At 37.8% G+C, this 59,831-nt stretch overlaps 2 protein-coding genes and 1 long non-coding RNA gene across 3 annotated transcripts; all 3 read left to right on the forward strand.

Annotated features, from left to right (window-relative positions):
- Positions 1-1,601: 1,601 nt before the first annotated feature.
- On the forward strand, positions 1,602-46,414 carry LOC128025143 (extracellular serine/threonine protein kinase FAM20C). Its single transcript, XM_052611186.1, has 10 exons — positions 1,602-2,873; positions 3,141-3,316; positions 4,464-4,542; positions 38,676-38,768; positions 41,698-41,813; positions 42,963-43,143; positions 43,271-43,380; positions 43,484-43,565; positions 43,697-43,756; positions 45,055-46,414. The coding sequence occupies exons 1-10, from the start codon at positions 2,356-2,358 to the stop codon at positions 45,311-45,313; spliced, it is 1,674 nt and encodes a 557-aa protein (XP_052467146.1). The 5' UTR covers positions 1,602-2,355; the 3' UTR covers positions 45,314-46,414.
- On the forward strand, positions 25,491-34,175 carry LOC128025144 (uncharacterized). The gene is made up of 2 exons (XR_008186105.1): positions 25,491-25,658; positions 33,348-34,175. It is a non-coding gene; the product is annotated as an uncharacterized LOC128025144 (long non-coding RNA).
- Positions 46,415-49,345: 2,931 nt separating the features above from the next.
- Positions 49,346-52,290, forward strand: LOC128025771 (forkhead box protein L3-like). The gene is made up of 3 exons (XM_052612298.1): positions 49,346-49,581; positions 50,206-50,374; positions 50,866-52,290. Exons 1-3 carry the CDS (start codon positions 49,472-49,474, stop codon positions 51,280-51,282), a joined length of 696 nt encoding a protein of 231 aa, XP_052468258.1. The 5' UTR covers positions 49,346-49,471; the 3' UTR covers positions 51,283-52,290.
- Positions 52,291-59,831: the final 7,541 nt, after the last annotated feature.

The following is a 59,831-nucleotide window of genomic DNA, read 5'->3' on the forward strand; positions in this document are numbered from 1 at the left end:
CCCTGGCAACCAAAAATACACTTCTTTTGTGACATTTTGCAACGCTCTCTGATCAGTGAAGTCTTTTGTGCTCTCAGTGCTCTGCTATATGGGAGCGCGCGCTCTTCCGGCAGACGTGACCTAAGACCCATATAAGGAAATTCCGCTCCATCTAACGTCACACAGAGCCATACTTGAAAAAAACTTTCCGAAACTTGTGACAAACCGGAAGGAGTATTTTTGGAACAGAAATACTCCTTCAAACATACAACTTAATTTTTGAAACTTTGTCCATGTTTAGCATGGGAATCCAATTCTTTAACAGTGTAAAAAACTCAGTATGCATGAAATAGCATTTCACCCCCCCCCCCCCCCCATAATTATCTATCTATACGTTAGCCAATTTAATCACTTACACTGAAAAATACAACTGCATCAAATAATATAATGAGATTATTTGAAATATTTTTAATATACTGTACAAACAAGAAATAATGGCGGAAATGATACTTTTCAACAAAATAGTGAGATTGTTTACTGGGTGAGTCACTGAGTGGTTCATTCAAACGATTCATTCAAACGGCAGATTCATCAGATGTTTATTCATGGGATAATGAAACTTTGGCACAACCAGTTCATTCTGGAATCAATCAGCAATGAATCATCTGGTTGCTGTGAGATGTTTCAGCTAAGATAAAAAAGGGACCTAATATTATAGTATTTGCTTATTGAACTGTTTATAGCACTATTAAGGAGTCATAATGGCGAAAACATTGTGTGCTGTTGCCTAACTAACGGTATTTAAAATATAAAGACTTTCCATTTTGTATTTTTACCTCAGGATGCTGAGTGTTGTGTGTTTTGATTTCTTCTGAAGAGGCTTTCTTCAGGAGCGCAACCTTATTCCACGGTTATTCAAACAGGAAAGAAATGACAAAAAACATGCAAAGAATATTAATATTATCACTGACTTCAGTATAGCATGAGTTTAAGCATTTTCAGAAACTCCCGTTAATCAATGAAGTCAGTGAATTCTGGTCGCGAGCGCGTGCGCTGAACAAAACTCCAGGGCTTCAGCGATGATTCTTCTGAACGCCTCTGATTGGCCATTGCATTCATAAGCTCAACAAAATTGTGCAGGTTTGTAATAATGCGCAATGCTGTAAAACGCGTAAAAAGAAATATCATGCAACACTTTTCATTTCATTTTCATCTTCACTTTGATGAATCATTTGAACAATTATTTTTAGGTTAAGTATCCCTTCAGTGAGTGATCCTTATTTCTTAACCTATGTTTATACAACATAGCCTACTGTACACACAGTAACAAAGATGAACCTATTGACACTTTTAAAGCATAGGCTATAATTTTACCTCGCCTATAGGCCTATCACTTCCTCTTGCAGTAGCTATGCCTCTTTGTCAACTGCTCCATGGCATGTGAGAAACAGTCCAGATATTTTCCACCAAAATAGGTGGTAGAGCGTGGTCAGGGCGTGTTAAATACATCTTAAAAAGTCATTTCAGACAATAATTGGTAGTAGTGTGTGTTCAGACGCCCTCTTCTTGCCCATTTTGACGCTGCAGAAAGAAGCGAGCCTGGGCTGTCTGTCCTGTTTTAAAGCTCAGCCAATCCTCTCTGTGTGAGGGGCTTCAGCATCATGATATTTAACACACCCACCCTGACCATCCGACAGAGGTATTTCCTCAAGCGCTTGTCAAAGGGCGAGCATCACCTGAGCTGGATGTTCATCAAGAAACGCTGAAACTTTCTCCAAAGATCACATTTGTCGACGGAAGGAGGTGCAATGCCACACTTTCTCGAAACCTGCCAAGGCTGCCATGCGTCTCATCGCTTTCAGCGACTGAACATCTTTGATTTGTACCGGATAAGAAGCGCAAATGAACTTGTGCAGCTGTGAAAGAGAGCTCGCGCGTTGTGTGGACAGATGTTTTCTCCTTACACTGAGATGCACCGCGGCAGCGCGAACACGCACTTTTGTGGATAATTTCTCTGACGAGGTTTGACTTTATTATAGGCTATTTCGCAAATGTCTGCAGCTATTAAATGTTAAAATACACTATGAGTGATTGTGTCGGAGATTGCTCTGACGTCTCATGACTGTACGGGTGGAATTTAATCTCGAGCGCACGTAAATAACGGGATTATTGCTTCGCATGGATTTGGATGAGCGCTGTGCTAAATAAACCATACTTTCTGCCCTTGAACTGGCAAATAAAAAAGAAATTGTTACATGTGTTCTTCTCATAAAATTGGGAGCCCGTGTTTTTCATACTGTTGGCGATGTAGTGCGCTTGCTCACTTTTATCCCTGCCTTTCCAAACAAATCTTTTCTCGAACAGGAGACCCCGAAGATGATCCTCTTTAGAAAATTCCGCGTCTTGATTCTGATGGTGTTTCTTATAGCCTGCTCTATGCACATTATGATAGACTTGTTACCGAGGCTGGAGAGACGGAGCAGTAGCGCGTGCTCGTGCTCACACACACCCAGCGAAGAGCCGCAGAACTGGGCTAAGCATCGAGCCAAGCCGGGATCAGAGTCCGGCTGGCCTAATAAACACACGCTCAGAATACTTCAAGACTTCAGCAACGAGCCGAACTCAAACCTGTCCTCTCACTCGCTGGAAAAGATCACCGTTGGGGAGAGATCCGAGGCTCTGAAAAGATTTGAGCAGTTGACAGGTGACGAGAAGAGGCACGCGACACGGCACTCTACCTTGAAGAACGCAGTTGTCAAGGGTTCGAGGCTCTCTGCGCTATTTGAGCATCCTTTATACACCAGGCCATTGCCACCTTTAACAGAGGAAGACACTTTGTTCAATGTCAACACTGATATAAGATTTGACCCTAAAGCTGCAGAGAACCCAGAGTGGTAGGTTGAGAATCTCCGTTTTTTTCTTACAAATAATCATGTTTTCCCCAAATATGTTGATTTCCCAATAATGATAATTGAAAAAGTAAAATAAAAGTGTAAAAAAATATAGTATTTGATGTTATTATTACAAATATTAATAATATTTTTTTATTATGCATTCTTGAGAATGTAAATTAAAACACCTCATGGGGTTTAGAACAACATATGAGGTCATCTCTGAAATTGCACAACATTCATTGCATTTGGGACATGTCTTTCCTGTAGGAATGGGGAAGGTAAAGATGGGAATTATGCTCCTACGGGCGAGATGTCCTCAGATTCTTACCCAAACTGGCTCCGCTTCCACATTGGGATCAACCGGTATGAGCTGTACTCCAGGCACAACCCAGTCATTGATGCAATGCTGAAGGATCTGGTGTCACAGAGAATTACCAGTGTTGGTAAGGCAATATTTGAGATTACACAATAGCATTAGACGTAAATTTAAAAGGGAAGGTGATTTTAGGATTGCATGCAGTGGTACTGTTCTGATGCATGTTTTGAGTGCAGCATCATCTTTTAGTGCTACCAAATAGATTCACTCAATGAAGTTTCTCTAAGATAATGGCTAAACTCTTCCTGCACTCTGGCTGCAGATGCATCAATAAAACTGGAATCAGATTCACAGGTAGTGGATTCAGGTGAATGAATGAGAAGAGCGTGCAGTTTAGACTTTATCAAGCTCCATGCTGTGGGAAAGTATCTCGGGCCAAGCATACATATCGTCCAGTAGACTTGATGGGTTGCATTTATGTGAAGCCCCAAGGTCAATAACTCAACTTATTACATGGCTCTCCTGAATACTTGATTCTGATTGGATGATCACTGTATTTTGTGGTCAGAACATTTTTGTAAACTGTATATTTGACCAGTGTCCCTTGCAACCAAAAAGCTCTCACATCAACACAAGCTTCTCAGATCATAAAACAATTCAATCAATATTTAATGTCCTTTTATTTATATATTAATCAGTGTAATAAGGGAGATGGTGTACAGTAACCCAGTCATTATCACAAAATAAACCCATTCAGCATGATCCAGACCCCTCTGGTTCATGCCAGGGTATGGGTTTATTTTGATTTATATTGACCGGTTGACTGTAGGCTACATTTATTCCTCAATAATATACTGTTGTGGGTTTCTAAGTACTGTAAGTTGCATGTTAATCTGCAGTGATAGCGATCTTTAAAAAAACTGCATGGCACGGCAAGTCTCTTAAGTGACCCGAGGCAGTGTCTCCTTGGTTTCCTTCATCTGTGTGTGTTTGCCTGCATATTACAACACGCTCCCCCACCCCCCCTTTTTTAAGGTCTTATCAGCTTCTCTAAAAGAAAATGTGCATGTCCAAAATACACTTGTTGCCTTTGTTTTTTTACAACCATTTTTAATCAAGTACAAGGCTAGAACCATCTGCAATGACAGGAAAATAATTTTTATTGCAGCTATTGCTGCTTGCATAGTGAGTCTTATCCCAAATGGTTAATTGTAAAAAGGCTCAAGTTATTTTCCTGATATGAAAATTTAGCATCACTCTTATTCTCTCTGTAGCAATGAAATCTGGAGGCACGCAACTGAAGCTCATCATGACATTCCAGAACTATGGCCAGGCGCTCTTCAAGCCCATGAAGTAAGTGATACAGTAAGAGGAAGATGATGATGCAGTTGTTAATATTATGATTGTGTAAACCATCTATAATCTTGGCATCAGGTTTTTTTTTTTTTTTTTTTTAGTCTTTATTGGTTACTGCTTCTAAGTTCCAGGCTGAGAACATGTCTGATTGTCTTAAGGGATTTTTTCTCGTTCTGTAAAGTTGTCTATACCCTGTTATTAAATCTTCTGACGGACACCATTGTGTGGTGCTTTTAGCTCAGCTGCTCAATTCTATTTGGGTATGTCTCTTATTATAATTGGGTGATAATATACTCGGATCAAAGCTATTGAAAAAGGGTTTCTAGTCGTCGGTGTAGTGATCCACAATGGACGGATCATATCCCATTTGAAATGTAGGTTACAAAGGGAAGGAGGTTGTTTTTATGGATTTGACAACCCCTCAGCACAAATAATAGTTGCCTCCCTGTAATTTTTCTGGATCTATAAATGGCAGCAAGTAAATCTTTGGTGTCATTGTCAGATTCAGAGCAGCAGCCCCTCCATCTGCATTTGCCTTAATTGTCAGTTTCACAGACACTGCTTATGCTTTCTCTGGCAGATTAGTATTTAATGTCTTAGTGGTCTCATCGCTATAATTGAGATTCACTCTGTTTCCTCAATGGTTTTTCATAGCACCAGTTAAAGAGTAATGTATACAGGATGTGGGCCTTGGTGACTGAATCATTACTAATGTGTTGGTTGACCGTATGTCCTGCCAGCTGAGTGCCTTTATTGATCATGAAGCTGGTGTTCAGACTGCAGACATCCTGTATTCATGAAGGCATGGTTTAGCATTGACAGACTTTATTATGAGATGCTTTTCCGTATGTGAGTTGATCAATACTCTTGAATTTTATGTAGATGAATGTATAATGCCCATGCTGTTTTTCTGTATAATGTTTTCAGAATTAAGGAAGGCAATATATGAGGCGCATAAATATGTCCCAGAGGTTCAGAGATGTTCTGGGGGAGTATTTAAGGAGAGATAGGAACAATGGGTCTTTGGTGACAAGCAGCTGATAAATGTTATTAGAGAGAGGAGGTCTGAACCCAGCCTGTTCCTGCTATAATTAGCACAGACCAACAAAGACACACTCATTTCTTCTATCCACAAGCTAAACAATTCACCCCCATGAGATCATCCTTTCCCTTGTGTTCTCCTTTTTCACTGATAGTTTGCAACCCAGGACTTACTCGTCCTCCATTTAGTAACTAATGTTTTCACAAACTGATTTGTCTACGTGCTTTCCATACCTTCTCTGATGAGTCAGGCAAGGACGTGTTCTTGCAACATGTGTGGTTTAGCAGAACAAGTTTCTTTCTTTTGATTCATGCCTGCGTGCTTAAATATGCCATACACTCAGACTTTCCTTTATTACTGTACAGCCTGAGAAAATTGTCTAATCAGCTTTAATTCTCTTAATCGTATTAACCAAGAATTAAAAGGCAATTGTATCATCATTCACTTACCTTCATGTCATTCCAAGCCTGTATGATTTTCTTTCATCAGTGGAGCACAAAATTAGATGTTTATAAGAATGTTCACGCTGCTCTTTTTTGACACAGTGAAAGTGAATGGTGACCTGGGTTGTTACACTCCAGAAATAAGAGAAAAACTGCATAAAATGGTGAAGGGTAAGGTGTATAACAATTTAAAGGTCATATGGTGCTTTTTTAAAATCATTTTTAAAGCTTGCCATTCGCTTTCGTTGTATGGAAAAGAGCAGTCACAAAACCATGCCTAACATCTCCAGAATAAAGAAATCCATACAGGTTTGGAAAAACATTAAATGTTTCCTTCACTTATTAAAAATTTGTGTGTTTTTGGCAGATTCAATTTGGGCTGCTGAAAGCTGGTTAGATTGTTAGATAATTCACTATGATCATTTGATAGAATTAAAGCACTTTGATTGGTCTCAAAAGCAGGTCTTTTTGTCAGGAATTCTTATGAGGCTTGTTAGCTCAAGCATCTGCTTATGCAGAATTATTTAACAGAATTAATGAAACTCTGTGATGAATGGGTGTGTGAGTGGATTAGACTGATCAGAGGGGGTGATAGTTGTTTTTAAGGCATTCCACAGTCTACAGTCAAGGTTTAATAAAGAAAAGAAACAAGAACTCAATGTAGGAGAAGAAAGCTCTTCTAAATGCATCATTGCTCAAGCATTATTTAAAGATAAAGGAGATTTCAATAGCAAACAGACAGGTCTTAAAGGCTGCTCTCTGAGGCATGAAATGCTCCAAAATGGATCTGTCCTGAGACATAGAGGCAAAGGGACAACAACACAATCATTCTCATCTCCTTGAATATATCACGTAATAAGCATATGCCTAACACAGACTTTGGCAAGTGATTCTTAACTGGGTTTGCTTTACACAGATTATTCCGTTGGAAACCGAGCCTTATTTCAGGTACCCAAATTCATTATTGTAAGAAAGTTATCAGAAATGTCCTTAAAATCAAATATTAAAATCTATTATATGCATATATCCACCATAATGCAAAATTATTTAAAAATATATTCTAAATTATTGGTATGTTTTTGATTGTTTTCAAGTTTCGACACAAAATAAATTATGGTCAACACAAATGAAAACTATTCAACATAGTTTAGAATTGTATTTTTTTTCTAGCTGTAGTTGTGTTCTTGGCTTTTGAGGCCTTTTTTGTGTTTTATTTATTTTGTTAGCCTAACTATGGTTAATTATAAGGTTAAAGTTAATTTTATTACAGTATATATAGTTTTTTCCCCTGTTGTCCACACCCACCAGTTGAGAAATACTGGAAGAACATCTCACATAGCTGCACGACTTTGTGTTTCAGAGAGTTTGAATGAAATGAATCAGATGAATGAGTGTTTGCCTGTTATCTCTCACCCATGAAACCTTCATTAGTGTGATCCACCATGTAGCTGACTGCAGCCCCGCTTCCTCAGAAGCACTGACATGCTTCATCCATAATTAGCTCCTCCCTGGTCACACTAGACGGGATTTTTGGACAAACATGCTGTCATTGATTAAACTAATCTGATGAGTCATTCCGGTGCTCGCTTAGCTGTTTGACAGATGAGAGATGCTAATGTAAAATTTACACTAGAGGTATGGATTTCACCTCAGACGGTACAAGGAGAAAGAGATGGCCCACTCATAAAATATTTTATTTGAGAAACTGCTAAATGTAAATTCCGTCCCTCAAGATAAGAAATGTTACAAGAGCCAGCTTTTTGATAGTTGTTTATTCTAGAGCATCTGTGTGCTTTATAGCAGAAATTATGTTTTAGTGAAATATACTAAAAATTTTATGTTTACTATAGTTAGTATTATATTATATTCTATGAATTATTTGTGAGAGTTTTTTTAGAAAGAGTTTGCTACAATTTAATTTACTTAATTAAAGGATTTAAATGGATATAAGGAAATAAGGGGAAAAAATGCAGAAAACAGTAAAAGACCTAGAATTTATTGTAAAAAGTAATCCATTTGCCATTTCAGTATGCTGTAAATGTTTCTTGTCACATTAAATTCAATAATGCATTACATGAATCACATAAATGACAGTTTATTTTCAATTCAAAGTGAAGGAAGTTGTTGTTTACATCACTAGAAATTATTATAACATTTATGTTGTAAAACAGTTTGCCTTTACTTATTTGTGTGTATCTTATCTCACGATATAGGCCAGTGGGTATCTGAAGTTAATATCAAAACGAAAGCTTGTATTTGATAATGCCTTGCTCAAGTATAAAGCCAAAAAGAAGGAAAAAAGTTCCCAGCCACCTACCTGAGAAGCCTTATGCTGGCAAACTTTGGAAACTTTTTAGTGTTTGCTATGACATTAACCAGGGCTGGACTGGCACTGAAAATAGCCTAAGCCTAATGCTGGCCCATCACAACCCAAAGCAAATAATCCCCCACTAAATGTATCACTTATGCATATTTACATGTACATGCATTTACATGTATTCATTTAGCTGACGCTTTTATTCAAAGCGACTTACAATTGCTATGCATGTCAGAGGTCACATGCCTCTGGAGCAACTAGGGGTTAAGTGTCTTGCTCAGGGACACATTGGTGTCTCAAAGTGGATTCGAACCCGGGTCTCTCACACCAAAGTCATGTGTGTTATCCACTCATACCCACACGTATAATACAAACTACTGTCTGCTGTACTTTCTAGTTTGTATTGATTTTGTACTGTGTATGAAATGTTTACATTGAAACGGTGGCCTAGTTAAATTACACAACAAATGAAAAAATCTATATTTTTTAATGCTCAAATACTTTCTTCTATCCCAGATTGATATAAATAAGTAAATTGTAGGCTGAAATCTAACAAATCTTAACACTGCAGTCATGAGCATCCCAAACACAGCCACATGGGCTTAATCAGTGAGTTTGGGTGGGAATATCTGCTTTGTTGACCAGGAGCTGACTGGACAAAGTGACTCGACCTGTCCATCTGAAAAATACCCCGTGGCATTAACATGTCTTTATGCGTTTTGTTTATGCCGTTTAGTAGCCACAGGATCTCGCTGAAAGCATCTTAGTTATTCATGTGGTTTATACTAATGCTAGATTCTCAGTCACAGAAGCGTGTGCTCCAGGGCTGTCTGTCATATTGGATTACTGTCTGAATGCTCTGAGGTTTTGAGTATCCACAAGGTTAATGATATCTACCCTGACAGTACAGTTTCCACAGATCTGTTCCTATCCCAGATATGACTCTCATGACAAAATCTTCCACAGTACAGACCAGAGCTCACTCTTATTTATAATGCTTCTGCTTAGTTCTTGCCCTGTCTTTATCGAGGCCTTTGGCAAGACTTGTAAAAAGGGATACACATCAGCTTAATGCACCATTAAATTCTAAAACTGCATGTAGCTTTAAAGCATTTATTTTCTTAGTTTTTAGTTGTGTTTACAGTGATAATTTACTAAAGAGAGGTAATCGATTTGACCAATATTGACGTTTTATGATATTTTCCCTACTGAATTGATAAGTGATTCTTCAGTACTGAGACCACTGATGAAAAAAATAAATAATAAAATAAATAAATTAGTGAATCTCTAAAGATTTGCACAAAACAATGCCCCTGTGTGTTCAAAAAGATGTCTTCGCATGTGAAGTAACTTTTTTTTTTCACAGCCATTAATTATCAAGTAATAATCATGTAACATTTTATACTTAGAGCCATTGAGGCATAGCCCAAAAAAATATTAAAATAAATATGATGGCATAAATTGGTGTAAGTGTAATTTTTTTAATTATAATAATTATTTTAAAAAATACTATTTGTAATGCATGTTATTTATTTAGTTGTTTCAGTCTTAATAATTTTGAAATGTATTATTATAATCAACCATTTTTTTTTTTTTTTTTAATCAGTTAATCTCTGTTATTTAGTGTCTGCCTGTTGGTGTAGTTTTAAAAGCAGAGGGGCATATGAGCAGCAACAGAGTACACAGCAACACAAACAGGTCTATTTTATAACCTGTAGTTACTGTCAGTCGAGCACCTCGGGGAATAATTTGCTGATAATGAGGCACGAGGTAAAATACTGTGTTCACAGTTGTTGAAATTCTTGATTGTCTCTCTCAATTATAATAACACAGACATTACATGCATGATTTTATCTCTTCTCAGTAGGACAAACTCTCTAATTGGCCCTAACCATTACGTTGAATTTAAGAGATAACTGGGGGACAACAGAAAGCATGCAACTGGGGACAACCGAGTGCACAATGCTAACTCTGCAAAGTTGTTTGGTTCACTGCAGTGTGCTGCAGCTTATGAACTCAACCGAAGCTTTGAAGACATCTGTTCTACAGCTTAGCTTTGAATGAGCACGACTTTTTCTCCGTTTTCTCTTTGCAACTCTGGAATGGCTTTCAGATAGCACTGATCTGTGGAGGATGTGGACCGCTCGTCTGAATGGCCTTGACTTTCCTCTTTACTGTCTTCTCACTTGTGTTGGAGTAACAGTGAGGCTGGGTAGGCAAAATAGATGATGTAACTGGCCTTGGATTCAAATGCCCACAACTAATCTGTGTTAGCAGGCGGACTCCCTCCCTCTTACCCTGTCTCTCTCACTTATTCTCTCACATTTTTTATATTTCTCCTTCTGCCTCAGGATTAAAGCAGATACTTGTTTGTGTTGTGATAAATGCTTCACTATATCCAGGAAAAGCACAGTGCTTTGTACCTCTTAAGCTTCTGCATTGGGAGCTCTCTGCTCCTGTCCATAGAGTTTCATAGTCAAAGATCAAGTGCAAAGAGAATAGCGTGGCCGGTCATTCCTACTGTGCAATACATTTTTATGCCCACCCATCATGTATCTTAATATATTGGAACTCACAAGTTTTAAGGACTGAATTCATATTCATAAGTGAAGATGGGCTGAATTTTTATTGATGTGGATGCCACACGTCCCCAGGTAGTCACTTCTGACATGAAAAATGTTGATTCGGCTTTTAGAATAAGATATATTCTATCTAAATTTTCTTTATAGAATATCTCATGATAAGATTTAGAGAAGACAAATTTAGAAGTCAAGGAGGTCAAACGGTACTGCATAACAGAAATGACCTAGCAATGGATTACCCTCTGTTAAAACTGAAGGAGTGACAGTTGTCTGTGTTTTAACCCAAGGCATATTCCTAATGGGCTGTTAGACTGGGAGATGTAGGCTAATGACTGAACAGCACTAGAGCAAAACAGTTTGCAGGAGCCCATTGATCTGTTTACTCAGGATTGCAGAAATAGGCAATAGACCTGAGAAAACATGTGACCCCATTTGTGGTACAGCATATGCAAATATGAGCTTTGGAATCTAATTTTGGTTTTGTGTCTAATCTCTAACCATGCAAAACAAAGTGCAGCCATTATATTTGGTCATTAGAATAATGTTGTTGCTCAGTTCGAGGATTCAGAAGAAATGGCTTTGTCATGCGGAGTTCCATCGAGTATTCACGTTTAGACACACCTGGCCAACACCCAAAAAGCTCTCATTGAGAAACTGTCTCAAGTTCTCCATAATCCATGTCTCCACAAACACTGTCCCTTCTAAAAAAAATCAGCCTTACCAACACACATTATATAAGCCTAATGAATTATTCCAGGAGTAAGATGTAAGACGTTCTTTGTTGGGTCAAAAAGTCAATGAAAACTCACACTAAAAGCTTATATCTCAAAGTAACGCTTTTCTGTATGTATGAACATATATAGAGAGGAAGATGCAGGATATTGCTCTATGGTCTACCCTTCTTCTATAATCTATATAGCCTGTAATCTACTCGCTCTTCAGAAAGGCACTATGCCACGTACTGCACTCTACCAGTGACTTTTTATTATCATTTATTGATTTCCCCTGTCTTTTGTGTCTATGCTCAAGGAATTATGAAGGGAAGTTCTGCATAACTGGAAAATATGAACTCTTCAAACCAAGCCAGTATAAAAATTGGAGTTAATCCAAGCTTTCGCTTAAACTTTTTTCCCTCCTCTATAAAACATCTCAGACTGTTCCTATAAATGTTTAACAATTTTAATTCTGGCACTGGGTGGATGATATGTTTCCTAGTGTGCTACGGTCAGCTACTGGATTCCATGTTCCCACCACACGGTCAATAGCATGTGATTTAAATAGAATTTAAGGGTATTTTGACCCTTTATTTCATTGTGTGAGATCTCAGAAGTACAGAAGCCTTTGTCTCTTTTAAGCCCCTTTCACACTGCCATTCCGGCAAATACACGGGTAAAGTGTTCCGGCAATTGTTCCCGGGTCGCTAGATTTTGCACTTTCACACTGCCAGTGATTACCCGGGATATGCGCGTGCTTTCACACACAACCTGTAAAGATCCCGTAACGACACGTGACATCAGGGTGTGACGTGTAATGTATGAGTCGAAAACATTAGGCACGTTAAACTTTCACTGAAGCAAGCAAGCGATCTCGGCGTCAGCACAGAAAGTGAGGAACTAACTGATCTCTGCTTCAGTACAGTTTGCACATAGTCGCGAACGTTGATCTTCCTTCAAAACAGCCGGTAAAAGAGTTGCGCGATAACGTGCGCCATCACTTCGACACGGCATTAGATCTGGCTTTTGTTCACGAAGTGCCCGTCTCGGGTTGAACCCAGCAATGTTACTAGGCCCCAGACCCGGTTTCAATGCCGGAATCAATCCCGGGACTTGTTTGCTTTCACACAGAAGGCGACCCGGCAATGTTCCGGCTGTATACTGGGTCCAACGTGCAGTGTGAAAGGGGCTTTAGTCTCTTTTGATTTGATTACAGTTGTCTTTCTTCACAACTATAAAAGAATAAAATGAACCAGGAATTTTCCAAGTTCATTCATTTGCATTTGTGGCGTAATGTTGATTACCACAAAAAAAGTCCCTCCTTGCCTTCCTTTTCTTTAAACAAAGAAAAAAAATCTTAGTTACAGCAAGGCACTTAAAATGCCAGTCTGTAAGCGTAAACACGCACTGTTTCAATGTGTTACAAGCAAAATCGAATTCTATATTACTCTCAATCAACAGCCACAAATACTGTTGAATGTTTGTATTTAAAACTTGTATTGAACCAGGAATATTCCTTTTAAACCATTGACTCTCCTGGAGAGGAAGCCTGTGTGTCTAAATGAGGAGTGAAAGCAATGACTGTGAACACCAGTGCTTGGTTTACTTTAGACTGTTGTAACCAGGGCTGGGCCTTTTCTTGCCCTTTAATTTATAGAGCTCTGCTTATCAATTCTCGCTTTACTTTTCCACCCACTAATTTACCTAATTTCATGGTGGGATGCTTACCACAGAGTTTTTATCCCTGTTCATTGCTTACGGCTGCATTTTACCTGGGCATGATGTTTGTTATGGGGGCTGGAAGGAATACTAAAACATTACTCTGGAGAAAAGAACTGCAATTGCGATGTGTTCACTTTTCAAACAGGGAGTAAGCTAATGCGTGTTTATAGAGAAGAGGTCTGCATTAGTCTCAGGTATTCTGCAGGGGGTCTGCAAATTATTGTTTGATTTAAGCTTTGTGGGAAAATTAAAAATATGTACTAAATTAAAAACAATATTACAACAACTTTCCACGTTCAACCATTTTTTCTTATTCAGCCTATTATGAAGTCCAAATTAATCTAAAAGTTTAATTGTTTTTCACGGCTTAAAGTGTAGTTTCGAAAAATTACATTTAAAATGTGCAAAATATGACTCAGTTTCAGTAATGAATATTTAAACTACTTTGCAATGTGACTATCATAACAAATTAAAATGCATTAATATGGTAGTTTATGCATTTTATTATTGGCCAGGCTTAAAAAATGAGTTTATACATTATGTAATACGGAGTCTCTAGCTATCCACCAAAGGGGTCGTTGGAGACCCCTGGTTTACTGTAAATTATTCGAACATATACAACGAAGTCATGCTGTTTTGGCAATTAGAAAATAAGAAAACATGTCGGGCACAAGTCAGCCCTTACCAACAGCCAGACCAAACTGCAGTGGTATAATTACTCTAATTATCTCTGCAGTAAATCTGAAGCCAGACATGAAAGAATTCAGGAACATCTTTAATTATACGCAGTGGGGACCAAATAAGCACCTAGAAACTAGAAGATGTTTTATATAGAATTTATCTGGAAAACGTCTGATTTTAAAATATTGGGAGGAACTCTTCAGAAATGGTGTCTCTTCAGTTTGTTGAAGTGGCAAAGCTTAAGCCTCAATTCATTTTCAAAAGACCTGTTAAACCGGTGGCACACCAGGAGACCGTTTTCTTAATCATTTCCAAGCGCTCGAAAGCTGATTGATTTTGCATTTGAAGCACTTCCTGTGCAGTATGTTGTTGTCATCAAGAATTTCAGTTCGCAACAGGTCAAACGGTAATTAAGTTGGGCTTCAGGAAACTGATCTTGAGGGTTTTTCCCCCCGCAGCGTGACAGAGGAGGCTTTCTGATGCAGGTGCAGTGTGCTGCTGGCTATTGTCTGCCTTCTGATTGCTCCCCCTCAGGGCCTGGGACGAAGGAGGTGGGGCCGATGGGAAATGCACACCGTAGCAGAAAAAGGAGACAGCGGGAGACAACAAGGGGTGGTGTCTGTGGTTCAGTTTCAAAACCTAGTGAGCTGCCCTGCTGTCTACATTGGCAGCTGCCTACATAAGTGATTCATTTAGATGGCTCTACTTAAGGTTCTGTCACAATTTTCTACAAAATTCTGCAGGCAAAAAAGGTTGATTGTCTGTTGACAACAGTGTAGCGATATATCAAAAGCACAGATCACACAAAAGCCACTTTTAAACCAAGCAGCTTTCTGTTGGTCAGTGCGGCATATTTGTGTGACCAACTTGAACCTGAAAATGTTTCCACTTACTTGACTGTTGTTGATTCCTGTTAAACTGACTGGATTGCAATGGTAAATGTGACCACTACTTTTCACTAGTTTTTAATGTTTTTAAAATATGGCCCTTATGTTCCCCAAGTTTGCATTATTTATCACAAAATATGATAAAAAATTTAAATAACGGTTTTCTCTTTTAATATATTTTCATATGTAATTTATTCCTATGATGGCAACGCTAAGATTTAAGAGAGAGGGGCTAAACATGCTAAATATTTATTGAAACAGTATTTAGTAAAAAAAAAAAAAAAAAATATATATATATATATATATATATATATATATATATATATATATATATATTAAAAAAATCTACATTTTATTTGCTTTGTTCGCCATCTTGGATCCTGTTGGGAGCATGGCTATAAGATGCCTTAAAATGCTGCCTCCGTTTTGTAGGCAGCTCGCTAGGTTTTAGAGCATAACAAAATATGACAGGTAATAGTGTGATTATGTTATATTGAAAGCAAAGAACGGAGTCTCCTTGTCATAAACAGTACAATCAAGTCCTCTTGTATGAGGCTTTCACAGCAGTGACAGTTTTACCATGCTGCCGGAGCACCAAGGACAGGAAACAACAGAGCACCTTCAGCAGACAGATGTTTCTTCCATTCTCAGCGTGGCCTCAGTAAATCCCCTCTGGGCAGAGTAGCCAAGCTGTTTACAAGGAAAGTAGAGACCAGCATCCCAGCAAAAGAGGAAATGCCTTTTACTCACATTTGCTCTTCTGAATTATCTCTGCATTGCTGAGAGTAAGGTTGACACCATTCTGAACCGACCTAAACTCTTGAAATGTCGATAAATGTCAAGTGCTTGAACTGAAGCCCGTTGACAGTGTGTTACAGAAGGAAAAAGCATTTAAACATCCTGCTGAGGTGCCTTTATGAAGTGCTTTGAAATTAAAGTACTATTTGACAAAAAAAAAAAAAAAAAAACTTAATTATGATGATGTTTTGTTATTAGTCTTAGAAGCCTTCAGTTGGTATAGGTGGAAATGATAAACAAGTCAGCAGTGTTTTTGCAGAATAGGACATTTTCCAGCTGAAATGTGTTTGAACTTTAAAAACTGTCACAGGGTTGGTAGATGTTATAGATATTATAATTGGAATGAACATTGACTTCACAGTCATGAAACCTATTTCAAATAGTAAAGAAAAACTGCTTTCTCTAACCTAACTTCACTGAATATTAAAAAAATATTCATTCATTCATTCATTCATTCATTCTTCCATTCTCCCCTCCTCTGGCTTAAGCAGTAGTCTAACAAAGCAAAACAACATAAGTAATTAGGAATATAAATATTTTTAAGGAATATGCGTCACTTGAATTCTTGTCATTGATGTTATCAGTTAAAAAGTAGAAAAATGCCTTCAAGGTCAAAGTTCAGACTAAGAATATGGTGTTCAAATGTGCATGTTATTTGTTTATTCTTTGAATGTTAATTGTCTTTAAATGGGTCATTTTTCATATTTTATGAGAATTTGTAACAGTGTTGCAACTCTTGGTTCCTGCAATAAAATAAAATAACGACATTCAAAAAAGAAAAACAAATGTCATTTAGGCCTTTATGACTAGCAATAATGTCAAGGTGTTAATAATTTATTCTTATTGATGAAAGCATTTTACGAGTATTATAAATAGTTACACCTCATGAAAATATGTTGCTAAAAAAACCCTGCTTTTCAGCAAGAGGTCTGCTGTATATATTTTCATGTTTTGTATCTGTTGCCAAATCTGGCTCTTAACAGCATCCCTTTATTCTCCACATCCGTTCTCTCTTCCCACCCAGAGGGATATCACTGCCTTCAGAATGACAGTCCCCTCTGGAGAGGTTTTTTCTTCTCTTTCTCTCCCGTGTCCCACTCGTCCGTGTCTCGCTGTCTTTCTGCCCTCACGCTGCGCTCTGGCCTCGGATCCTGTCCATTAAGCTGTTTCCAGCAGCTCTGTAATATGAAGGAATGGAGTGCCCTGGGCACCCTGACATTCTGACTGTGTCATCATTAACCTGCCCGTCTGTGTATCTGCCCTCCGCGGGGCTTGCGTTTGCTGCATGGCTGAGGCAGGCGCTGGAATGGCACAAATTATGTGCTTTTTATTAGACGTTGGGGTTATCCTATTAAAGGGAAGGCAGAGTGGGCTGGGATGCGATATTCAGTGTAAAGCACTGAAAAGCTCTCTGAATGCCATCTAGAGATAATCCCTACCTTCACAACACAGATGTGCGCTTTTCAAAGCCATTTTCCCATGCACTTATACACACACTTATCCAAGAGGACCATACTGCTCCTTGAATGTACTGTATAAGGAATATAATTATTGACATTATATCAGCTAAGTGTTGTAGATTTTGTCGGCTCACATATTTGTACAATGATCTAAGACATGATATACTGGAGGAAAAAAAATTGGACTGAATGGGGTATTAGGAATTTTGATAACATGATAAAAACAATAAAAATATGGGATTTTTTTTAGAGGCAAGAGTGAATATTGGGCTTTGTATTGTTGTACTGTATTCATTGTCTGATCCTTACAAATGTGCTTCATAAAGCATTTTTTATAATAGTTATAATAATAATAATTGTATTAATAATATTAATAATAATAAATAAATGTCCATTTTTTTTCTCTCTTTATTGTATAAAATGTTTTATTATTTATTTAGCTGCATTTAATTTTATTTCTATATTTTTTTCTTTTAACATGAATTTATTTCTCATTTATATAAAAATAATTATAATAATACATGTCCTGACAACATTTTCATTTAACATTTGTGTTTTATAAGCTTTTTTACCTGACATTTTGAAATACGCCATGTATACACTCCTTTCCTCTCTTGTTGAAACTAGAAGATGAGGTGGAACTAATGAAGTGCTCATCCTTCTGAAAAATGGCTGGAACACTTTATAAATAAACACAGTGAGGAGGATGTGTACTTATTGTGTGTTATTTTTTCTTTGCAGATTTCTACAGGCACAGATTCTGTGTGGGCCTAGTTATAGCAAAATGTCTAGTTGATTCATCTTGTGCTGTAAATAATCAACAGTTAAATGCACACATACACACAAAACACACACACACTCATACACGCAGAGCAGCTTCTGACCATTAGGCTGTTGTTGGAATGCTAGACATTCCTGGTAATGCCCCTTAAGAGAAGAGGGGGAATATGGGATATAAATTATGTAAAGCCTTCTCCCGATATGCTCTGTCATATCCCGCTGTTTCGTTTTTGACTGCGTTACTGCATACTCTGTGTTGTTTTCCCATCAGAAGATAACACCTAATACTGTGGACCAATATTCACCTCAGTAAAAGGCTTTACCCAGAGTTCCCTCTTACTGTAAGACAAAGGCTGATGAGGTAGCTTGTTTCTAACAATAAAGCAGTTCTTTTGCCGTTCCCCGGGTTAGCATTAGCATTGTTTTCCTCCAGCTGAAAAACTGCCTTTGTGTTCTCAGCTGCAGGCGATAGCCTGAGGAGAGACGATTAAGGTGTGCTACGTGCTATGAGAGCCAAATCCAAAATGTCAGACTTTGCCTGACTAATTAGTGGTAATTGCTGTATAGGCAAAGCAATTTGCTTGTTTTCTCTTCAGTACTGTAAGTCATGCCATCTAAAGACATGGCTTTACATTCAAGGCTTTGTGAAAGATAACAGGAGAATGAAAACACTTACGATTGTTTTAGAAACAACAGTGATTAATCAGCTTTTGTATTGATTGAATGATCCTTACAATGTGTGTTTTAGAAATATGAAGTTTTTGATACAGCAGGTAATTGCTTTCTGTTTTCTGTCCTGTGTTGCATTTGCAATTGAAACAAGAAGATGGGGTGGAATTAATGAAGAAAACCCCTTTTTTAAAATAGTGAATACAGTGTCACAACCATGAAAAATGATTTGCTACTTGCTGGTCATTTTATTTTATTTTATTTAGTTTCATTACATTTTGATTTGTATCTAAATGAACATATCAGTCATCCATTGATGAAGTTGGGCAACTTTATGTGATTGTCATTCAAGAGAATAACATTTAAAAATTTAAAAAGTACTCTAGCATATAGATTACATCAAGGTAACAAAAAAAGAAGCCATAAACCATAATTTAGCCATTTCATGGATCCTATAAAGTTGTTCTAGGGAAACTGAACTTTAGATCGAGCCATAAAATTCTGTAATGGATGGATGCCGCCGCTATCAAAACACAAGAAAATAAAGAGCATGGATTCATTCAAGGTTGTACCACATACTGAAGTCAACCATTAAAGTGCCTTGAAAAATCTAAAGGAGAAAAAAATGATATTTCTATTCAGAAAATGAAAGCAAAATCTCAGGTGATGCATTTAACATTGACCCAGTCAGGGCTTTGTTCTATTTATATAACCAATGAAAAGGACATGTTTGTCTAGAAAAGCATAGCTGAGCACCGTAAATCAATGAAACATACTCACAGCTCCCATGGGTCAGTTGTAATTATTAATGATAATGGCAGCTGCCATTTCTTGCAGCTAGAAAGCAGTGGTTGAGATAGAGCAGTCAATTCCAATTACATGGAGGTGCTTGGTACTCCAGTATTGCACAAACCATAAGGAAATTAACAGGGGCATGGGGCAAAAATACCTCCAAAATGAAAAGCAGTATTGCATCACTGCAGCTGTTGCAATATATTTAAAGTCTTAAAATTAGTAACAAATGGCAGCAGATGTTTGATGTTTAAAATGTATTGGTCCTGTTGACAGGCGTAATAGAAGTGTGATTCATAGATTTGATTCTCTTGTTGTCACCTGGTTTTATTACCGTTATTCTTGGTTAACGTTCACTGTCACGTTTGATTTTATGTCATTACAAATCATGTGCCCCATCTCACCATTTCATCACTAACCCACCCTGAGGTGTTTACGTCCAAGCAGAAAGTGATAAAGCTTGGTAATAGAGACCGACAGGGTCACAGCCTTGATCATGGATACATGAATCTATTTCACAGGGCACGCTACCAGAATTCACCCAAAGACACCTGAGGGTGGCATTCATGGCTCATAGACCTGCTCTTAAATGATATACGTTTATGTTTAAATGACCAAAATAAATGAATAAAGGAGTGAAGGTTTTGATTCAGTGAGGTTGGCCAGCAAATGAGAGATGCATTCCCATCAGCAAGAGAGAAAAGGAACAGAACTGCAGGGCAGAGATAGCAGCCATTTGTCTCTGGCTGTTAGGCCTGTGTGGCTCATGGATTTTCAGTACGCTGCCTCTCAAGGATGATACTAGGCCATTTATGAAACAGGACATCGTATTTTCTAGCCCATTTTTTGTATCAAAGAATTATAAAAAGGAAATATATAATATTAAAATAAAACAGAAAAAATACAGTAGTAATGTTTTATCATAATACACTTCTGCTGTTAATTTTTTAGATTTTATATTTTTATATATATATATATATATATATATATATATATACATTTTGACATTTTATTTGAACTATTCAAAGTTTTTATGTTCTTTTTTTATTTAACTTTATTTTGTTTTATGTTAATGTGCATTTAGTTCTTATTTATAGTGAATAATGTTAATAATAATAATAATAATAATAGCGTCCTGACAGCATTTTCATTTTATTTAACTTGTATCTTGGTTCTCTATTTTATTTATTTATTTAATTTTAATGACAATGCGTTAATCATTGAATTTAAAAATAACTTGGTTTGAGCTGCTGCCCCTTCAATCGCTAAGTGCCCTCACATCCCCCTCCATTCACCCCCCCCCCCCCCTTAAAGAAATGCGATTTCAGCTGAGGGGGAGTAACATTACCATTTCTCCACTATAAGATGTTTAACAGTGACGTTGATAGCAGAGGAGCGGAAGTTTTTCACGAGTCGCGGCAGTAGAGTCAGCTCATCAATAATGACATGTGAAAAATCCCGCCCACTCTAAAGCGGTACTAAACTGCAAACCGAGCCGAGTCGAGCCGTGCATACCTTACTGAGCCGTACCGAGCCGAGTCGTACCACACAGTTGAAAACCAGCAAAAGTCTTCAAACCCCTGTTGTGTGTAATGGCAACATCTAAACATCTGAAAGCCCAGATCAAACCACAACAAAGATGAGAGCGTACCCTCCACACACTGCACACTTGGACATCAGCCATCAGCTCCACTTGTCAGAGAGAAGATACTGTATTCTGTGGGTTATTTGTATCTGTGTGTGTGTGATGTGGGGGGTGTTATCCCAGATGTGCTATCATACAGGGAAGCCTGTCAGTCCGGGCCAGTAAATCTGTCAGAGATTATGTGCAGATGATGGATTCCTCTTTATGGCCTGTTGATCTGGCTGGAATATTTACACGATGCCATTACAGGGATGATGTGCATGAGAGGCTGATGCTGTGGTCTCGCTTATTTAGGCCTGCCTGTCTGTCAGCTTAGTGTGTGCTCTCTTTTATTTTTCTCTCTTTCTCTCTCTCTCTCTTCATCTACCCCCAGCTCTCCCTCTCTGACTCCCTCCATTTGTGTGTGTGTGTTTCCAGATCTGTTAGTCCATTTTCATCTCAGAAGACTCATGTTCAGCGATTGTGAGAGCACTCAATGCTTATCTCAGAAACACAATACATGTGCAAAAGATCTTTCATTATTTTCAGCCTAGCCAAGTTACTCATAGCAAATCTTTTGCTCTGTAAAAAAAGCAGCCTGTTCTTGAGGGGTGTTATTTTTTTGTTGTAGTCTCGTATTCGCGTCAAGCCATTTTTCACATTTGTTCTGGACTTAAAGAAAACAGCTGGCTCATAGAGCTCTGTCTCATGGGTTGAGCACAGCTGTGAAAGTGTGAAAAAAAAGAGAGAGGTGAGATACAAATATTACACTTGATTTTAAAGGTAATGTGTAATTTATTTCAATGCATTTTGTCGTTGTTGTGGTTTTGGCTATTAACCCTGCAAAGCCCAACATGTAAAGTAATAGTCGGTCAGTTTTTGAAATGGAACAGTTTATTGAACCTTTAGACAACATCTTAACTTTTTTCAGAGGCCCAAACTGAGTAAAGATATGCAATTTCATCCAGTTGCTGATAGTTACATGGCTAAACATTAAGAATAATTTTTTGTGTACATTTTGAAATATTACTAACCATATAAAAGTTATCACTTAATACAAATCACTAATGATTTTACTGCAAAAAGACCTGTGTATCACAACCTGAAGGTGGACAGAATTTTTAAAGGCCTTTAAATGTCCTTTGACATGCTAAAAAGTATATGAACTATTAACCAGAAGACCTGTATTTGATTTTGTATAACAGGTTTTACAGTAAGGTTTTAATAATGTTGATAATTTAGAGACCTTGCTAGTTTGCATATTAAATATGACACAGTAAGCTTTTTAAGGGTTAATTAATACACATTGACAGCTACAGCATGTGAGAGATGTGTAGGTTGACATCACGAGAGGTTTAAACATTCTGACTCTGTGTCACTATTAAAAAATCGTTCTATTTGTTTAGGACATCCCATTCCCAAAACATCAACTTATGGCTCAAACGATGGAGTAAATTTGGGGCGAGACTCTCTGTTTATCCAGACAGTTGAGGACAGAGGGCAGAGTTGTGCACATTTTAGAAAAGCAAAATGCGTCAAAGGTTTGAATTCACTATGAAGTGATGAAACGGAAGTAGTGACAGATATTTTCCTCCATGTTGTAATGTACATTCGAGTTTAGCAGGTTATTGAAAAAGGGGACTGATTGGATCTTCGCATGCGGGTGTTGCACACAAAAATGGAGGCAGATGTACTTCAGCTTGCAGGGGCACGTTTATTTGGACTAAATGATTGGAGAAGTCCTGCTTACATCACTAATAAGAAGTCGGAAGTTTTTCTGAATTTAGCCCAATCCTGCTGGCATTGATGAATAGATTGCAAAAATAATGATCAAACTGATTTCACAACACTCCCTGAAATCTCACTCGTTATTTTTCCAATCTCATTCTTGTCAAAACACAGGCTTTTTGACAAAAGATAAGTGTGGAAGTGACACGAGAGTGAGTAAATGATGACAAAATGCTCATTTTGGGGAGAACTGGCCCTTCAGTGCTCAAATTCAAGCACATTACAGTCTATATTGTAGACTTGGAATATAAGTCTATATTCCAAAAATATATGCTTGCCTGTGTAAGCAAATATAGGGATGTACCTGAATAAGCTCGTCAGAGCCTTAAAATAAAACAGAGATGCAAAAGCAGCATCAGCAGAGAAAATTTTTACAGCAGGTCTCAATATCCCCTCACATAAAGCAGGCTCAAGGCCAACATCAGCCTCCTCTCACTCACTGCCCATCAACAACTCTACTGCCGCTGTCAGACGCAACACTAAATACCAGACATCCACGCTGACCTGCCAGCAGCACTTCTATGCCAGCGAAGAGGAATAGTTTGGCTTCAGCCCTAACTCAGGAGAGGTCGCCCTTCAGAGATGGAAAAGCATTAACCACTTACATTTTCAAACAAAGAAAAATTACACCGGCGTTGGCTTTGACAAGTTTCTAGAAACAGACTTGGCCTTTTTTGTTTCATGTCCCTGATGCAGAACAATTAGAAAAAGGTGGAAAAGAGTGGAAAGTCACTGTTTTTTGCCTGGCTAAACATATACCAGCATTTCTGCTTGTTTTTTGGCTTTTTAAACTCAAATGTTATGCTGTATTGTGAGAAATAGCAACTGCTGAAGTTTGTAACGTGAGCCACCCCTTGACGTTTCCTGCTACCTGTTCTCACAAACAAGCCACAAAATGCAGCTTTATTCTCGTCCCAGTGCCTCTTCCTCTAATATTTGCTCCCAGTGCCATGACATTCACTCCAAAGGTCATTTCTGCAGTTTAAACAATGCTCCGTTTGATAATCATTCACAGTCAAAACGTCACAGAGTGGCTCTTGTGCAAAACAGCTGTAGAAAAGTTACCAATTTAGCACTTGCTCCAACAGCTTGTTAATTTTATTTATTTTTTTACCCAGAAATTATAATTCTGTCATCATGATGGGAGCATACCCTGTTGCTTTTGTGGAACACACACACACACACAAAGCATTTTAAAGAATGTCCAATCTGGTCCCCATTTACTTTCAATGTACGGAAAAGATCTGCTTGGACACTCTGCTAGCTATCTAGAAGTCATTTACAAGTCAAGTCATTCAAGTATAAAAAGATGCTAGGATCATTAAATAATGACTAATCGTTTTTATTTTGGGGTGAACTGCCCCTTTAAGGCTCCAGACACGTTTTAAGCATGTGCCTGAACATTGCTTTGTATCTTTTCGTCATCACAGTCTTACCAACACACCTTCTAAGAATGCTGGGATAAGCTTTTAGAAGTGCTGCAGCCATCAGGCTTTGTGAGATGAATTTGCTTTTGCAGCTATTGTGTGAGCTTTTTTGGTGTTCGTCCTCTGTAAAGCCAACAAAGGGATTTGGCATAATAAAGTGTCCTAGATACTGTTTCCTGTTTCATTCATTTGTTTGCTCCCATATGTTTTCTTAATAGATCAGTTTGTGTGTGTGTGTGTGTGGATGCCTGTACCTTTTGCACTTTTTCCATCAGCAATTTTCTCATCTGCTGCTGTTTTATTGTTTGCATAGGCCAGCTGTTTTGTATAGCCATGGATATATCTCGACCACAGCAATTGGCTGATATTTGGCTATTTTATGCCTAATTTGGGCCAATTAACAGAAGTTCCTAGTGTCAGCTCTAATATCTAGTTTGTTGCTTACATTCGTAACATACCTGTTGTATTTGGTTTTCTCTTTTCAGACAACACAGACTTAACTTTTTGGAAAAATAATATTTTTTTGTGAATCCATATGATTGAAAAAGCCCCTAAAAAATTGACACTTCAAAAACCAAGCAAACTGTGGATGAATCAGTGTGCTTTAAAGTGAAATGATAGGTGTGTGTGAGAACTCTTCTATGGGTTACTCTAGTGTTTGTTTTGCATGGTTTTTGAAGCGTGAACTTTGAGGGTCCCATTCACTTACATTATATTGACTCACAGAGATGGATTATTATTCTAAATATGTTCAGTTGTATTAATTCTGTATATATCTGGGACGACATGAAGGAGTGTAAATGATGAGAGAATTGTTTGATTTTGTTTTCTGATGTTCACTATTCACTCTATAATTTTCTGTTTCCATTTTTTTTTAAACAGATAGTTGAGACTCTAACTGATGATTGAATGGGATCCATTAGAAACCATTGACAGCCTAAAATTAAGTTAACAAACTATGTTAATTAGTTTAATGTATAATAATAATAATTTGCTTCCAGCACATACAATGATTAATTTTAGATTTAAGAAGTAATCAAATAAATTATATATATATATATATAAATTAATTTTAAATAAATATTATTTAATTTTATCTTCAGTCATTTAAAATAATTGTCAGCCAGAAATGTTCAATTTCAGTGCATCCCTAATAATTAATTGGTTTTATTCCAGTATATCTATTTGAACTGCCATTATGTCAGTCAAGTGCTAGTGTAGCAAGTTGGGAAGAGAAAAGTATTGATTGTGTCTTGGGTTTGTATGATGAACTTCCCAAAACTATTTTTCTTTGTTTTTGGGAACTATCGGTTGGGGTGTTTGTTGTGTGGGACATTTATCAGTGTTGCGCGCTATGCATTTGGAGTGCGTGAGTTACGTCATCCTCAGTTTGCGGATAGACGCTGGCGAGGAAAGACGCACTTATTTTCTCTCGCTCTTCCTACTTAATGTTGGTATGTAAGTAGAGTTCATTCAATTAAAGTTCGTTGATCATTGAGTACAATGTTATATTGAATCGATTGTACACATGCATATTGTGTATTTTGAATTTTGTGTGAGCTTTATCGGACGCACGTGGAGTGAACTAACTGTTGATTTGTGCACAGTGTGTGATGTGGGAAGAGGTTGGCGCAACGAAAAATATTGATCAAATTGTCCCATATGTTTCCAGGTATGTTCAGTTCTTCAATTTAACCAGCATAACGTGATCTAATTTTTGTAAATTGGGTTTATAATGAATATGTGGATTGTACTTTTGAGCAGATATTGTATATTTATTTCTCAGATTCTATAATACATTATATTATGTTACAGCCATCTACTACACTGGTTTTGCAGTTATATAGAGTATAATGTGGATGTGTCTGATGTTTTGAGGGAAAAACAACAACATTATTCTTATGTGTTACTATTGATATGTTTGAAGAATATATACACATCCAGCCATTTCATCACTTTATTTTTCCTTTAACGAAAGAAATGTATTATTTGCACAATAATGTATCTGCTACATAATGTTAAATATGTATACAAGTGAGTTACGTCATCCTCAGTTTGCGGATAGACGCTGGCGAGGAAAGACGCACTTATTTTCTCTCGCTCTTCCTACTTAATGTTGTGTGTGATGTGGGAAGAGGTTGGCGCAACGAAAAATATTGATCAAATTGTCCCATATGTTTCCAGGGCGGGTCAATAAATTCAGCTGTTCTCAAGCCATCCTGTTGTCTACTGTGTGAAATTCGTTATGTGCAGAAAGGGATCTGCTACATAAAACTGGTGCGGTGACCTTCTTGGATACAACTGATCAGCCAGAGCCGATCGCCGGGTGTTGTTCGGTTTCATGGAACTGTTGCTGCGCTCTCCCTGGATTCAGAAAGCCGGCCTGAGTCGTCTGCCAGGTGTCAAGCCGTGGATCGAGTCCTGCCTTCCAGTGTCAGCTAATGAACTTTCCTTGTTGCATACAGCTCTCTTACATTCTTAACATTGACTTTCGAACATTGTATTACTAAGACACCGAGTCAATTTATTTTGTTATGCGTTAGTGACCAATTTGGACAGTAAGATGTACAATATGTCTACACCAGTCTTGGGGAGGGGTAGAAGTTTCATCAGCTCAGATGGTGTTGTGAGACGTAGAGAAAATGATCAGATTCGAGATATTAATTTAGGCTCTTCACAGATGGAAGGAAAAGTCAATGCTGGTGCTTCATCTTTTACAACTGCCCCAATATGTGATGATTCTCGTTTGCAGATAACAGAGCTACTTGAAGAGCTTGGTAGCCAAATTGGCGATAGTATTTTGGACCGGCTCTTAGCTGATCGTAGTGCTTCTGCTCTGGGGCATCGGACTGCCCCCGAACCAGTTAAAAGCGATCTAGCTAGCACTACACTTGACTTATCCAGGTTGAATCTGATTGTACGTTCTGACAATAGAAGCCCTCCTATTTTCCGTGGTGATGGTACGGATAAACATACTGTTCATGAGTGGATAGAATTAATGGAGGTTTACTTACAGAAGTGTGATCGCCCGAAAGCAGAGCATTCCATTGAGATTTTGAACCACCTTTTGGGTAGAGCTAAAAACATTGTAAAAGTGGGGCTAAAAAGTAATCACTCACCTGACATGGTTGTTACCCCTGAAACCATTTACAAAATGCTCTTACGCTATTTCAGTGAGACCCCAGAATCTTGTCTTCCACTGGCAGACTTCTATTCTACAATGCCATATGACAAAGAAAGCCCTGTTGACTATTGGGTCCGTCTCAATAATGCGGCCGAAATCGCTGATAATCACCTACAGAAAGAGGGTAGTCGAATGAAGAACATTTCACAGGAAATTGCAATGATGTTCATTAGAAACTGCCCTAATGTTGAACTTTCTAGTATGTTCAGGTACAAGCCTATCACGAAGTGGTCATCAGCAGAGGTGCAAGAAGCAATTGACGAGCATCAAAGGGAGCTGAGAACCAAGAATCCACATCCTTACTCTTTCCCTGGCAATTCGCTTCAGGTAGCAACTGCCGCCGTCAGGCACACAGAGGCCTCTACAGGGGACAACACTGCAGTTAACTCAGCAGCGTGCATCCCTGGTACCCATGCCACAAAGCCTGAGATCGCCACAGCGCCTCCACACACAGCCTTGACTGACACTGGTACATTAGAGCGAGTGCTCAGCATGCTGGAAAGAGTGCTCGAACGCACTAATGCGCAGGCTGCTTCTGATAGACCGCAAATACCTTCTTGGTCTCGTCCATCCAAATGTCGTGTTTGTGGTGAGAGAACCCATTCCACACGGTCACACTGCATGTCTGAGAGAAGATGTCTAAACTGCTTAGAAGTTGGTCACCTGCGGAGGGATTGCCCTAAGAAAAGTGCTGAGTATGGGAGTCGCTCCCAGATTCAGGGAAACTGACACGCCTGCACTTGGGAGGGGATAGTGTGGGTGAAGAAGTTCAGACCCTCCAAGATGATGCATCAAAAATATATGAGTCTACTTGTAAAACAGTTACTAGTGATAATATGGTCCTGTTTCAGAATGTGACGCAGCTGGCACGGGCAGACAGCCTTTTCTACACCGACGTTCTAGTCAATGACAGCATTCCCCTGAGAGCATTGTTAGACAGTGGCTCTATGGCTTGCACCATCAGTGAAGTTGCAGAAGCTCGCTTATTGGATGCAGGTATGTCTCTGGATCAGTGTGAGATGCAGGCCAATATTATGCTGATTGGATGTGGTGGTGTTCAGGTTACGCCGAAATGTATATATCAGCTGAAGATGAGAGTGTACGAGTATGAAGTCAGTGTACCCACGCTGGTTGTTACAGGACAGCGGGAAGATTTGATACTGGGCACCAACGTCCTTAAATTCATCTTGAGCCAGTTTAAGCAGAGACCCACATACTGGCGTGTCGTAAATAGGCCTGAATCAACGAAAGATGCTGAGGTTGAGCAGTTCCTTAATGTACTTTCTGGTCTTAATAGATGGAGAGGTGATGAGATGCCTGACATCATTGGCACGGCCAAACTGGTTCAAGCTGTCACGTTGCTGCCAAGGCAGGAGCACCTGGTGTGGGCCAAGCTCCCTCCTACAACACCTATTTCAGAGGGTAGTGCGGTGTTGATTGAGCCGACTAAGTCACCAACCCATAAGAAGGATGTCATCATGGGACGTGTGGTGGTTTCTATGACTGCTGACAGGTGGGTGCCAGTTAGGATGCTTAACCCAACCGACAAGTCAATCACTTTGAGGAAGAATTCTAAAATAGTCAACGTCTCTCCATGTGTGGCGTTAGAAGATTTGGAAATGGATGGGGAGCAACCCTTTGATACTGTTACAGCCCAGAGTCAAACTGTGCATGACGGATCACACAACCCAGACTTCCAGCATGTCTTAGAGAAAATGGGATTGAGTGATTTGGACATAGATTCTTGCGAAGCGCCACTTCAATGGAAATTTCAGCTATTGCGCTTGGTCCAGAAGTATGAACACGTATTCTCAAAACACAAGCTAGACTGCGGGAGAGCTAAAGACTTTGTGCATCGCATCCACCTGTCTGACCACAGGCCTTTCCGTTTGCCCTATCGGCGTGTGCCGCCAGGACACTATCAGAAGTTACGGCAAGTACTGTCAGAGATGGAAGAGCATGATCTCATTCGTAAATCCAGCAGCGAGTGGGCCTCCCCCTTGGTTCTCGTGTGGAAGAAGAGTGGAGACCTACGTATCTGCGTTGATTACCGTTGGTTAAATTCACGCACTATTAAGGATGCACACCCTCTTCCTCATCAAGCCGACTGCCTCGCTGCTTTGGGAGGGAATGCATTGTTCAGCGCAATGGACCTTACGTCCGGCTTCTACAACATCTCCATGTGTGAGGAAGACAAGAAGCTTACAGCCTTTACCACACCTCTAGGGCTCTATGAGTTCAATCGTCTTCCACAGGGACTATGCAACAGCCCAGCGAGTTTCATGCGGCTTATGATGAGTATATTTGGTGACCAAAACTTCCTTACTCTGCTTTGTTATTTGGATGATCTTCTGGTTGTAGCTCCCACTGAAGAAAAGGCCTTGGAAAGGTTGGAGATGGTCTTCGGGAGATTGAGTGCTCACGGGTTGAAGTTGGCGCCGAAGAAATGCTACTTCCTTAGAAGGAGCGTCAGGTTCCTTGGCCATGTTGTGAATGAGAATGGAGTCGCGACTGATCCTGACAAAGTTGCTGCCATTACGGCTGTCACTGAAAAGGATCTCATGATGGATGATGGGGTCTCGCCTTCCCAAAAAAAGATCAAGTCCTTTTTGGGTATGGTCCTGTATTACCAACGCTTCATCCCCAACTGTTCCAGCATCGCCAAACCGCTCTTCACACTAACCGCTGCAACCAAAGGGAAAAAGGGATTTTCAAGGGGTCGTGCTGTCTTTAGAAAACTCAGCCCGTCAGATTGGACTAGAGAATGTGCCTTATCCTTTGAACAGCTTAAGTCGGCTCTTGTGGACTCTGTAGTGTTAGCACACCCCGATTTCGCCCGGCCATTTATCCTCTCTACAGATGCCTCCTTGGATGGTATAGGGGCAGTATTGTCACAAGTCCTTGAAGGAGAGTCCAAGGCACGACCTATTGCCTTTGCAAGTAAGGCTCTTACACGAGCTCAGTCCAACTACCCTGCACACCGTCTTGAATTTCTGGCATTAAAATGGTCCATCTGCGATAAATTTAGCCATTGGCTAAAGGGGAATACTTTCACAGTCTGGACGGACAACAATCCGTTGACCTACATTTTAACAAAGCCGAAATTAGACGCATGTGAACAGAGGTGGGTAGCTAAGTTGGCCCCGTACACCTTTGACATCCAGTACATACCGGGTACGAATAATGTGGTTGCCGATGCTCTGAGCCGTCAGCCGTTTGTTCCCAGTCTTGTGAGCCATAGATTAGTGACAGAACCCTACAGCCTTTTGCTTGAACAGTCTGAACAAATAAGGAAAGGCACAGTGCAGGATTCCTTTAGGCTCAGCGCAAATAGCCAAAGTATTGGACATTCGTCAGAACAATGTTCCTTGTCTTCTGATCAGGTCTCTGCTATCTTCGAAGCTCATGCAAAGTGGGATGTGGGAGCAGAGGGGAGAGTCCTTTCTTGGCTTGCTCAAGAAAAAAAACAAATTATGCCTGCTGGTCAGAACCCCTTACCAGTCTTCTCACTAGAGGAGCTTCGGGAGAAGCAAGAAGGTGACCATGTGCTCTCAAGAGTTCTCTTCTATGTATGCAGAGGTAAGAGACCGTCTCGGAGAGAAAGAGCTAAGGAACCTTTCAAGGCCTTGAAACTGTTGAAGCAATGGGACAGGTTGAAGCTGTTGGATGGCATCCTTTACCGTGTCTGCAAGGATCCAGTGACTAAGTTTACACGTTACCAGTTCATAGTCCCTGATTCACTGGTCAGTGAAGTCTTGCGCGGCATCCACGATGAGGCAGGCCATCAAGGTCAAGGAAGGACGTTGTCTTTGGCTAGACAGAGGTTTTCTTGGGTTGGAATGGAGAGTGACACCCGTGATTATGTGAGACGCTGTCAACGTTGTGTGGTCAGCAAAACCCCTGAACCTGAGGGAAGGGCCCCTTTAGAGAGCATCCGAACTGTCCATCCACTAGAATTAGTCTGCATAGACTTCTGGTCTGCTGAGGATTCTTCTGGCAAGAGTGTTGATGTACTTGTGGTAACAGACCACTTCACGAAAATGGCTAATGCGTTTCCGTGCAGGAACCAGTCAGCATCCCAAGTCGCTCGTCAATTATGGGACAAGTTCTTCTGTGTTTATGGATTTCCACTAAGAATCCACTCGGACCAAGGAGCTAACTTTGAAAGCCGGTTGATCAAGGAACTGTTGCAGATTGCTGGCGTACAGAAGTCCCGAACCACGGCATATCACCCGATGGGTAACGGCCAAGTCGAGAGGTTCAATCGCACCTTGGGCAATATGATCAGGGCATTGCCTCCGAGAGTCAAACAGGACTGGCCACAAATGCTGCAAACCCTGACGTTCGCTTACAACTGTACTGCCCATGAGTCAACTGGCTTTGCCCCATTTTTCCTCATGTATGGTCGAATTCCTAGGCTGCCCGTTGACTTGATGTTCCAGTCTGTAGATCGGGATAACATCGTCACAGACTATGACCAATACGTAAAAAAAATGAAGGATGATCTGAGGGAAGCTATGTTACTTGCTCAGGCCAACAACATTGCGAGTCAACAACGGCAATCTGAGCACTACAACAAAGACGTCAAAGGCCGAGATATAGAGGAAGGAGACTATGTGTTGCTTGCCAATAAAGGAGAGCGTGGACGGCGCAAGCTGGCCGACAAATGGGACTCAACTGTGCATGTTGTGGTTTCTGTGGATACAAGGTGTCATACTTACCGTGTAAGGAACACCAGGACCAATCAGGAGAAGGTGGTTCATAGGAACTTGCTTTTACGTGCAAATTTCTTACCTGTTGACGTGAGGAAGGATTGTGTTGAACCAGCTTCCGAAGACTCCGGGTCGGACTTTGAGACCGATGACTCTATGAACGACAAAGCTATGAATGAATTAGAGGATGTTGGAAACGAGATTGATGAAGCAGTTCATTCTCCAGCTTGTCTGTCGACCCCATCAAATGCAGAGGAAACCAGAGGTCTAAGTTTCGGACCAGTATCGGAGCATGTCCTTGATGGAACGGACGTTGAAAGTGAGACTCAGGAAAAAGTTCAGAGTTCAGAATCTGACACTTCCAATGGAGCAGTTCATCCTCCAGCTTGTCAATTGAGCCCTTCAATGGGAGAGGAGACCAGAGATTCAGATTTCAGATCAGGATCGGAGCATGTCCTTGATGGAATAGATGATGAAATTGTGAGTTGGGAAAAAGTTCAGAGTCCCGCATCTGACCCTCATGATATGAATGTTGAGGAAGTTGAACGCGACATGGAAAAGTCAAAACCAACTGACGGAGTTCCTGGAGAAGTAGTTCAGCCTTCGTCTGATATGACTCACACGGTCAGAACTAGGGCTGGCAGATTGATTAAACCAGTTGATAGACTGATTCAAATTATGACCCAGAAGACCTTGTTACGTAGCCCTACGCTTAGCCTTCTATGGTCAAAAACTTCTTAAGTGGCATTTGAGTTCTCCAGTCTGAATAATTCATTTGGGGTAAAATATTAGTGGTGATCATTTGAGTATCTTTGGAGTAGTGTTTATGGCACTTCTTTTTGCGGGTGGGCATTTGAGAGTCTGGCCAACTTTCTTTTGTCACTCTCCCAGTGAGTTGGGTAACAGGGTTGTTGCGTGCAGATACTGTGGTTTTTAGAGTGTGATCACATCCCCAATTTCGATTAGTCACTAGTATTAGATTAGTTTTGTGAAGTTCAGGGGGGTGAATGTAGCAAGTTGGGAAGAGAAAAGTATTGATTGTGTCTTGGGTTTGTATGATGAACTTCCCAAAACTATTTTTCTTTGTTTTTGGGAACTATCGGTTGGGGTGTTTGTTGTGTGGGACATTTATCAGTGTTGCGCGCTATGCATTTGGAGTGCGTGAGTTACGTCATCCTCAGTTTGCGGATAGACGCTGGCGAGGAAAGACGCACTTATTTTCTCTCGCTCTTCCTACTTAATGTTGGTATGTAAGTAGAGTTCATTCAATTAAAGTTCGTTGATCATTGAGTACAATGTTATATTGAATCGATTGTACACATGCATATTGTGTATTTTGAATTTTGTGTGAGCTTTATCGGACGCACGTGGAGTGAACTAACTGTTGATTTGTGCACAGTGTGTGATGTGGGAAGAGGTTGGCGCAACGAAAAATATTGATCAAATTGTCCCATATGTTTCCAGGTATGTTCAGTTCTTCAATTTAACCAGCATAACGTGATCTAATTTTTGTAAATTGGGTTTATAATGAATATGTGGATTGTACTTTTGAGCAGATATTGTATATTTATTTCTCAGATTCTATAATACATTATATTATGTTACAGCCATCTACTACACTGGTTTTGCAGTTATATAGAGTATAATGTGGATGTGTCTGATGTTTTGAGGGAAAAACAACAACATTATTCTTATGTGTTACTATTGATATGTTTGAAGAATATATACACATCCAGCCATTTCATCACTTTATTTTTCCTTTAACGAAAGAAATGTATTATTTGCACAATAATGTATCTGCTACATAATGTTAAATATGTATACAAGTGAGTTACGTCATCCTCAGTTTGCGGATAGACGCTGGCGAGGAAAGACGCACTTATTTTCTCTCGCTCTTCCTACTTAATGTTGTGTGTGATGTGGGAAGAGGTTGGCGCAACGAAAAATATTGATCAAATTGTCCCATATGTTTCCAGGGCGGGTCAATAAATTCAGCTGTTCTCAAGCCATCCTGTTGTCTACTGTGTGAAATTCGTTATGTGCAGAAAGGGATCTGCTACACTAGCATATGCCAGTCTTTGTGAGCCTGTTTGCATGCAGCAATAATCTGTTGGTCTGGCAGGAGTAAACAGTGTGTTTACCTTGAGGTACAGGGTCATTGAGAGCGCTCTCTCAGCGTATTTTGATCGCTAGAGACATCCTGCTCTCAGCAGAGTTGGTTTTAAGATGTCTGCACACATCCCAGAGGCCCGTCTCGAGGCTCATTTAAGAGTGTCAACCGTTCACACGGCATCTTTTATAGTGAACCACATCCACTTGAAGAAAATAAAATGGAAATAAACTCACCTTGGGCTTTCAATCTCCCACACACATTTGTTTTGTTCGTTTTATATGAAGTGCCTCATAAACCCATCTTACTAATACAGAAGGAATGTTTCCTCTCTCCGAAGTGTCGTTTGTGTTGAATGTTCTTTACAGAGTTCTTCGCAGGGATTGTTTTGACCCTTTGACAGGCTGGCCTGTGTCTGGTTTCCTTTGTTATAGTTTTCTGGTCCAACAGTCAGTTGAGTGTTGTTTTCCTCATGTCTCTCTGGGGTTTTACGGGAATAAATGAGAGCTCTCAAGCTCCATCTTAACAAGGTTGTCTGGAGTGCCAGCGAGAGAGGAGGGGGTTTAGACTTCTCCACCCACAGAACACTCCTCAGAGGGTTTTGCCATCAGCTGTTGTCTCAGAGCATTTTAAAAAGCCTGTATTTTTCCCTATTGTGATCATTTGTGTTATGGAGTTAATGTTAAGCACTGAATTTACCTTGATGGAATCTTATCTGATGAAAAGCTTACTATGGAACAGAGGCAGATGTGTGCAGATGCTAAGTGCTGTCACCGCAGTGGAGGCCTTGTCAGGGTCAAGTGCTTGGGTACAGTGGTGCTCAGTAAGTGCTTACAGACATAATACTACATTGCAGTAAATGAGACAGCAAGCTTTCATAATAGCTGTGATACCAGGCTGATACACAGGTTTCCTTTAGAGACTTTTACTTCCGATCATAATTTTTTTAGCTAGCAGATTTCTGTTTTGTTTTTGTTTGTTTTTTTGTCTTGGATGCTGTTTTAAAAACGTGGTATAAATATATAGATATACACTGCTTTCCAAAAGTTTGGAGTTGGTAGGGTTTTTATTTTTATTCATCAAGGCTGCATTTAGCTACTCCACTCTGATTCTCCAGAAATCCTTCTAATGTGCAGATTTGGTGCTAAATGTAACATATTTTTATCAATGTTGCAAACAATTGTGCTACTGAATATTTTTTTGCGGAAATAGTGATAAATATTTTCTTCAAGATTCTATAATAAATATATCGTTCAAAAGAACAGCATTTATTTGAAGTAGAAATCTGTTGCAACATTAATATATGTCTTTACTGTAACTTTTGCTCAATTTAATGCATTTTATGCTGAATATAAATATTATTTTCTATCAAAAGATCATAGGTACCCCAAGCTTTGAAAGGTAGTGTGTTTTTTCATCTTAAAATATGACAATCCATTAAGAAAATATTATTACCTTTTTAAATAAGGGGAAACTTTAATATAAACCATATTTATTGAGTGAAAATATTATGAACTGTTATACAAATTACAACCAAATAATGTTGATTATTATAATTTTTATTGCAACCAACAATTTTGCACCTGTTAAAGTTCTTTGTAATATTGTACTTGTTTACCAAGGAGACAACAGAGAGCTTGAGATTAATTGTGTCGTTGTGATGTGTGAAGAAATATCTCTTGTGAACAGAGCATTTTTATTGTGCATCTCCATTGTGCATTTTTCCAGTCAGACGGTCATTTTGTGAGAATATTTTGTATGTATTTGAATTACTTTTTAGTATATATTTAAAATGTTTACTTGTAAATAGTGTAAAGTGCACAGAATTTAACTAGTAAGAGTGATTAATGTTTTAGGGTAGTCAACAGGGCCAAGAAACATCTGTACACGTATATAAAATGAAACGTTTGAGTGTCTGGGGCAAAGGTCCAATGAGTTCATTACAAGGACGCTTCTGAGCTTGTGCAGTAGTAGGCCTGCTTCTTCCAGCAGAAACACAAGTCCAGGCCTTTGTGCCTGAAAAGAGGTTCACAGTTGGTGACGGAGCGATATTATCCTGGGCTCTGAGGAGCGGACTGCAGAAGAATTTGAAGTTGGAGACTCTCGGTTGGCAGGTCCCATGCTTTGTTATTTAACGATTGGTGAGCGTGTTAGCCTCACAGCTGCGCCTTAAACGACTGCCGCCAGCTGAGGACGATACCGAACGCCTGATTTTGCCAAGATAAGGCTCTGTTTCCATTACAGAGCTGGCACTCTTCACACCAGCTACCTTGTCTTCGGTTCAGACTGGCTGGTTTTCCACAAAGACTTTGGGATGTGACATGATTTACTTTCCAGAAAATGTATTGTTTTGAACCGTCTTTTTGCGTGATTAAAGGGATACTCCACCCTAAAATGAAAATTTTGTCATTAAATCTTTACCCCATGTCGTTCCAAACCCATAAATGCTTTGTTCGTCTTCGGAACACAATTTAAGATATTTGCACAGGTGCACTGTTTTCATTCAAATCAGAGAGTAAATACATGTAGAAACCTGACGTAGAAGAGTGTACGCTGCTTGCGTTCAGTGGATGTTCTCCAAAATAGTGCTAGAGTGATGCGGAGAGACACAGAGGAGATTGTTGACAAAGGAATTGTTGTTAAATTCATTATTTTTGATTTCTTCGCGTACAAAAAGTATTGTCATCGCTTCATAACATTACAGTTGAACCACTGATGGCAGAAGGACTATTCTGACCATGTCTTTCATACTTTTCTGGACCACGACAGTGTAATCTTCATCCAAAATATCTTAAATTGTGTTCTGAAGACGAACAAAGCTTTTATGGATTTGGAACAACATGAGGGTAAATGATTAATGCCAAAATTTTCATTTGGGGTGGAGTAACCCTTCTAGACTGTTGAGAAAGGAGAGATCCCAGCTGGATTTAATTGTTCTGACATTCGGACAGCATTCAGAGAGAGAGAGAGAGAGAGAGAGAGAAGGGGAGAAAGGAGAGAGAAATCTCAAATATGTTTGAAATGGAGTCTGCTGAAAACATTTCAGCAGGACCGTATGAAGTCGTGCTGTTGGTTAAAAATAGTTCCCCTGGCTCTTGTCTTGCCTGGAACTTGATATGTCCTCTGTTGACCTACAAGTATTGATTAAACTACTGTTTTCATATTGTTTGGTCTGTTATTAACTGCTAATGTACAATATCATAATTTTGGATGTTAAACATTTTGTGGCTTTAAATCCATGTCAGTTATCTTTAAAGCTATCTGTATGCTTGTGTAATAAAATTAACCTTCTGCACTAAACAGATTTTTTTCCCAATGAAATGCTCTAGGAGAAGATTCTCCCTCCCCCTTCAACCAAATGCAAATCGCTAACAATAGCAACTAGCAGATCATGGTTCATGGCCAATTGATTTTTTTTTAAAGGACGAACTATTTGATATGTTATGTCCCAACAAACTATTTCCATAGGAAAAACATAATACTGGAAGGAAAACTGTGTTCTTTAAGCAATTTCATGGTCTTTAAGTAATAACATAAGGTATGAAAACTTAAGTATGTTAAATAAGGTAAAATATGTAAAAAAAACAAAAACAACAACAACAACAACAACAACAACAAAAAACTTCAGTCCAGAAAAAATGAGGAGCGTTTCTTAAAGGGGCGGCTCATTGCGTTGTTAGTGTGTAATGTTGCTGTTTGAGCATAAACAATTTTATTACTTATTTTCACATAGCTATGAGAAGCGTTAAACATGGTTTAACATGGTTTAACATGCATGCAGTTGCCATACGGTATTAAAGCTTTAATCAGGATAAAACCGTATATTAAAAGCTAACATAAGCAGTAGCATTTACAAATAACAGCGTATCGAAAAGTATGAGAAAACAACAAAAAAATACATAGGCCTACCATTGAAAGGTACTGCATGATCCTCTTCAATAATATTCTTTGCTTCTCAATTGGGCTCAAACTGATAAGCGATATTAACGACACCATTGTTTACAATGCAACCGGAGCACATGCCGCGATGTGAGGGGCAGGACGTTTAGACGCGCACAAGAGGCGGTTTAGCTAATCACAACACACTGGGCTAGCTAACCAATCAGAGCCCATCGCCTATTTTTGAGGGAGGGGCTTTATAAAAGCAGGAAATGATCAGCGTGTTTCTCAGAGAAGGGACAGAGCGGTGTGGAATAAAGGTAAATTATGTGAAAAATAATGCATTAAAAAAAGAAGAAGCATTAACACGTTAGACTGCACCCCATAAACACAATCAAGCTTAGAAAAAAAACAAAACAGTGAACCACCCTTTTAAAGTCTTCTTCAAGGGCTAGCTAGGGCTGTGATTATGGCTTTGTTGATGAAATGGACTTAAAGCAGATTAACCTTTGCCTTGCAGGCAGACACGGGAGCAGGAGACCCCCCCAGACTTCTTCTACTTCTCTGATTTCGAGAGGCACAACGCTGAGATCGCAGCATATCATCTAGATAGGTAACGGCCCATAAATGTCAGCCTCCGGCATGAATAGTGTGTGTGTGAGAGGTTTGTCTTCCCCTGAATCTATATGTGTATGTATACATCCACCACATGCCACTTGTAAATGTTTGCATGCTTGTGTATATGAACCGGTGGGGCTGCATTTATTTGCACAAGAATGTTTTGTGTGTGTGTGAATGTGTAACGCTTGCGGTGTGTCCTGCGTGTTTTCCGCACATTTGAACTTGTGTTTATATGTATGTGTGAAAGTACAGAATGTGAGCGTATCTCGGGGCAGTAAGCAGTCAGAAACCTGCAGTTTAACACTCATAAACACCAAATCCAGAGGGACCGTAATGACTCACTCTGAATGAACACAAACACATCTGTCAGTATCTGATCGCCAATCGAGCTCCATCCAACAATGTCTGCTTATAGGTGATTACCCTTCTGATGAATGTCAGTGATTGAGAGGCTTTAATTCGTGTCAGCCACAATAACCCATGGACATCTGTCCTTGTCAGCTTATTACAGTCCAATTTATTGGTTGTTTGCTATATGAGTCAGATTTTCCCCGATTGTGATCTGAGACTCTGAGATTTATTGCCATTATAGTTTTTTTCCATTCTCGTCTTGTTTTCTCCTCATCAGTGTGATCGGTCGGGGGTGGACAGCTGGAAAAACTGTCCCAGGCCTAGTCAAAAAGAAGCACCGCTGGACAAAAATCATAATTTACTGGAGAAAAATAATAATATAATATAATATAATATAATATTACATAATATAAACTGGAATTAAACTTTATTCTTGATTTTTTAAATAAATAAATACAGCTTTTATTCAGCAAAGATGCATTAAAGGGATAACATTTGCAAAAAAATGTCGAATTCAAATAATCGCTTTTCTTTTGAACTGTCTAAAAATCCGGACAAAAATGTATCACGGTTTCCACTAAAACATTAAGCAGCACAACAGTTTTTAACTGTGATAAGAAGAAATGTTCCTTTAGCACCAAATCAGCATATTGTGATTTCTGAAGAATCTTGTGACACTGAAGACTGGAGGTATGACTGCTGAAAGCCCACTTTTGCTTTCACAGGAGTAAATGTTATGTAAATTAAATAATGTAAAATAAAAAATACAATAAATTGAAATATATATATATATATATATATATATATATATATATATATATATATATAGTATATATGTATATATATATATATATATATATATATATATATATATATATATATATATATATATATATATTATTGTTATAATATTTTACAATATTACTATTTTTACTGTATTTTAACCAGAAATTGAAATATCCATATATATATATATTTTTTTTTTAATTGTTATAATATTTTACAATATTATTATTTTTACTGTATTTTAACCAGATAAATGCAGCCTTGTTGAGTATAATAATATAATATAATATAATATAATATAATATAATATAATATAATATAATATAATAATGTTTGTTATCTTTATTTGAATTTTTAATTATGTTTCATTTATTTACTTTATTTTATATACCTTTTTTATTTAAATATTATTGATCTATGTTATTTTATTATTTTTAAGAATGTTGATTTTTACAGAAAAACTAAATAATCATTAAGAAGATCATTTTTGGAGTGTTTTTTTTTTCCGCTCATTGAGGGACAGGGGGCCAAGCCATTAAAATGTGAGAATTTTAGTGGTGGTCCTGGTCTACTCTATGGAGGTCCCTCACACGACTGGTGTGTTGTGGAGTCCTGTGCTGTTCTCTGTCAAGCACTCCTCCTCTAGTCTCCAGCAGTGTGAGCATGAGTCAGAATGAACACAGCGTGTGTCTTGGGCACAATATAATCATTGCGCAGGCCCGGCCTGGTCCGCCTCACTTCCATCTGCACATCTGGCCGGGAGTAAAATCCAGTCGGTACACACAGGCATGTGTGTGGGTAGAAAGCGCAAACCAAGAGCATGAAAAAAACACTAGCTTTTCTAAATAAAGTTCATCTGGGTTAGACAAAAGTGCAGGTTGTTATTTCTATTTAAAAGCACCATCACCCAGTGGGCCTCTCTGTCCACACAAGCCCACCACGGCTATATCTGACAAAGTACCATTAATTATCTGATTTTAGTTGATGGGAAACGCTCATTGTAGCGTGGCTTCGGGGAGGATGTCAGGATTGAGGTAGACGAGTGGTTTGAAAAGACAGCTATTCATTTGCCCCACAGTTCCCTCTGAGTTCTACATGGGACAGAGAGAGCGGAGGAGAGCGATCCAGCACACAAACTCTCTCTGTCATCTCTGTCAGCATGACTGGGCAATTAGGAGCTTCAAGTGCTTTTATCCCTTAGGCCCCGTCCATTAGTTGGTTTCAGAGAGAATTTTTATTTTTATTTATTTTTTTTGCCCTGTCAACAGAGGGCCTACACTTACATGCAGGGTGAATAGATTTTAAGAAAAAAAGAAAGCCTACATATTTGTCAGATTCAGCAATAAATTCAGTTTCGTTCAAGGTCAGTTCGATCAAAAGATACAAATAAATTATGAATGAAAATGTATTATTTGCCCAATTATGAAATATGAAATACAGTAACAAAAAAAGCTGATCAAAAAAAGCATTCCTTGACAGAGTAGTAATTTATTATTCAAAATCTATGAAGTGTACTTTATGCAGAATGGTATGAGTGCCCTCTACTGGTAAAAGTTAGTGCCAATTTTGTCTACCATACTTTTAGCCCAACAATTTGCTATATGAATTTGAGCATTTGAGTGTATATTAATTTAGTTTACAATATTCTATTTAAAAAGTTTATATACATACATATATGTATGTAGATATGAAAATTTCATATGTAAATTATGAACAGTATGAATTATTATGTAAAGTGAACATATGAAAATAGACATCATTTGGTCTCATTGATTGTTCAACAGGATCCTGGATTTCCGTCGAGTGCCGCCAGTGACTGGACGACTGATGAATATGACCAAAGAGATACGAGATGTGACCCGTGACAAAAAACTGTGGAGAACCTTTTTCATTTCACCAGGTACTCAACACCCAGCAGTCCCATTTCTCTTTAATTCTATTATCAGTTGATAAGCACTGAATGGTTTTCGGTTAGTGTTCGTTTTTGCCCATACAACCCTAACTGAGGCAAGGTCCTTTCTGATCACCAGTTCAAGGTGTGCTATGTGTTGTTTCTTCTTCTTCTTTTTAAATTATTATAGTTTGCATTGCTTTTTGACACACTATTGTGAGTAACCAGTAGAAGGCGCTGTTGATCAAGTCATTTTCAAGAGAGCCCTCGTTTGACATCAACTTTAGATGTGTGCCATGTGATCCCCTTTACAGGCTGACATTGAGAAATATACACTACCCATCTTAAAATGGTTTAATATTTTATAATACATAAGTCTCTGATCCTCACAAAGACGCGTTTATTTGCTAAAAAATACAGTGAAGCAGTATTGTTCTGAAATATTATTACGATATTAAATAACAGCTTTCTATTTTCTAAGTGTCTAGTTTCAAACAAGAGCAGATTCCTGAGTATAGACCACAGGGTTCAAGAGCTACAGAGATTTTTATTTGGGTATGTTGTTTTAAAGAAAGTACAGGTTAATATTTTAAATGTAATTTATTCTTGTGATGGGATTATCCAGTCTGCATAATTAAAAAACATAATTTAAAGTCAATATGAAAACTGTCAACAGCCAGTACAATAATAAGTGTTTCCATGTGAAACAGTATATTCAGTAAAAATGTTGTTTGATTGATTTGTGAAAAGTATTGAACTTAACAAAAAATGTATTATAGTATTATTCATCCTTTTTACAATATTCAATTTATTTCAGCATTTATGCATTTTGTCTGAAATTGCTTTAAAGTGTTGTTTTTCCTTTCAATTAGAGGAACCCGTTTTGTAAAGTAGACTTAAAATGTTTAATGCAATAAGTAAAACAACAAATGTATAATAATCTGGGCACAAAAATGCTAAAGGAGGATGAATTATAGTTGCTATTTTTCATTTATATGAGACAACACAACACAGTGTCAATAAGCAGCAATACAAAGATTTTTTTAACCAAAACATTTAATTCACAATAAGACGAGAAACATGCCTTTTAATGAGGTGCATTTTTAATTTTACGCTGACTTGTTTTTTATTTTTTATTATGCTCTATCATCCCTCCAGCTAATAACATCTGTTTCTACGGTGAATGTTCGTACTACTGCTCCACTGAGCATGCTCTGTGTGGGAAGCCTGACCAGATCGAGGGCTCTTTAGCAGCTTTTCTTCCAGACCTGGCCTTGGCCAAGCGCAGGACCTGGAGAAACCCCTGGAGACGGTCCTATCACAAACGCAAGAAAGCAGAGTGAGGACCACACCGCACATTTATTAAAAGAAACACAATCAAATATATACAGTATACATAGTTTAAGCTAATGAGGTGTGCGTGTGTGTGTGTGTGTGTGTGTGTGTGTGTGTGTGTGTGTGTGTAGGTGGGAGGTGGATCCAGATTACTGTGAAGAGGTGAAGCAGACGCCACCCTATGACAGCGGCACACGCCTGCTGGACATCATGGACATGACCATTTTTGATTTCCTCATGGGTAAGGGGCTTTCAGAGAAGTGCATTGTTAGTGAACAAAACTGAAGCTGAAATACAATCAAGCTATTTATGCGATAAATAATAATGTTTCTATATCTTCAAAGGGAATATGGATCGCCATCATTATGAGACATTTGAAAAATTTGGAAATGAAACTTTCATTATTCACCTTGATAACGGAAGAGGGTAGGACTTGTTTTTGTTTTTCAACTGTCACAATACAGGTAGCTTCTTTCATTTGGCATTATTAAAGTGCCATGTCTGTTTTCAGAAGTATTGTCATTAAAAATGTCTGTCATTTCTCTTTTAATCTTCAGCTTTGGTAAACATTCTCATGATGAGCTCTCCATACTGGTGCCTTTGAGTCAGTGCTGCAGGTTAGTATGTGCATTATTAGTTGACTTATTGTTCAGTGTTCGTCAAATCACTGCAAGAAATTCCTGTCAAATTAAGCAGCATTTAACAGACATTTCACTATTTGTGTAGTAGAGCTACAAATATAAAATATCTCCTGTAAGTGAAATGTCATTTGCACAAACGTGAATGAAAAGACCAGCAGAGTGAGTCAAATTGAACTATGATTTAAACTTGTTTTATGAATATGATTTCATTATTCTACAGAATTTATATTAATATTATTATGTGATTGATTGCAATCGAGTACAACTGTCAGGTTCCTGACTTTTAACAATTAAATTATAAACCTTTAAAGACGGACCTGTTGAGAGCTCTGAGGATGTTAATCGATGGTATATGGTTTTGTTGAAGCCATCTGTTTTTTTTTCATTATTTCAAACTTATTTTTTTAAATAATCATGTTTAAAATCTGAATTTCTGGTGAAAAAAACTGCATTACCCATAATGCTGTACGGAAAATTCGACCAAACAGAGTCACAGCAAGCAAATCCCATCTTCCATGAAGCGCTGATGTAATCAGTTAATCTAGTGAGTGTGAGTCTCCCTACACTCTCAAAATACCACAATATTTGTATGGATATATGTATATTTTGAAATAACCTTAAAATATAGTTTTATACTTTGAATAAATAGTTGATATTTCACCATTGTTTTTAATTCAGTCACCTCATGTGCAATTATTCTTGAGATTGCAGTTCTTTCCCTCAGCTATTAAGTACACAGACTTGTAAAATGCTCCAATGCTGCTGAAAAAATGGCAGGACACTAATTACCGTATTTTCCGTATTACCGTCGCACTTTTTTTCATAGTTTGGCTGGTCCTGCGACTTATAGTCAGGTGCGACTTATTTATCAAAATTAATTAGACATGAACCAAGAGAAAACATTACCGTCTACAGCCACGAGAGGGCGCTATATACGGCTCAGTTCTCCAGTAGTCTACACTGAGCAGTATAGAGCGCCCTCTCGCGGCTGTAGACGGTAATGTTTTCTCTTGGTTCTTGGTTTTAAATGAATGCGACTTATAGTCCAGTGCAACTTATATATGTTTTTTTCCTCATCATGACGTATTTTTGGACTGATGCGACTTATACTCAGGTGCGACTTATAGTCCGAAAAATACGGTAACTAATTTCCTAATGTCTCAATTTCGTCCTAATTTAATCATCCACGTGAAAATGCATTGTTAAATCAATACATAAATAATTGGAAATGACTTGGTGGCTTTTGGTTGCTGATTCTGATCTTTTTGACCCAGGGTGAAGAAGTCGACTCATTTACGGCTTCAACTGTTGGCTAAGGAGGAGTTCAGACTGAGTGCTCTGATGGAGCAAAGTCTGCAGACTGACACGCTGTCACCCATCCTCATTAGGCCTCATCTGGAGGCCATGGACCGCCGGCTGCGCCTGGTGCTCCAGGTACTGGCCGACTGCATTGAGAAGGAGGGCTACAGTAACGTAGTAGAGGATGACATGGTCACAGAGGGCATGAACACGGGCACAGTCCCACAAAGGTAGTGGGCACAGACTGATCAGGCACCCCCCGGTGGGTCCTTTGAAGTCCCTCCACAGCTCTATAGACCATGAACGTCTTGCAAGAGATGCCTTGTTGATAAACTTTTCTGAATTCAGTGAATTCCAAAGACTCATTGTTCAACGGATGGACCATGTGTTAAATAAAGACACACAGTAGACAAAGAAAGCAACGGTGTTCTGCAGTTCTGAATCCAAAATGTAAGCTGATCTTCACATGTAACAACCAGTGTTATAAAGCAGGGGTTCTCATCTGGTGCATTGTCAGCAAAGAAAAAAACAACACTTAAATGCAAATAATAAAATAAATTAATTAGAATAATAATTAGTAGTATTATTATTGAAGCTTATAAAATACAATGCAAATAAAACAGAAATAATAATAATAAGAAGAAGAATAAATACAGATTGGTTATTAATAATTATTATAGTTTATAAAAACAAGTAAACATTAATAAAAACCGATGTTCCTATTCAGCTTATGTTGATATAATTTTGGTATATTAGTGGACCTAAACAATGATAATAATGGTAATTTATCCTGTTCGACCAATGTCATGTTTATAATTTGGCATATCAGTTAGTCTAAGCAGCTCTCGGTAGACTTAACTTTAATAATTCATATTTTTGTATGATAAACATTTTTGGTTCTGTATTGTGTTGCCATGTAATGTCTAAGGTGAGATGCAAAAGCAAAACCAGCTGAGAACCACTGTTATAAAGGATCTTGATAAATACAACTGAAATTCATATATTTACATGCTTTAACAGAATATCATTTAACTAGTATCTGCTTTCCCTTTGAAAAGTATTTGACTATTTGAACTTTAGAATTATAGCAGCTATTTTTTTAAAGAAATGAGTAAAGGATGTGCAGGACAGTTCATCTGCTACAGTGAATGTTTGGCTGAAGTTTCAGCTGACAGTTCAGTTCAAACTTATGAGGAGCTACAGCTTCACAAACTCTCTCAGCATTGTATGTGACGTGTGCACCTTTGTCTGAATATATGTAGACTTCCATGTCTTCAAATAAAATTCTTTATATTCTCTCCATACCAAGGAGGAATAAGAAGAACTGTGCATTCATATAGCAATGTATTTTTTTCTTGAGTTTTCTTGACAAACGTGTCCAGTCTATCATGTTATACATGATTAAAGGTTATTTATTGAGGTCCATATTTATTATTCCAGACATGCCATTCATACATTCTGTTACAAACCAAAAAAGGAAGATTCATCTAGTGCATTAAACTAGTTGCAGTATCTGTTCTAGTGTGTGTTGAAAAAAAAAAGTTGATGGTTTTCTGGATTTCAGAGAAACATCCTTAACATGTAACAATTTCCAGCACATCAAGATCTTTTTTCAGTCATATTTAAGGAGATATCAAAAGCTGAACGTTTGAATATCAATAATCAATATTGTTGTGACTTCTGAAGTTCCATATGACCTAAAAATGTAGCCCTTAATTTGCACAAAGATACTGGTTAATAATGTCAAATCTACGAGTCACAGTAGAATTGTCCAACTAAAATTTTGAAAAACGTATTTGTTGTGCTCAAAGGTGTACGTGAATGTTGTGTTTTAGATCTATTAGACACATCTTCAACAAAAATGTGTAATTACATTAAATTGGGTTTTAAAAAACAAAAAAACTCTACAATGCAGAACTGGGGATATGTTTTTAAAAATGACACAGCTCTTAAAGAAACAGTACATGACAGTTAACTAAAGCATTAATACCACTCGGTTTTTAGTAGCCTCAAGTCATCGGCAGAAGCACAGAGATCATGTTAGTTTTGCTGATTGAACTATTTTCTTAGTATAATTTTATGATATGCTTCAATGTATAGCATGTACATTGTAATATTAAGTGTCTTTTTAGTTGAGGGTGAGAAGGATGTTGGGTGTTTAGGTTGAACTCTCTAAAGCCTTTATTGTACAAAACGCTTTTCTACTAACTGCTGAAAAAGTTCTGTAAATACGATGTGAATTCAGTGCCTGTGCAATTAGAGAAATACTTGAATACTCGCTTGTGGAGAGGACAAAGTAATCAGCAGAATATATGTGGTTTATTATACCAAGGCTACATCACAGTTTCATACATTTTGTTGTTGTTGTTTTTTATATGTACAGTTAATATTTTCACATTTTCAAAGAAATACAGTATGTTTTGCTGTTGCTGTCATATTTTGTCTCTTAATGAGACTTTTTGTTCCTGTTGTTTTTTTCTTCCCTTGGTCATGGTGCAATAAAAAAAGATTAAACAAATGGTCTTATAAAGATGTATATGAAGTAATTATATACATCCCCATAATTAAGTAAACACTGCTGGTGTTTATACAGTATAATCCACACTGATTATATGAACACCAGCAGTGTGTTCAACATGGGGATTATGTTGTGCAGGCACTGCTTTTCAAATTTTTACGCCATAAAAAATATCACTATCATCATAAAGTATTTACAGAAAAAAATATATAATTTCTTTAATTAAATTGCAACAAAATCACATTTAGATTGTTTGTTCTAAAAGCAAGATCATGTATTATTTTGTTTACATGGGTCCAATTTATCAATCTAGACCAACTAATGGACTTTTGTGACCAAATTGGTCCAGCTAGAAACACTTTATTCTATAGTGTTTACAACTGAAGTGATTGTAGCGTCTAGGCTGTTTTATGACATAGTTCATTATATGATTATGATCATAATCTATGACAAATTTTTAAAGTTGTTCCACTGTATACCTTTACCCCACTGTATTAACATATTAGCTAAAAAGAGACTGTAATTTAAATAGATCATAAAATAATATTTTAAAGTAAATTATGACAGTTATTATAGTGGTACATGGAGTTTTTGTTTAGTGAGCATCTAAATAGTGAGGTTCCTCAGGTAAAAGTTAAAAACTTCCGCTTTAATCATAAGAGTTGAGGCCTAAACAAAAGCCTAATCTGACATCTGCAGGTCACTTTAGATGCATACTGTATATCCATTAGGCATATCAACTATTAATGCTATATGCCTATAACATTTGATACAACTAGGCTACATGGAGAAACGACGGGGTCATTTTTCCCGTACCTTTTAAATATTTGGAGCAGTTTTGCCTCAAGGCCTGGTATTGTCTGCCCCTGATGGAAGCACAGTGTTTTTCTGCTGGTGCAGTAATGGTCTTCTGAGCAGTGTGGTCTGGGGGACAGGGACCACTAATCGGACTGCAGCAATCAGAGCAGCCGCAGACGGTCCAGCAGAGGAAACGGCGTCGTGGGAACGGACCGGGATTCCGCGGGGACCGTTATCAGATCGCACTCTCTGTGCACTCAGACAGGAAACGCCTCATGAGCGCAAATATCTGTGTGATCACTAGCCTACTCGCGTTTGTAAACGAACGAACGCAAAACAACAAGTCCAAGTCTCACCTGCTAATATGTCATATCAATGGCACTTTTGACGAAGTGTATAATAATAAAAAATAAAAAAAAAAACACGAATTTTGTCACAGATGTCTGAGCTTCGTGTGTCCAGTCAGACAGTCGTGAGCTCGGTCTGATCGAGGCCACACACAGACATCTCGCGCCGCGGGCTGTTTGCTCGTGTTTCTCGGTCCCTCATATGCCACTAAATGTTCTTTTGAACACACATCCCCTTTTTAGTCACGGAAACACAATTTATGGCCATTATGCCGCATTATAGATTGCATCTACAGAAGCCAAGAGTTGTTGCCGAGAGATATGTGATTCAAGAGGCCACAACTCAACACAAACAACCAGAAAGAGTTCAGACTTAAGACACGAGAAACATGTTTGTTAACGTTTCAATCGACATTCAATTATAGGAGGATCAGACTATAAAAAGAAACGGGACAAAACAAAACAAAACATCCAAATCCGAGTAGGACTGGACCACCCAGATTCAAAGAGTGAATGAGTGACTGGAGTTTGTTGATCACGCCCCGGGTTCAGACGTTTACAGTAGTTCCAGTCATGTACGCCCATTATATGAGCATCTGAGCAGCAGCCGGTCACTTCCCCTACACACACCCACAAACACTTCTCATGAGAGCTGCTTCATTTGTCTTGGCCAGCTAGAGCCTTTTTTATTACTAGAAACCATAAAGGCTTGCCAACCCTGGACGTCTGATGATGTTTGACAGCTCGCAATATCCTTATAACTGTTTTAACTATGATGGAGAAGGATACCCCTCATGTAGCACTGATGAAGAGAAGAAAGTGTGTCGACCAGCTTACAGGTATTTCATTATTATTATTATTATTATTATTATTATTATTATTATTTTATTTTTTAAATGTTGGTGTTTAAATATTTATTATAAAAAAGTATTAATAATTTAAAAATGTATTAACAATTTAGCAAATTTATGTAGCACTTTTATAATAACTTTGTAAATTAAATTAAATAGTAGTTAATGTTAGTATTGTTGTTACAATGTTTTTATTATTATATATTCCAAAATGTATTTGGTATATTAATGAAGCATTACAGAAGGCAATAATATTTATATGTAATTTATACAAGGTTATTATATTATTATAGTATATAAAATTATTGTAAAGTTATTATATATATATATATAATTACAGCAATATGTATAATGTAATATAATTATAGTAATTTGAGCAATTATGAAAAGTTGTTTGCATCGTATTGAACAAAGCGCACTTGTAATATAGAAGCTTTTACAATTTGATCAAGATTAATAAAGCTGTATTTGAAATATATTCTATTCGTTATTTGTGTGTGTGTGTGTGTGTGTGTGTGTGTATGAATTATTACAAATAAGCTTTTATCTCCTAAATTAGGGGATACAAACCTCTGTGAAGGGACAAATCTTTTCTTACTCTCTCTCTATTAGTTACATTGCACTAATAGCGATGGCAATACAGCAGAGCCCCGAGAACAAAGTTACCCTATCAGGAATCTACGAGTTCATCATGCAGAGATTTCCTTATTACAGATCCAACCAGAGGGCTTGGCAAAACTCAATTCGTCATAACCTCTCCCTAAACAGCTGCTTTATTAAGGTATGATGGAGACTGGATGTGTATGTTGAAACGTAAATATAAAGTACCAAGACTGTTGTCTGGTTTATATACTGGAAATTTAATACAAATATTGGTACATGTGTGACTGCATCATATAATATTTTTTAATTAATAATATTAATAATGTTCATCGTCTAGCTGACTACGTCTTGTATTAATTTTTTCTAAAAATCCTGTTAAATGTGCACAAACTGACAGTCACCACCATAAGCTACTACTAAATATTGTAGAAACATAATTTTCTGTAAAGTTGCTTTGGAACGATTTGTATTGTAAAAAGCGCTATACAAATAAACTTGAATTGAATTGTTGTGCATCACAAGAAGTTCTGAAATCTGTGCTTAGTTGCAATAAACATGTAAGAAATAGTAAAGAAACCCATAGTTATAATTGTAAGGACATTATTACTAATGGTTTTCCTATCTTTAGGGGTTTGCTGCAAATGGCTGCTGATTATTTGTTTTCCTCAGGTGCCCCGTACGGAAGGTAACGAGAAAGGAAAAGGTAATTACTGGACATTCGCCACAGGCTGCGAGTCCATGCTGGACCTCTTTGAAAACGGCAACTTTCGTCGCCGCCGCCGCAGACGCAACTTAAAAATGGGCCTGAAGGAGCCAGTCGAACCCTTTGTTGCCATGGACACTCACCAGGGCATTGCAGTAAGACCCATGGATTCAGATTCCTTCTGCCCCGTGAACACTGGTCACAGACCGGCCCAAAACAACGCACCTCTGAGCAAACCTGAGCCCGAGATCAAATTCAGCATTGACTACATTCTCTCCACACCGGACCCTCTGCCAGGGTTCAGAGCCCCTAACAGTGGAGCTGGAGCTGTGATCCATCATCTGGAGCCACAACATCTCAATCTACACTTCTGGACCATGTAACCAAATCCACAGGACGCAGATCAGTAAATACCCTGCTGTTAAAACAGTCCAAAAACTTTAGAGCTTCTATAGTGTGCAAACAGTCTTTCCTGTTATGCAACATGCAGTTTGTTGTGTGCTAGTGTTTCCGTCAGTAAGTTTGCTGTCGCTCATGTTAGCAGAGTTAAATAAAAAATAAAAAATACACATAGTAACTTATTGGCTAAGTATTACATGATTTAATGACGATAATGATAGGAGTTCCAGGATATATATTATAGTATAATGCTCACTTTGAAAAGGTTAATTAATCATGATGTTAACTTACTGTAAAGTGTGACTCAAACAATACTCACATTTACTTTAAGTGAAAACTAAAAAACTGCAAATTTCAGACACAGGCTTGTAGTTAGTGAAGTGTTTGCAAACAAATGCGCTAACATAGCTATGAGGCTGGTGTAATCAGCATTCCCTGCTTACTGCACAACTGCTGAATGCAGCTCTGTTGTTTACATATGTTGTTTATAATGTGTATCATTGGCCCTTGACAGTCTGTGATCCGTATCAATCACTGATAGACTGAGCATACGCTCCTCAGAGCTCTCCATCTCTAAAGCCCTCCCCGGGGGGTTTCGTGCTTTTGTTGTTTTGTTCAGGAATCTCTGTTTATTTGAAAGCATCTTTAAACTATGGAAAGCTTTTTGACAGGGAAAACAAACTGCTCAGCTGAATCGATTGCATTGTATCATAGCCCTTGTAGTTTTGGTTTGGTCATTGGTTTTTAGTCAGAATCAAACAAGCGTAGTGACTAAATAGTACATGAAACAATATATCTGCTAAATTTGTAGGTTTATAAGAATTAATGCTGGGATCTATGAAGTATTGTTTGACTGCCAATATAAGGCAATAAAGCATTAATCATTGAAAATATTAAGGCCTCTTTCTTCCTAAGTCTACCACATTCAGGATTTGAGAAAACATTTTATATATATTCTAATCTTCTAAATACTCTATAACAGATTGGAAATTTTGACGTCTTTTTGACGAAATTTTGACGAATTTTTTTTGTCTATAATTAAAATTAAGCACTCATTGAACAAAACCAGGTTATAAAGCTAGTTTTTAATACTATTCTAATTAGGCACAGTATTTATGATTTATCATAAAGAATTAAAACAAGAGTACAAATACATAACCTCTCTCTCTCTCTCTCTCTCTCTCTATATATATATATATATATATATATACATATAAAACTGTAACACTTTATAAAGTATCATTTGTTAACTTTAGTTAATGTATTAACTAACAATGAACAATACATTTGCTACATTATTTATTAATCTTTTTTAAGATTAGTTAATGAAAACACAGTTAATCGTTAGTCCATGTTAGAAAGTGCATTATATATTATTATACAACTTTATTTTATATATATATATATATATATATATATATATATATATATATACAACTTATTGATTATACTGAATGTAATGTAGAAAGTCAAAAACACATATGTCAAAAAAATTCTTATTAATAATATAGAAATGCTTTGAATAGACATAACTGAATATTAGCGAACTGTCAGACAAGCGCAGCCTAACCTTCTCCAAATCTCCCTAATCTCTCCGACTGACCTTTTCCATTTATATAAGGTCTGACTAAATGAGATCCAAACACTCTATTAGAATACATTTCAGTCATAAAGCTGGGAGTTTCGAATGGAAGCCTGTTAACATTTATTTTCCTTCTAAGGTGTATCAATCATGGCTTGCTTTGTGCTCAGGAGGGGACATTTTTCAATTTAACCTTTATATTACTGAGTGACTGCATCAGAAAGGTTTCAACACACTTAACATGAGTGGCATTTAATATAGCATTACACTTGCAAGGTTAGCCGGAGATGTGACCTTATTCAAATCCTGCTGCCACTACAACACCTATCCTGATGCAATTATAATTAAACGCCTTATGCCGGCTTGCAAATCCTCTGATCGATCACTGATATTAAGGTAAATATTGCACTGCCCCCAGTGAACATCCAACTCTAAAACTGTTATGGATCAGCAGGTTTCTATTAACAGCGTTGTTGATGTTGTGTGCTCTGGTGTGGATATATTTGGGTAAATTAACTTAGCATAAAGTGCTTCAAGGCTTGATTTTAAAAGGCATGAGATACAGCCCAAAAAAAGCTCCGACAGCATTCTTTTACCCTGCCATGGTGTTAGGATTACTCTTGGTTTACCTAGTAAAAGCTCATTTTTGTTCATCTGCAAAACCAATTTATAGTTTGTGTCTCTTTAAGAATATTGTGACAGTGTTGTTTGCTTGGCTTGTCTGTTGTTGTAAAAATCTTAAGATAAAAATTGTAGTTTCTCCCCTCGTATTTGTAAATAAACCCTCTTTTCGTGCATATATTTATTGCGTTATACTGAAGCACTGTCAGCGAGGTGAAATGAGAGGCTTAGGGCGAAGTAAACAGCACTGAATGAGGAAATTGGGAAGTCAGTGATGTGCAACGATAATAGCACCCATATAATAAACATAAGCAGCTAATTTACTCAAAATGTTTAGCTTTCGTTGCCTTTTCCCCCGTATTAAAATTGGATTTTGGCCAGGAAATTATTATAAAAACAAGATAGCGTTGAAGCCTTTAAGAAATGCTTCCTAAAAAGGGGAAAAAAAAGCAATAGTAATGAATAATAAGTCCCTGATTAACCATCATGACTTCCTTAAGGTGTGATTTTTAGTGCACGCTAGTACTCATTGAATAACTCAATTGAATGAATAAGTGGTGAATATGTATATATGCTTCTAAATAACCTAGAATCTAAAGAGAGCTCTTTAAATAACTGCGGGTTATGAGGTTTTAAACATGAAAGACGGTGTGTTCTGGACTGACACCAGTTAAATGTAACCACAAATATTTGAAAAATCGAATTGATCACATTTACAAAAACAAATACAATTTTGAATGTTGCACAGCCGTCCAAAACAAGCTTTTAAGCCGTCAAACCCTGTTTTCTATGCAATAATTAACCACTGATTTGAATTATGGAGATTATCAAATTAATTCCGGAGCAAAAAACGTGAACAAATTAAAGGCCCTTTGCACTATGATTAGGAAATAATATGATTAGGAAATAATAAAGTGATTATGCACTTTTCAGAGGTGTTTACTACAGCCTTTCTAACATAAGAGGTTTTATTTTGAACCCTTAGGAATGTGCCATGCGAGCCTGATTCTCATTGGTGCTTGCATCATTTCCTCTAAATTGCTGTCAAATTTGTCCACATACACAGAGGATTCTGTCTTCAAGGGTTTACGAGAAACAACATAGTCCCTTCACAGACAAACAGTCACGTAATTAAAACTAATGATATATCTTTAAAAAATAAGGTGGTTATGATAAGGACACTCACCTTTTAGATCGTGAGCAGCTCTTCCTGTTCATTTGACCTTCTGTTTGAGATCACTTCCTGCTAAAAGATTTACTTTCATCTAGGCTTGACTTTTTTTTCTAGCAGTCTGAAACAGGTTCTCTCTGATTGTGTTTTCTTCCTTCTCCAAAAATAGCTCCTTCAGACTGATCCTTGGGCCTTTTCTCGCCTGCTGTTTTGAAGTAAACAACTGTTTAAAAATTTGTGGTCTTTTTTTTTAATGTTTTTTAAAGAAGCTGAATATTCAGCAGCCAATACTCCAGTGTTCAGTGTCACATGATTCGTCAAAAATCAATCTAATATGCTGAGTTGGTGCTTGAAAAACATTTCTAATTATTATCAATGTTGAAAACACTTGCACCGCTTAATATCCTTTGTGCAAACTGTAATATGATTTTTTTAGGATTCTTCAATGAATAGAAAATTTATTAAAGGGGTCATATGATGCAATTTCAAGTTGTCCTTTCTCTTTGGAGTGTCACAAGCTGTTCATGCATAGATGAGATCCCTAAAGTCTCAATCCCAAAGAGATATTCTGTATAAAAGTTAAGACTTGTCCACGCCCTCCTAAAACGGCTTTTTAAAAGGGGGGGTGAAATGCTATTTCATGCATACTGAGTTTTTTTTACACTGTTAAAGAGTTGGATTCCCATGCTAAACATGGACAAAGTTTCAAAAATTTAGTTGTACGTTTGAAGGAGTATTTCTGTTCCAAAAATACTCCTTCCGGTTTGTCACAAGTTTCGGAAAGTTTTTTTCGAGTATGGCTCTGTGTGACGTTAGATGGAGCGGAATTTCCTTATATGGGTCCTGAGGGCACTTCTGCCGGAAGAGCACGTGCTCCCGTATAGCAGAGCACTGAGAGCACAACAGACATTCACTGATCAGAGCGAGAGCATCGCGAAATGTCACAAAAGAAGTGTATTTTTGGTTGCCAGGGTAAGACAACCCTGCACAGATTACCAAAAAAAAACAGCATTAAGGGACCAGTGGATGGAGTTTATTTTTACAGAGCATCAACGGAGTTACGCAAGTGTTTGTGTTTGTTCCCTGCATTTCAAAGATGCTTGTTTTACAAACAAGGCCCAGTTTGACGCCGGATTTGCACAACGTTTATTTCTTAAGGATGATGCAGTCCCAACGAAAAAGGGTCACTATCGTGTGTTGGAACCAGCAGGCGGTGAGTAAAACTGCTTCAAATATCTCTGTGTTGTTAACTTAGCTATCGGCGCGTAAGCACATCAAGTAAACAACATGCGATGTTGTTATCAAACTGCACTTTCCACATGTACAGCTTAAAAAAAAAAACAAAAAAAAAACGACATAAAGTGGAACTTAGTCATTTTCCAAAAAACCGCTAAGCAAATATATACAGTTTCAGTACATACCACATAGAGACGTCGTTGCTGATGCTGCTCTTGTTAAATTTCAGCCTCTGGATCTGATTCTGGATCATAAATATACGCTGAATCTGACTGTTAGCCATGGTTTGTTTAGGATGATGTTTTTTCTTCACGGTAATGTCACAGCTTCCAAACGCTCTCAACGCAAAAGCCTACTGGCGCTCGTGATTCTTTAGCTCCGCCCACACGCCACGCCTCCGGGAAAAATCGGTACAGACTATCTTTCTCTTATAAATATAATAAAACTAAAGACTTTTTGGAGAGATGAAGGATGCAGTACTACTCTATAGGTACTCAAGATTAACAGGATATTGAGTGAAAACGAGCATTTCACCCCCCCTTTAAACACACCCCAACATGCTACATAACTGTGTGGGAAGATTTGCATAATGCCAACCAAATGTTCATGCACAGAAAGAAGGCGTAACTTTTCAAAACCATTTACATTGTAAAAAGCAATGCATATGTGAAAAAAAACACAAATTATTGTTCTTTTTTAGCAAACAGGTTTCCAAAAGAAGCAACAACTTTTTTTACAGCTCTCTTAAAGAGTTTACATTAAAAAGTTGTATTATTATAAGGTCTTCTTTCTGGCCCTAGAAGAGGAGGATAATCGGGGCTGGATTGGTGCTAAAATTCAGCCAATCTGGCAAACACAGTTCCCCATAAATGTTTTCCAGGATTAGGGCAATTGGAATAAACAAATTAATTATTACTAAACAACAGACGAAAAACAAATGATATTTTGAATTCTTAAAACTATTAATATTCCATTATATTTCAGGCTCTTAATAATATTGAATTTATATTTTTCTGTAAATCAAAGTTCTCCTTTGTAGTTTCACTAATAAAAGGCTAATTCTTGAATCCGGAGTTAACTATATATTAACTATAGTATTAGGAAACCTTTTATAAAAGTGACTTATTGTATTATCATATTCCTCTTGTTAATTCACTCCTGTATCACAGACAACGTCAGAGGCGTCTTACCTGGGCTAAGGAGAAGAAGAACTGGACTGTTGCAAGTTTTGTATTTGATTTGGAAACCAAGGTCCTAGAGTCTGGAGGAAGGGTGGAGGAGCTCATAGCCCAAGTTGATTGGAGTCCAGTGTTAAGTTTCCACAATCTATGATGATTTAGGGTGTAATGTCATCTGCTGGTGTTGGTCCATTGTGCCAAAGTCACTGCACACGTTTACCAAGACATTTTGGAGCATTTCATGCTTCCTTCTGCTGACCAGCTTTTTGAAGATGCTGATGTCATTTTCCAGCAGGATTTGGCACCTGCCAAAAGCACCAAAAGTTGGTTAAATGACCATGGTGTTGGTGTGCTTGACTGGCCTGAACCCCAGAGAGAATTTACGGGGTTTTGTCAAGAGGAAGATGAGAAACAAGAGACCAAAAAATGCAGATGAGCTGAAGGCCACTGTCAAAGAAACCTGGGCTTCCATACCACCTCAGCAGTGCCACAAACTGATCACCTCCATGCCACGCCGAATTGAGGCAGTAATTAAAGAAAAAGGAGCACCTACCAAGTATTGAGTAAATGTACAGTAAATTAACATACTTTCCAGAAGGATTGTGAATTAGTGTTTTTTTTTTTTTTTTTTGTCAAATGTGAGCCAAAATCACCACAATTAAAAGAACCAAAGACTTAAACTACTTGTGTCTTCATGCATTGAATTTATTTAATACACAAGTTGATATGAATAACTGACATAAATGAACTTTTCCATGGCATCCTAATTTATTGAGATGCTCCTGTACATGAACCTGGACCACAAAACCAGTCTTAAGTGTACATTTTTCTAAATTGAAATTTATCTGAAAGATGAATAAATAAATTGAAAATCTGGAATCTGAGGGTGCAAAAATAAAATCTAAATACTGAGAAAATCACCTTTGAATTTGTCCAAATGAATTCTTAGCAATGCATATTACTAATCAATTAAGTTTTGATATATTAACATCAGGAAATGTACAAAATATCTTAATGGAACATGATCTTTACATAATTTCCTAGTGATTTTTGGCATAAAAGAAAATTTATCATTTTGACCCATACAATGTTTTTTTGGCTATTGCTAAAAATATACCCCATGGTGACTTAATACTGGTTTTGTGGTCCAGGGTGACATAAGTGTTTTGTGTCGAATTTAAATGGGCAAGTGCTGCTTATTATTACTTCAATAGAGCGGCGAGCCCACTCACTAGTGTGGAAATAGCTATATGAATTGTCGCCACTTTATGTATTGTAAATAAAAATGTTACAATTTAGCATATTTTGTGAGTGACTGACACTTAATTTTCAGAAAAAAATCACTAAATAGATAATGTAAAGATGAGTTTTGTTCCGACTTTTGTTGCAGTTAGCTGATTTTTGTAAAATAACTTCTGTTTTAGCTTTTAAGATAAAAGAGTTGTTTCAGTTTATGTTGCAGGCTCATTTATTAGTAATAAATAATTTATATTATTAATGATAATGAATCATAAAAAAAATTCGCAAACCGGATATCACTACACTGTTGTGTTTTGAACCCTCTCACAACAGACAGAGAAGAGAAGACAATGATGAATAAAGTTGTAAATTTTGCTATTTTTGGACCAAAATCTATTTTCGATGCTTCAAAATATTCTAACTGATCCTCTGATGTCACATGGACTGCTTTGATGATGTTTTTCTTTCTGGACATGGACAGTAGACCGTACACACAGTTTCAATGGAGGGACTGAGAGCTCTCGGACTAAATCTAAAATATCTTAAACTGTGTCCTGAAGATGAACGGAGGTCTTACGGGTTTGGAAAGACATGAGGGTGAGTCATTAATGACATAATTTTCATTTTTCTGTGAACTAACCCTTTAATGGACACACACATGCGGTGGCCACTGTAAATTTGTATGACCACAAGTGCACATAAAGTGTTCCAATCGGGACATGGCCAAAATCTACTTTTTCTTTCCTCCAAAGCCAATTATGTCAGGGCCCCTTGAGCTTTAGCCCAGTCTATCCCTTATGTTAACCAAGACCTGCTCACTAGTTAATCTGGCTACTGCCATTAACAGAGGGTCTTACAATGATCATCTGAAATAGGAATAGATTTCTAGGAGTGTACAAACATCAGTGATGTCCATTATGTCCAAGGCCCGGTGCTTTCCAGTGAAGCTCTCATTCTCACTTTTTTAAATAGTCGTCATTGTAAGAGAGTACAGTACAGTGTAGTGATAATTCAGTTTCCTGACATTTGTGAGGAAACGGCTGATCACTTTAGTAATTAACAGCCTTTCTGCTAATCTTCTAACGTGTTAACCATCAAACATGTACTTTTGAGTGAGCTACATCTGGAAATAAATGCTGAGGAAGACAAGTCACAGAACATGTAGTCATAAAACTGAAAGACATAAGAATCTAGAGTAAGATTTTATAATATATTAAAATCTTTTTTTTGGTAACTTCAAATATATGGTAACTATATATAAAGTATATATAAAGTGTGTGTGTATATATATATATATATATATATATATATATATATATATTCCCATGATCTAATCTGTTCATCTTTTCCACTTTCAGAAGCAAAGTTTAAGTATCCTTGTCGATATATGATAATCATTCTCATTAAGATCCATCAAAATACATATTCAGAGATACCAAACATGGTATAGTTTAGGTTCCATTATCTAGTGGTTCTAGACGCATGCATAAAACAGTCAAGACAATA

This window comes from Carassius gibelio, chromosome A12 (assembly GCF_023724105.1).
Source record: "Carassius gibelio isolate Cgi1373 ecotype wild population from Czech Republic chromosome A12, carGib1.2-hapl.c, whole genome shotgun sequence".
Lineage (NCBI taxonomy): Eukaryota > Metazoa > Chordata > Actinopteri > Cypriniformes > Cyprinidae > Carassius > Carassius gibelio.

What these genes read in the sequence shown, in the direction of transcription:
- LOC128025143 (XM_052611186.1), top strand. Translation starts at nt 2,356, where the DNA reads ATGATCCTCTTTAGAAAATTCCGCGTCTTGATTCTGATGGTGTTTCTT. An exon ending in CACCTTGATAACGGAAGAGG is followed by an intron (nt 43,566 to 43,696) that starts GTAGGACTTGTT and finishes TTTAATCTTCAG; the next exon opens with CTTTGGTAAACATTCTCATG. An exon ending in CCTTTGAGTCAGTGCTGCAG is followed by an intron (nt 43,757 to 45,054) that starts GTTAGTATGTGC and finishes TTTTTGACCCAG; the next exon opens with GGTGAAGAAGTCGACTCATT.
- LOC128025771 (XM_052612298.1), top strand. Translation starts at nt 49,472, where the DNA reads ATGATGTTTGACAGCTCGCAATATCCTTATAACTGTTTTAACTATGAT. An exon ending in GTGTGTCGACCAGCTTACAG is followed by an intron (nt 49,582 to 50,205) that starts GTATTTCATTAT and finishes TCTCTCTATTAG; the next exon opens with TTACATTGCACTAATAGCGA. An exon ending in TAAACAGCTGCTTTATTAAG is followed by an intron (nt 50,375 to 50,865) that starts GTATGATGGAGA and finishes TGTTTTCCTCAG; the next exon opens with GTGCCCCGTACGGAAGGTAA.